This window comes from Triticum urartu, chromosome 5A, assembly GCF_056163025.1.
Source record: "Triticum urartu cultivar PI428250 chromosome 5A, HENAU_Tu73, whole genome shotgun sequence".
In the NCBI taxonomy this organism is placed as follows: Eukaryota; Viridiplantae; Streptophyta; class Magnoliopsida; order Poales; family Poaceae; genus Triticum; species Triticum urartu.
Genome location: NC_141877.1, coordinates 391,212,567 through 391,283,338, shown reverse-complemented (window position 1 = coordinate 391,283,338; position 70,772 = coordinate 391,212,567). Strand labels below are relative to the sequence as shown.

General features: G+C 45.8%; 4 protein-coding genes, 1 long non-coding RNA gene and 1 pseudogene across 5 annotated transcripts; 3 read left to right on the top strand and 3 right to left on the bottom strand.

Moving 5' to 3' along the window:
* Positions 1-6,196: 6,196 nt before the first annotated feature.
* On the top strand, positions 6,197-8,145 carry LOC147971537 (uncharacterized; annotated as a pseudogene).
* A 9,690-nt stretch (positions 8,146-17,835) lies between these two features.
* Positions 17,836-19,065, bottom strand: LOC147971536 (uncharacterized). Its single transcript, XM_087522799.1, has 3 exons — positions 18,633-19,065; positions 18,440-18,500; positions 17,836-18,228 (listed from the first exon to the last, which is right to left on the bottom strand). The coding sequence occupies exons 1-3, from the start codon at positions 18,882-18,884 to the stop codon at positions 18,206-18,208; spliced, it is 336 nt and encodes a 111-aa protein (XP_087378925.1). The 5' UTR covers positions 18,885-19,065; the 3' UTR covers positions 17,836-18,205.
* Positions 19,066-23,366: 4,301 nt separating this feature from the next.
* LOC147971535 (uncharacterized) lies at positions 23,367-27,508 on the bottom strand. The gene is made up of 3 exons (XR_015604741.1): positions 27,370-27,508; positions 25,836-25,984; positions 23,367-25,718 (listed from the first exon to the last, which is right to left on the bottom strand). It is a non-coding gene; the product is annotated as an uncharacterized LOC147971535 (long non-coding RNA).
* A 30-nt stretch (positions 27,509-27,538) lies between these two features.
* LOC125509203 (protein HOTHEAD-like) lies at positions 27,539-32,375 on the top strand. Its single transcript, XM_048674117.2, has 6 exons — positions 27,539-27,774; positions 28,380-28,746; positions 30,330-30,643; positions 30,774-31,162; positions 31,480-32,054; positions 32,140-32,375. The coding sequence occupies exons 1-6, from the start codon at positions 27,690-27,692 to the stop codon at positions 32,192-32,194; spliced, it is 1,785 nt and encodes a 594-aa protein (XP_048530074.1). The 5' UTR covers positions 27,539-27,689; the 3' UTR covers positions 32,195-32,375.
* A 238-nt stretch (positions 32,376-32,613) lies between these two features.
* On the bottom strand, positions 32,614-37,572 carry LOC125509204 (Metallo-hydrolase/oxidoreductase superfamily protein). The gene is made up of 12 exons (XM_048674118.1): positions 37,134-37,572; positions 36,883-37,046; positions 36,650-36,762; positions 36,352-36,393; positions 36,216-36,271; positions 35,953-36,029; positions 35,637-35,756; positions 35,038-35,114; positions 34,887-34,950; positions 34,578-34,628; positions 34,453-34,501; positions 32,614-32,977 (listed from the first exon to the last, which is right to left on the bottom strand). The coding sequence occupies exons 1-12, from the start codon at positions 37,555-37,557 to the stop codon at positions 32,859-32,861; spliced, it is 1,356 nt and encodes a 451-aa protein (XP_048530075.1). The 5' UTR covers positions 37,558-37,572; the 3' UTR covers positions 32,614-32,858.
* Positions 37,573-40,013, top strand: LOC125509206 (uncharacterized). The gene is made up of 3 exons (XM_048674119.2): positions 37,573-37,766; positions 38,291-38,493; positions 39,535-40,013. Exons 1-3 carry the CDS (start codon positions 37,588-37,590, stop codon positions 39,735-39,737), a joined length of 585 nt encoding a protein of 194 aa, XP_048530076.1. The 5' UTR covers positions 37,573-37,587; the 3' UTR covers positions 39,738-40,013.
* The last annotated feature ends 30,759 nt before the right edge of the window (positions 40,014-70,772 follow it).

Genomic DNA, 70,772 nt, shown 5'->3' with positions numbered 1-70,772 from the left:
TAAAGTAATAAGACTGAACTGAGTCTATCTCAAATTGTTAGGTTCTTTTGATGTAACCTGGCCACAAGGTTTAATTCCTAGATTTGGCATTGGTGTTTCCATTTTTATGAATTTATTTCAGCCCGTCCAACGATGTTCGTTCAGTAGAAGGAGATGTTCTGTCGACTACAAAGTATTTGCGGTGACTTCTTTAATTTTATAAGATGTTGTATCGGCTCGGTCTTTTGAAAGTGCACATAGGGATAGGTGCGTATATATAAACGTCAGCGTCAGTACTGCATCCGGTTCTTATTCGATTGCCTCTGTCTATCGAGCTCTCTATCATGGAAAGATATGCTTTCAGGCTGCATATGGGATTCGGAATTGCTGGTCACATCTTAAGTGCAAAAAAATTCTGTCGATGCCTTTTTAGTACATGCTCTGAGTGTCGGACAGAAGGCAAAGACATGGGCTCCAGGATGAGGTGTCGGTTTGTTTCACTTGCTTGCAGGAGACGACCTCGGTGGATCGCATCCTCATGCAATGCGTGTCATCTAGGGAGGTCGGGCATCGTTGCTTCACGGCTTCAAGTATAAATATTGTTGACCCCTCTTACACAGACTTGTTCAGACTTGTACAATGTAAGATGCTTAGAGAAATAAATCAATTTTTTTTAAGTATCGATGTTTACTTACAGAGGGTAAATATTTAATTAAACGTCTCTCATTTAGAAATAGGCATCAATACGTTAGAAAAATTTAGTTTATTTTTCTAAGCATCTAGAATTGTACGAGGCCTTAGAAGTTGATGGCTAGTGATCAAGGATGCGGTTTGCAAGACTCTCCGGCAAGGGTTTAACTCTTTGGTCACTCTGATCTGTTGGCATTTGTGAAAGTAGCGAAATGCGTTTCGAGGAACCTTGGTGTGCACCGTTCCTGAACTGATGGAGCTCATTTTAACTAAATGGAAAAAGTGAAGGTAGGCAGGCGCTTCCGCAGTTGATAGTTTTCTGAGGAGTTAGAGCATGGGACTCTTAAACCGTCCGCATACGTTTAAACTGTGTGCAGCGCCGGGCCGGCAATATCCGGAGCCCTGTGCTAAACTTTAAACTGGGGTCCATCTTTTGGTGGCGGAGCTACAAAGAAAAATAAATAGGTGGACTAAACTAAATGAGAAACCTGATTATTTTTCTGAAATCGTATATAGTAGTATTTCAGTAATTTGCAAAAAAATATATTATTTCAATAGAAATATTAAATACTCAGTACCTTTTGTTCTATTGATTACGAGATCAGCATATCCGTCCTTGCAACAATGCAAGCTCGTGGGTGCTTAGGAAAAAAGAGGGTTAAAGTCAACCTTGGTACACTGAAATCACTAGATGAAAGGCAGCAAACCATTTGATAAATGGCAGTAAAATAGCAGGGAAAGTACACCGAAATTTGGAGAGCATATAAACTAAAATTTAGACAGTCTATCTACGCGCTGAAATTTGGATAACTAACACCAACTCTGAATTTTTGGACAACAAAACACTGAAATTTGGACAGCACATACAATGAATTTTTGGACAACAAAACACTGAAATTTGGACAGTACATAAACAGAATTTGCATAGCAAGAGAAATGAATTTTGGACACCATCAACAATACTGAATCACTGTGCTACTCGTACGTCATCAACAAGACTGAATCAATGCCAAGAATGAACTGACCAGGCGGAGGGGATCCAAGTTGCCCGTCGTAATGATTCCAGGTGAGATGTATCCCCCTCCGCGGCGGAGAGACAGCCCGACGAACCGCGCCAGCTCCATGGGCTTCCTGGCGGGCTCGCGCAGCAGGTCCTTGTCTTCTTGTACCCTATGGTGGTGAAACGCCTGTGCGGCAGTGGAACGTGCTTGCGTTCCAAAAGTTAATTAGGAATTAAAAGTAGGAGTCGAGGTTAATTAAAAAGAAGGATTAGCCAGCCGGAGGCTACGTATTTTGGCGAGAGGAACTGACGAACTATCGCCGTGTCGCCCGTTGCCGGCGCTCCGAAGTATGGGTATGGTTGATTTTGTTTTGGTGAGAGGAGAGGAACTGTCGCCGACTCACCGTGTCGCTCGTCGCCAGAGGCAGGATTCATGTAGGCTGTAGCGCCGCGAGTGGCTTTCGCAATGGATCCAAGGATCTCGTTTCCGATCGAGCAGCGGCCTGCGGACGCTCGACGCCTCAACTCGCGCGGACGCGCCAGCGGCCCAGCGCCCAGGAACGGGGGGCCTATACAAAAATTTGGGGCCCTTAAAATTTATGGGCCCTGTGCGGGCCGCACAGTCTGCATTACTATGGGCCCGGCCCTGACTGTGTGGTCGGATATATTGTGTCATTCAACGCGGGACTGTATCGGTCTGTCAAGCGGTCCAGACGCAGATTCTCTCGCAAACCAGAGAAAATGTTGGGGCTTTGTGCGCGTCCGGACCATTGCCACGCCCGTGTCTGACCGCCTGGCGCATCCAAACCCTTCTCTCGCCAACGCATGCTTCTCGCTCAAAACGATCAACACTGCTCCAGAGCGTCAGCGCCGCATTTATGTTGGGCCAAAGCGGACGTGACCTCTTATTGGCGTCGGCATTGAAGTGGCGCGTTGGTCCAGAGAGCGCCGCTTCCCAGTGCACGTGACTGCTCCGCGTTCAAACGAGACCATGGTCGTCCGTCCGTCCGTCTGCCGCCCACATTAATTACACGTTGTTGCTCGGGAAGCTACTCCGGTGTCACCTATGGGTCCCTTTGCCACCCACCATTGCCGCCTCGCCCGCTCTATAAAATGCAGCCCCGGCCATAGCCGCATTCATCCTCCTCTGATCCCTTTCTCTTCTTCCGTACCACTCCCACCATGGCCTCTTCGTGCTCCAAAACTCTTTGGGATGGATTGTCGTCGGAGCAGAAGAAGGAGATGGTCGGCATTGCTGCCAACTAGCAAGAAACTAGAGGCCAATGACGTCCCAATGGAGGACGCGCCCAAGGACTCGCCGACACCAGCCTCCTAGCCGGTGAATTTGCATCATGACCATCGGTGAGGCTCATGCCCATTACATGAACATGGTGCGGGGGGAGCGGTTCCGAGAGGCGCAGGCTGACATCGCCTACAACCTCCAACTCCTCCAGGAGCACCAGTAAGCGGAGGAGGAGCTCAACGCCGGCAGGGAGATCACGCCGGACGCGGATGTGGCGGAGCAGGCTACGTTGTTCGAGTCCTACCGCTCCGTCCGCGAGATCTGCCTCGCCCGCTGGCGGTACCGCTAACGTCAGGCGAAACTGAAGACCCGCTTACAAGGAGTTTGACGAAGCAGCGAATAAGATGTGGGGCAAGAGCGACAACGATGAGGACATCATTGGCTTCGCCGATCGAGGCCGCGCCCCGCCGCCACGACCACGAAGCCGACACGTCTGCAGGTGTCGTCGACAAAAGAGTAGTGCAAGAAGGCCACTGCTCCCACCGTCACGTTGAAGCCAAGCTTAGTTGGTCGAACATCGTTAGCCGGTTAGCCGCTTGGCGGCGACATGAAAGCAGACACCTTCACTTCTCGGGGCTCCAGAGGAGGAGGTTACGGAGGTGGAGCTTTTTTTTAGAAATGGAGGACCCCCGGCCTCTGCATCTGGACGATGCATGCAGCCATTTTATTAATTATTCACACAAGACCTTACAAAGTCATACTCCCTCCGTCTCGAAAAACACATCGCAGGCGTAGTTCATTGACAATTTTATAAAAAAGCCCTCGTAGTTTCAGAATAATCGCAAACAAGTCCCTCCACCCCTATCTTCTTCCTCCGCCGTCGCCCGTGCGTCTCCAGGGGCCGGCGCCGCCAAGCTGCGTGATTGCCGCCCACAAGGAAGTGTTCCGCCTCCGCCGCCAAGTACCTTCAACGCCGCCGCCGTCGCCAAGTACTTGCTCCGCCACCGCCGCCCAGACCTGCGCCGCCGCGATCCCCTCCCGCGGCGATTACCTGCGGGCGTCGCCGGAATTTGACACCACGATCCGGTGGAGCAGGAGCTCCTTCTCATCGTCCTCGAGCTCCCGCGAGTCCACCATGAGCTGCCTCCCGTGCGACACCGCGATCCAACTACGGGCATCGCCGGAGCCGGCCTCCACGATCCGGTGGACAGCAGCTCGCGCGCGCCCTCCGTGGTCTCCCGCGAGTCCTCGTCGAGCTCCCATGCGCAGCCGTAGTGCTCCTTCTCTGAAAAAAGCACGCATGAGCAAAAATATGAGATCACATACAAAAAAATTGCACACTTCCATGTCTTGCAGACACCACCATTGGAGCTAATTGAGAAAATCCATAGCCATGGCAGGAGGGGATCAGAGAAGATGATAGGCAACAAAGCAGTTTTTAAAATGCATTCTTGAGTCAATGTCCCCATTATTCCTGTCAACCGAATCAGTTGAACTGATCTGACACCCACACAGCGTCGTGATCCTAATTTATCGTGGCCACACCCAAACACAAATCTCTGCACATGGAAGGAAAACTAATTTTGGGATTCAAGGCACTCTGATTTCCCTTTGGTTAGTTGTTTCTGTTTCATTTCCTTCTGAAACAGCAGTTTCTATCTGTCAGGTTCTAGAACTATCGAGCGAGTAAGGAACTAACCGGTGGAGCTCCTACCCGTACTGCTGCTGCTCGTCTACCCGTACTGCTGCTGCTCGTGTGCCCGTGCTGCCGCCAGAGATACATTCATCAGGAAGAAGGTACTGTAAGGATTTGCTCCATGAGTTAACTAAAAAAATCAGTAGATACTCAGTCAGTCAATGTTAACTGAAGAACTTTGTCTTCTTTTCTCCATGAGTTTCCCTAGCCATCAATCTTTCTGCTCTCTATAGTATGGTGAACACCTCCCCTTTTCCTAGCATTTAAAAAGAAAATGATCACCTGTGATGTGAAAAATGGAGGGGCATCAACCTACACATGTCTGACGATGCATGTTTTGGGGTTCACATATCATACAAGTTCAGAGATAAAAACAAATTCTGCATATAACAAGCCACCTCACTAGAGTAGAACTATGATACAGAGGATAGATAAACTAAAAGACTAACGCCTCTTATAATTTTATTTAGCAAAGCAGTTTTAGCATTGTCAGGGAAACATACCTGATAAAGCACCTCATCTGCCATCCAGTTGCCGATTCCTGACATAAAGCTCTACAAAGATGATTCAACAAAAGGGGGTGTAAGAATTGGCATAAATAAAAAGGTTTTTGTGCTAAACATTACCTTGAAAATAAGAATGAAAGGGATGACTGTGTGTGCCTGTGTGCTACTGAGGCAACTACATGATCATCTTAAACCACAAGCTATAAATTAACTGGTAAAAAATGTTAACCGGTGCTTGAGGTTTAGAAATATTTGGAAATGAAGTCAAGAAATTTCTTCAGTTATTTAACAACACTTTGCTATAAGCTCATAACTGAATTCTGAATTTATATGATATCTGAATATAATATGGATAACCCCTTCTGCTTCAGACAAGCAGTTTGAGCAAAGTATGGAGCTTAAGATTATACCTGATCAAGCAAAAGGGATTTTATTGGCGCATTCTTTCTACCAAAAGATTGTACAAAATCATCAAGCTGCATTGGTTCGCGTAGGGCATCTGGTCCGAGGGACAGCTTTTGGCTATTAAACAGAGACAGAATAACAAAAACAAATTACTCCAAGCCATCACGTTGTCAAGCAATATAAAAACAGAGACAGCTTCTGACTGGGTATATATAGTGGAAATAAACGGAGACAGAGTACAAAACACATATTGAGAGAACAAATTTTGTTTTCAAGGAATCACAAGAATATTACGTTGTCAAGCAATCGTATTTTTGCAAAACGCCTCTTATCAGTGAAGGAGAACTCCAAGCCATCATCCAACTGTAATAAGTTGAGAAGAGCATAGAATGCCTACTGCATAGAATGCATTTTCTCTTCTCTTCTCTTCTCTTGAAGTATCCTCTGTATTAATGCCTACTGCATAGAATGCATTTTTTCCTCTTTTTCAGTTTGTTTCCACTATATATACCCAGTCACCTAGGCAATACGAAAGCTCATGTCATTCTACTCATTCTTAGTCAGTAGTTCACATTTTGTAATGCTTGCAAGGCTCCTGTCATTCTACTCATTTTTTGTGTGTATATCCTTGTTATGGTACCATGATGTACTCATCTTTTGTCATTGATAGCAGGAGTATGGATTTGAACATGATGCCTCAAGAGGAAGACGATGAAGGTATTAATTTGAATTTGATGCCTCAAGAGAAGGAACCTCAAGTGGCAGAGAATGTAGCTATGGATTTGAACTTGATGCCTCAAGAAGAAGACGATGAAGATATGAATTGGATGCCTCAAGAAGATGAAGGGAAAGAGGATGAAGCTCAAGAGGAAGAGGATGAAGTTATGAATTGGATACTTCAAGAGAAGAGAAGAGAATTGTTAGATAAGGAGAGGCATGGTGTTTACTTCGCCTTGCTGGTAATCGAGCTCAGAGATGGGTCTGTTCAACCAGACGACAAGCTGCTAGTCTCAAACCCGTTGGACATAAGTGTACGATCTGTTGAAAGAATCTGGGAAGACGCCAAAAAGCAAATTGCCGATGGCAAAGAAGTAGATGTCTCAAGCAAGAAGCCGGGAAGATCTGGCCGAAAGAGAAAGGAGCTAGATCTAGAGAGGACTTCAACAATCCCACTGAATAAAAGAAGAACAATTCGATCTCTGGCACGGTCTCTAGGTGTGGCCCGATCGACCCTACATAAGAGGTTCCAGTTGAATGAGCTCAACCGCATCACAAGCACCGTGAAGCCTCACCTCAAGCTAGAGAACAAGCTTGCGAGATTGAAATTTTGTATGTCCATGGTCGATGACAATTCGATCTCAACTTCTCGGGCTATGTTCAAACCAATGATGAATATGGTTCACATCGATGAGAAGTGGTTTGACATGACGAGAGTGAAGAATAGTTACTATGTACTTCCAGGAGAACCTGAACCGAAGCGCACTGTGTCAAACACTCGCAGCATTGGGAAGGTAATGTTCCTAACAGTTGTTGCCAGGCCTTGATATAACAATGAGGGGGAGCTAACATTCGATGGGAAGATCGGCATTTGGGCATTCGTCGAAGAGACTGAGGCGAAGCGAACAAGTCAGAACAGAACAAAGGGAACAAAAGTGTTGACATCAGTGAAAGTAACCAGACCTGTGTGCAGAGATTATCTAATCAATAAGGTTATCCCGGCAATTCAGGATAAGTGGCCTGACGATGATGAGGGAGCAACAATATTCATCCAACAAGATAACGCAAAAGCCTCATGTCCTTCCCAATGATGTATCTTTTCGAGAAGCTGTGGAACAAACAGATGTTGACATCCGATTGCTACAACAGCCCCCAAATAGCCCTGAGTTAAATTGTTTGGACCTTTGCTTCCATAACTCTCTCCAGTCTCTAACCGACTGCAAGTCACCTACAAACATCCAGGAACTGGTACAGGGTGTGGAAGAGGAATTCGAGAACTACGATCCCGACAAGTTGCACAGAAGCTTTATCACATTAGAAGCAGTTATGTTTGAAGTTATGAAAGACAAAGGAGGAAATCAATATAAGTTGCCCCACTGGCACAAGGACCGCGTTCAGAATGCTGGAATGGAAATAACTGGTGTATATTGCGATAGTCGGGTAGTTGTTGATACTAGGGCCGTTATAGAAGAAATGGAAATTGCAATAGGAAAAGAAAATGAAAGGAAAGAATTAGCTAGAGAAGGGAAAAGAAAGAAAAGTAAAGGGAAGGGAAGGGAAGAAGTGGCCAGAGAAAGGAAAAGAATGTAGTCAAGAGGGGACAAAGAGGCCCTTATGTCATGTAGTCAGGTGCTCCTTGTGTATCTCTTGTGTAATCTTGTGTCAAGAGGGGACAAAGATGCCCTTATGGCATGTCCTTGTGTATGCATTGTCTAATCCTTGTATATCAACTCCTTGTTGGAATTTATTGGAATTATCTGGGTTATTTGGATTAATTGAATTATCTGGGTTATTTGAATTAATTTGGGTTATTTGGATTTATTTGAATTATTTGAATTGATTTGGATTACTTTTAGTTATTTGAATTAATTTGGGTTAGTGGACCAAAATTTTTGCTTGACAACTACATCAACTAATGAGAGGTCCATTTGGCATGGAACAAATAAAAGGACAGTGAATGGCAAGAATCTAGCATATCACATGGGATGGATCAGCTAAAATAAGAAAGACCATCTCAAGAATAGTCACGAGGTGTACTACTGTATATTCTAATTTACTGAAATTATTGGCATAACAAAAACAGATATGCAGTGGACATGTTTGGTACAGTAAATAAATATGCAGTCATAGCATGGATAGATTAGATAATGAGAGGAGTAGCACTGGATTATATACTGGTGAGTCCTTTTATACAGAGATTGAATAATTTCAGTGCCAGTGCCATTACATGGTAGAGAGAGAAGAGTGAGTGAGCATGACTATATACTACATCATGGCAATGAAGTTTGATAAATAGCAGAGCACAGCAGTATAATCCTGGGCTGCAAGGTAACAAAAATAATTAAAGCTCCACCATTGACAGCTATGATCTGCCACATTTACAAACGTGGGCTTTGTTCTAAGAATTTCAATTCAGCTTCAGTAGTGATGGGACAACAAATGCACCAAGCACGATGATTTTATCACACATACTGTCGGTGTCAAAACCGGCGGATCTCGGGTAGGGGGTCCTGAACTGTGCGTCTAAGGCGGATGGTAACAGGAGGCAGGGGACACGATGTTTTACCCAGGTTCGGGCCCTCTTGATGGAGGTAAAACCCTACGTCCTGCTTGATTGTTCTTGATGATATGAGTATTACAAGAGTTGATCTACCACGAGATAAAGGAGGCTAAACCCTAGAAGCTAGCCTATGGTATGATTGTTGTATATGGAGTTGATTGCGTACGGACTACAACCCTTCGGTTTATATAGACACCGGATAGGGTTAGGGTTACACAGAGTCGGTTACAATGGTAGGACATCTTGAATATCAGCATCGCCAAGCTTGCCTTCCACGCCAAGGAAAGTCCCATCCGGACACGGGACGAAGATATGAGTATTACAAAAGTTGATCTACCACGAGATCGAAGAGGCTAAACCCTAGAAGCTAGCCTATGGTATGATTATCTGTTGTCCTACGGACTAAAACCCTCCGGTTTATATAGACACCGGAGAGGGCTAGGGTTACACAAGGTCGGTTACAAAGGAGGAGATATCCATATCCGTATTGCCTAGCTTGCCTTCCACGCCAAGGAGAGTCCCATCCGGACACGGGACGAAGTCTTCAATCTCGTATCTTCATAGTCCAACAGTCCGGCCAAAGGATATAGTCCGGCTGTCCAGAGACCCCCTAATCCCGGACTCCCTCAGTAGCCCCTGAACCAGGCTTCAATGATGATGAGTCCGGCGCGCAGTGTTGTCTTCGGCATTGCAAGGCGGGTTCCTCCTCCGGATACACCACGGAAGAGTTTGAATAAAAGGATAGTGTTCGACCCTGCAAAATAAGTTCCACATACCACCGTAGAGCGAATAATATTTCCACAAATCTAATCTGCTGACATGTTTTGGCAACATGACATCATGCCATGGCCCGACGATTATTCGAACTGTTTTTCTTTAACTAGCCCCGCACATAACGCGAGGTGGTTTCTTGACACGTCTCGTCAAAGCAGAGATCGTGTCCCCCTTATTACGGGATTCTCATCAATACAGGCGTGGGTAACCCAACCGCACCTAGGACTCCTAGATCTTAGGCAAGTCCCAAACGACTACGGAGAGGACGCTTGATATCCATCCTATTTATAAAGGGACAAGGCCTTTACTTTTTCCCTCCCGTGCTCAATCGAATCCTTCCCCCGCCTCGAGTTCTAACACCCAAAGCCCAGGTAGGTGCTTCAGATCTCCAATCATGTCCGGATCCAACCTCCAGGGCCGGTGGATGCCTTCCTCCGTCACGGAGGAGGACATCAAAAAGTTGAGGGAGGCCAGATATTTGACCGCCAAGATTTCGCACAGGCTGCCCGCCCGAGGGCAGGTCATCCCTACTCCCGAACCCAACGAGAGCGTCGTGTTTGTCCCCCACTTCCTCCGAGGACCAGGCCTTCCTCTGGATCCCTTTGTCAGGGGTCTTATGTTCTATTACGGGCTGGATCTTCACGATCTAGCCCCGGATTCCCTCCTACACATATCGCCATTCATTGTCGTTTGTGAGGCCTTTCTCCACATTACCCCTCACTTCGGCCTGTGGCTCAAGACCTTTGACATGAAGCCGAAGATGGTTGAAGGGCACCACGCAGCGTGCGGAGGCGCTCTAATAAGCAAAATCGCTGGCGCTTCATGGCCGAAGGGTTCCTTTCCAGAGGTATCCGGATTATGGCAACAGGAGTGGTTTTACATCACAGCTCCCAGAAGTGCCAAGTGGGTAGCTGCCCCTGCTTTTCGCTCGGGCCCTCCCCCACAACTGATGTCATGAATTAGCAGAGGGTTGAGCTGGGGTCCAGCTAAGGACGTGCTCACACTGCAGAGCCGCATTCAAGATCTCTTCGAAGGAGATTTTAGTCTGGTTATGGTGGTGCAAGTCATGCTGGTCCGTCGAGTCCAGCCATGCAAACGCCGGCCCCTCCGCATGTGGGAGTTCAACCCAGAAGGACCGCGCACTATTTAGAATTTCCTCGGCCTGACGCACAAGGAGGTGTATAAATCATTCTTCGGACCCCAAACAGAGTGTCCAGATACTACCGAGGACGTGGTCCTGAGCAGCAACCGCTCTGCCGACCAAGTAAGTAATCCTCTAGCCGAACACACCGTCTTTTATTTATCATGACGTCATTCTGAGAAATCGCTCTCTGACCAGGACTGGCTAACAAAGGCGAAGATGATTCGGTGTTGGGCCCCCCTTCCAGAGGGTTTGGACAATCCGGTACTGGAAAAGATGCTCGAGCTAGCACCCTGCCCGGAGCCCTCGAAGGAAGATAAAGGGGGGAATAATGAGGGCGAAAGCGGGCCTCCATCGCTACCAATTCCAACCGAGGGAATGAGCGCCTCCTTGAGGGAGGATAACCAAGGGGAATAATCTGACCTTCTCTCGCTCCGGGGAAGGAAGAGGACTGCCTCTGAAGATCCAGAAACCAAGGCTTCCAAACGGGAGAAGAAGTCTCCAGCAGAGGGTCCTGCCCTGGAAGATGCTCTTGCCGTACAAAGTCCGCACGGGGATCAACCCTCTAACGAGTCGTAAGTGATCAAAATCTACTTAATAGTAAAGATATTCTACCTTACTTCCGAGGAAAATAACCGAAGTGTTTATCTTGCAGTTCAGATCTTAGCCCTTCTCAACAGAGCTCGTCTTTAGGGGACCTTCTTCCGGAGACGATGGAGAGCGAAACGCCTCCTCCGGACTCCCCCGCTCAAGAAGCGGGCGACCTTGAAGTGTCGTCACGGAGGGCCTCCTCGGGTCTGGTGAGGCCAGAAGATAATCCTATGGTCACCTGAAGTCCCCAGTATCCGGCTCTTGAAGAGGGCAAACAAAAGAGTCCGGCGCCGTCCGATAAGCGGTCGGACGCGTTAGGGATCTGCTGGAGCGAGCGACCATCTCGGAAGAACACCGTACGTTGATGGGTACGGTGATGGAAAGGATTTCGTCCACCGAAAGCGGGTTGCATGATGCCTTTATGAGTCTACTAACGGGTTTTGAGGTACGTAAAATGATATACCTTTGTGATAGTACCGCACATTTTTAGGTGTGCCCTATGTAGATAGTAGCCCCTGAGACTTTTTTTGTCACCAAAAACGACGGCAAACAGAGGATCGTAGTCCCAGGTAATAACCATACCGCTTTTATGTGCAGGTGGTGGAAGCTCCGGTGGCTAGCCGGACTAATGAGTTTGCCGAATTAAAGCGGCAACTGGATGCGGCAGATGCCGACATCGAGCTTGTTAACAAGCGGCTTGACGAGGCATAGGGTAAGTGATGTTTTCTGGTGAATGTCACATAGTAAGAGCGGCTGTGATGCCAGTATCTTTAATATGTTGTGACTTCAGATGGAGCTACCACTGTTGAGACCCTTCGGGCGGAACTTGCCCGAGCCAAAGAACAAGCAAGGAGTAGTAATGCGGCTACTTTGAAGGCGGCCGAAGAGTTAAGAGCCGAGAAGGCTGCGCATTGCGAGAGCAAAGAGAAGATGACCAAGATGGCTGTAAAGTTAAAAGACACTGCTGACCGTTGCCAGTTGCTTGAAGAAGAAAACCGAGCGAAGGCGATGGACCTCGAGAAGGCCACAATGGTGACCAAAGACACCCGCTCTGCCATGAGAGCGAAGAAGGAGGAACTGCGTGAAGCCGGGGATATTGTGGCTGGGAAGCCCTTTGTGTTGCGGAGGAAGTTCGGAGATCCGCGATATGCCCCTCTGGATCGGCTGTGGAGTTCGGCAGATGCATATATGGACTTGGCGGCGAGCGCTGTCGATGCGGCTGAATACTTCCAAAATCAAACAGATCGTGAAGTGGGCAGATTGTTCTGGTCACAGTTCAACGTTGCAGAGCGTCCGCTTCCATTGAATGATCGGCTAGCCGAATGGGCCGAACTCAATAGGCTGTCCGGACTCGCCATGAGGTCTGTCGTGGATCAGCTATGGCCGGAAAGGCCGAAGCCGAACAACTATTTTAGCTTAGTGCAGCAGTTCCTTGGTGCGGTGCCGTGCATCAATGCGATGAAGAGGTCGGCATGCATAGAAGGTTCACGGATGGCGCTTGCCCGTGTCAGAGCATACTGGGCGGAGATGGATGCTACCACTATTGCGGCGCAGGGTTCGGCCATAGGCCGAGTGGCTGCCGAGCACTATTTTGAAGTTCTTGAGGGTGCTCGTTTGATAGAGGCCCAGTGCTCGAAGAATATTATGTTTAAGTGACATGTATTCCCATTGTAAGAACAATATTTTATTAAATTTATTGAGGCTGTATTTATACTTTTGCCCGAAAGTAATATGATGCCTCCAGTGCGGCCGTTTATCCTGAAAGATTGCAGTCGTCGGCTTCAGCCCCCTCGCATATAATGCGGGGGTGTTCGCAGAAGACACGTGTTCACAGTTAATCCAACGTCTTGGTCCTATTAAGGAGGTGATAGCGTAGCGAACTAGGCAACCGGACTATGATGCTTTAACACTTTCACTTAGCCAGAGGAGTTTGACAGTGGGGCTACTATATAGCCCCTGGTGGCTCCGCACTCACCCGAATTCGGGGTGCGCACATGCCTGGCCGGGAAACGACCCTTCGTTAAGGCGGGGGAATTCTAAGATTCTGATAGGTCATCGAGTGGTTGACCAGTCTCGTGCTATATCATGACAGTCAGTTTTCGGCTTTCTCTACTAAGGTGCTCGTCCGGATGAACCAGGGCACAATCGCAGTAGTTCTCCTGGTGCCGCCTTAGCCGATAGAGCGGAACGTAAGGCAGCAAAACACAGGAGCCGGGCAAACCCAACATTTGACTAAAGACATGATTCGGAGCTGATGCATATAAGGCCAAACTCGCGACGCCGAACACTCCCGAAGGTATTCGGTCTTTATGGCGTAAGCCGGGCCTAAACAGTGCCCTTTGTAAGAAGCCCCTGGTGTCCAGGTATGTGCATTATTCTGACGTGGCCACATGCCAAGACGTCAGCATCCTTCTCAATTGTACTGAGAAAACCGAGGGATGTGTATCAACAAGAGACAGTAAAAAAGGTTGACGCAGGGTCTTAATCTAAAAATAATCCTTGGAACGGGTCCCTGCTGCACGTCTGCGCCTGTGTCTCCGTTGTGTCGTATCCTGGACGGGTGTAGCACGATGGTCATCTGTAAAAGAGAGGAACTTAGGTGAAAATTTATCGTGCAAAAAGGTAGGTTTAAAGAAACCATGTACAGTTCAAGATGAGTAAAAATTGCCACTTGTCTGCGCGCGTTGAGCCCCTTGCGTTTGTAATAGGGGTGCGGCCATCAAACCTGTGTGAATTACATATAGCTGCGCCGGACTCATCTAACCGTGTCCGTGGTCTTGACGACCTATCGAATGCTTTAATTGGCGAGGCCGTTTTAGTGTGCGGCTGTCAAGGCAACCGCACTCTCTTCGGCGCGCAGGGATCACTCAATATTTCCATTTACTGTAATGATGTCAAGTGGACCGGGCATCTTAATCGTGAGGGAAGCGTAATGCGGTATTGCATTAAAGCGAGCAAAAGCTTCGCGTCCAAATAGTGCTTGATAGCCACTTTGGAACGGAGCAATGTGGAAGGTTAAATTTTCGCTACGGAAATTATCAGGGAAGACGAATATAACCTCTAGCACCAGGGAGCCCGTGCAATGAGCCCCTGGGCCTGGTGTTACTCCTTTAAAGGTAGTATTGCTGTGGCAAATTTTCGTTGGGTCTATCCCCGTCTTGCGGATTGTGTTCTGATATATCAGGTTTAAGCTATTGTCGCCATCCATCAGGACTCGTGTGAAGTGGTATCCGTCAATTATTGGATCTAATACCAAGGCAGCCCATCCTGCGCTCCGGATACTTGCTGAGTAATCCTGATGGTCAAAGGTGATCGGTTGAGACCGCCAGTGGCAGAACTCCGCGGTGATAGGCCTTTGGGCATATTTATCTGGGAGTGACGCTTTGTTTCTCCCATTTATCACGTGTAACACGTTTACTGTTTTGACTTTTGGTGGAAATTTCTTCTGTTCCCCAGTGTTTTGCTTGCGAGGCTCATCCTCGTCTTCGCTTGCTGTATCCTGCCCCTTATGTTCGGCGTTGAGCTTGCCGGACTGCTTGAAGACCCAACATTCTCTGTGGGTATGATTGGCAGATTTATCGGGGGTGCTATGGATCTGACATATTTGGTCCAGAATTTTGTTTAAGCTGGTCAGTTCATCTCTGGCACCTTTAGAGGGAGGCTTTTGCTGACCTGGCCGAGAGCTTCTGAATCCGGCGTTTACTGTCGTGCTCTTCAGGCTGTCTTCTTTATTCCGGCGCTTGTTATTTTTGCTGCGTCGTGATTTCCCGTTTCCGTCTCTAACTTCGGACGTACTTGGGTCGCTGGTGTTGCATCGGGCTAGCCAGCTGTCCTCGCCCATGCAAAAGCGGGTCATGAGGCTTGTTAATGCTGCCATTATTCTCGGCTTTTCTTGGCCGAGGTGTCTGGCAAGCCATTCGTCTCGAACGTTGTGCTTAAAGGCTGCCAAGGCTTCGGCATCCGGACAGTCGACTATTTGGTTCTTTTTAGTAAGAAACCTGTTCCAAAGTTTTCGGGCTGACTCTCTGGGCTGTTGAGTTATATGACTCAAATCGTCCGCATCCGGAGGTCGGACATACGTTCCTTGAAAATTCGCCCGAAAAGCGTCTTCGAGCTCTTCCCAGCTTCCAATGGAGCTTTCGGTGAGGCTTTTAAGCCAGTGCTGAGCTGGCCCTTTGAGCTTAAGGGGTAAGTACTTGATGGCGTGGAGATCATCTACTCGAGCCATATGGATATGGAGGATATAGTCCTCAATCCAAACCCCAGGGTCTGTTGTTCCGTCGTATGCCTCTATGTTTATGGGTTTGAATCCCTCTGAAAATTCATGGTCCAGCACCTCGTCGGTGAAACATAGGGGGTGTGCGGCACCCCTGTATCTGGGTGTACCGTGGTGTTCGGATATTTGTTGTGTTGCATCGTATGCTGGAGCGCGCTTGCGTGGTCCATAAATGGATCTGGTTGTGCCGTCCTTTGGATGCGAGCCCTCGCGTGGATCGCGTATTGGCTTATGTGCGGCGTTGTTTGCCGCTCTGTGTTGGCCGTGAGGTCATCTATCCAGCCAGATGGCCGTTTTAATTTTTGGTTACGGGGGATCTAGGGCCTCCTCATCGAATTCAGGTAGCAACTTCCGCTTCGGGTAGCTCTTGGTGTGGCGATTACCGCCGTACTTCACTGCTGTGTTGAGTACTTTACTCCATCTGATTCTGAGTGTGTCTTGTGCAGTTTTGAGCCTTTGCTTCTGCTTTTTTAGACTCCTCGCGGTGGCAACAAGCCTTTGATGGGCATTCTGTTGCTCCGGGTGTCTGTCCGGTGTGATGTCCGGATTATTATTTTTGACAGAGTCGGGATGTTCGGTTTGATTTTCCGTGCTGCCGTGGTCCGGCGATGGTTCACCCTGCTCTAACGCTAGGTCCATATGATCGTTTTTTCTGTCGAGGCGGGATTTGGAGCGGCGCTTACGCCGCCGTTTTGGCTGCTTCTCGAGGGGACAACCCTTCGTTGTGTCCTTCTGTTCCTCGTCGTCGTTTTCTTTTGGTGTGTCCACCATGTATACGTCATGTGATGACGTGGGCGTCTGGTGCCTTGTGGGCAGTGGTTCCTGTTCGTCTCCTGCATCGTCGTCCATACCGTCGATGTCTTCGGAGTCGAAGTCGAGCATGTCGCTTAAATCGTCGATAGTGGCTACCAAGTGGGTGGTGGGTGGGCGGCGAATTTCTTCGTCATCCACATCCCAATCCTGCCGGACGCAGTTCAGCCAGGATCCTTCTGACAAGGAGAGAGACCTTAATGAGTTCAGTATGTCGCCAAAGGGCGTGTGCTAAAAAATATCCGCGGAGGTAAACTCCATGATCGGCGCCCAATCGGATTCGATAGGAACAAGCGCAGGCCGTTCGGAGTCCGTGGCCGGAGAAGGGTCCGGCAGTTTGACAACACGGCTCTCATGTGGGGTAAGGTCGATGTTTGGCTCGATCGCCGCTGAGGATGAGGCCTCCGTGGCGGGGTCTATCCACCCGTCCATGGATGGTGCAATTGGCTCCGAATTGAGGGTCGGAGCGACTGCCGGTGCGATTTCTCGACAATGGTAGAGCTAAGTCATACTCATCGTGACCACGCAGCGCACAAGGCAGGGGCTCGAATCCGTTGAAGATCAAGTCTCCACGGATATCGGCTGTGTAATTTAAGCTTCCAAACCTGACCTGGTGGCCAGGGGCGTAACTTTCGATCTGCTCCAGATGGCCGAGCGAGTTGGCCCGCAGTGCGAAGCCGCCGAACACAAAGTTCTGTCCAGGGAGAAAAGTCTGACCCTGGACTGCATCGCTATCGATGATCGTATGAGCCATCAAGCCTAATGGCGACGACACAGAGGAACTCTCAATGAAAGCACCAATGTCGGTGTCAAAACCGGCGGATCTTGGGTAGGGGGTCCCGAACTGTGCGTCTAAGGCGGATGGTAACAGGAGGCAGGGGACACGATGTTTTATCCAGGTTCGGGCCCTCTTGATGGAGGTAAAACCCTACGTCCTGCTTGATTTATTCTTGATGATATGAGTATTACAAGAGTTGATCTACCACGAGATCGAAGAGGCTAAACCCTAGAAGCTAGCCTATGGTATGATTATCTGTTGTCCTACAGACTAAAACCCTTCGGTTTATATAGACACCGGAAAGGGCTAGGGTTACACAAGGTCGGTTACAAAGAAGGAGATATCCATATTCGTATTGCCTAGTTTTCCTTCCACGCCAAGAAGGTTTATATAGACACCGGAGAGGGCTAGGGTTACACAAGGTCTTCAATATCGTATCTTCATAGTCCAACAGTCCGGCCAAAGGATATAGTCCGGCTGTCTGGAGACCCCCTAATCCCGGACTCCCTCACATACCTTGTTCTTTAGGCGCTATTTCTCATTGGAATCCTTGTTATACTCCCTCCATAAACTAATATAAGAGCGTTTAGAATACTGAAGTAGTGATCTAAACGCTCTTATATTAGTTTACAGAGGGAGTACTTGTCTTTGTGAAAGCCCATGATATTGCAAATAGGACGATTTGATTTTCAAAGGACCTGCATGGGTGGCGACAAGATAACCATGAAAATAGAATTGCTAACAGTTGCGCACAAGCAAGCAATTGAAGAAGAATCTGAAGAAAATGGCAACACTTGGGCACAAACAAGCAGTTGACAGATACTCTTATTAGGATGATGAAAATCGTATGAGACTCATGACTCGTGCTGCTATCAACTAATGGAAAATTTAGATGCTTTGAAACAGAGCAAGCTGCACAAGGCAAGAGAGATGATCCATGACCTTGAGTTGCTGCTGCTCCATGGCTCCATTATTGTCGTTTCATGTCAGTATATGCTTTAGCCTTGGTAGATTGTCTTTAGCCTTGAGTTAACTGAATTTACCAAGTGTTAAATGTGTTACCTGAATTTACAAAGGAGCAAATGTGTTAACTGAATTTACAAAGTGGAAACTGAATATTGTGCTATAGTCACTAATCAAAATTTAGTGGAAACAGAATTGATAATCAACATATAGAATGCAGAACATACAGTTTATTTTCAGTTTCAAAATGGAAAATACACTTCTTCAATACTCCAGTTTTACAAACGGAAAATTCCACAAAAATGCACACCTGCGTGTGTCCCAAAATGCCCTACATTTTGAAGCAGTTCGTAGAGTACACTGAATCCCATCTGCGTGTGTCCAAAAATGGAGTAAATGTTTCAAAATTCCACAAAATTGCCCAAAATGGAGTGATTCACATGTGAGTACAATACTAAAATTTTCATTTTTGACATTTTGGGGATCCAGGCAAGCATCCTCACCTTCGCTCTGTAGTAGTGGATGAGGTTGATGGCCAGGTGGACAGTGGTGGTGGCTGCTGGGCGGCGAGGCAGCCATACGGCGAGGAGGGGGTCAACGAAGGGCAGTGCCAGCTCCGACTCGCCACCCTCGGGGAAGGACGGCTCCGTCGGACGGAGCGCCGCTGGTGGAAGGCACCGTCTGCGGATTGGAGAAGGGGCACCCGTGCTTCCCAGTGCTCGGGTCGACGACGTCCATGGAGGGGCGAGCTTCATGGTCGACAGAGAGGAGGTGATTCACGACGAGCGCAGGCGGAAGGAGAGCGAGGACTGCAGACGGTGGTCTCCAAAATTGAACCTTCGCGGGCGGCGGGCGTAGGGGAACAAGGCGGCGGGCCTAGGGGAACGAGGCGGCGATCGGAGGGGAGGGGAACAAGGCGCCGGTGTGGGGAGGCGGGAGGGAAGCAAGGCGGAGGCGGCGTGCGGCGGCGGGGGCGGGGCGACCAAATCGGCCGGCGTCGGAGAAGACTGAGGAAGGACGAGGACCGCGGGTTTGGTCAGGAGAACGACAAGGACTAAACTGAAAAAAATGACCTCGCGACATGTTTTTGGGGACGGAGGGAGTACAACAGTAAGACTGAAGCCGCCGTCTAGGCAACAAAAGTGTCGCTACTCCTATCTAAGTGATGAAGGGATGCTGATAGTCTGGGCCTAGTACCAAACAGACCTCACAACCAAACCTAACATCTAAGACCTGAGGTCCCAACCAGGACGCCTGCCGGGTATGGGGCACCTACCAGTCCGGCGTACTCCTCAACCAGGACGCCTACCGGGTCTGAGGGCACAGCAACCACCTGCCACCAATCCATCTTCAAAGCTGTACTGCTGCATCGACCTTGCCCAGGTCTAGCTGCCGTCGACGCCACCACGACGCCAGACCGCGTCACCCTCCTGCGCGAGTCCATCTCCGCGCATCGGACGCAGAGTCACCACAGCGCCATGCCTCTGAGACCCGTCGTCATCAATGAGTGTGATGCCGCACCGCTCCACCAAAGAATCCGTCCTCTGGTCCTACATCCAGCCGCTGCTCAAAAAATGATGCCTCCAGGAGGGAAAACGACGCCAAAAGCACCGCCATCGTCTGATCTGGAAACTCCGGGTATAGGTTTTCACCCAGAGCAGTGCAAGCAAGTCGACAGAAGCTGCAGTGGCGATGTCTTTAACAAGATAACGACGTGAAAACGCCGCCATCGCCTGCCATGACCCAAGTCATAGCACGGTTTTCACCGGCAGCCTCGTCTCCCCACTCGACGCCGGGACTGGATGCGAGAATCCACAACCGTCTAGCCGACCACCTCAGGCAAAGAAGATGGCCACCACCTCCACGCCTAGGGCCGGAGCCCCCGACGTCCTCGTGTCGCGGACCTAGTCCAGAGGCCGCTTGCCGCGCCGGAACAAAGGATGCGCGCGACGGCTCGACGAACCACCATCCAAATCCGAATGGGATCCAGATCGGGCACCCTAGCCGCCGGCGTGATCTCTTCGTCGCCGCCGCCAGCACGACAACCCTGGTCGCCGCCGGCCTGCGCCGCCGCCCTTGAATCGGCCGGAGTGGGTCGCCGCCACCCAGATCCGATCGCCGGCCGAGGAACATTACCGCCGCCACCGCTGCGGCCCGCAGGCTTAGACTGTGATGCCCTCGGCGGCGGCGGCGGGAGGGTCGTTCGCCGGGGGAGAAGGAAGACCGGCGGGGAGGCCCCGGTGCAGCGCGGCACCGCCGCCCGGGGAGGGGGGGGGAGGTCCTTGTCCTTTGCTCAGTCGGAGCTGAGCGCCTACGGAGGCGGAGCTGGAGAGCACCAAGACGGAATTGGAGATGGTGAAGCTTCAGTTATCGGGGATCTTGGCCAAACATGGGGAATGGGCGCCGATGATCATTTAGTTGAAGTATATTATATTATACCTATAGAGTTGGACGAGCTCCGCTTTTAGTTAAAGTATGTCTGAAATATAATGAATTTCTTCATGTTCATATGAAATCCACAGTGTTTGGATGAATCTCTTTCGGTTTATACCAAAATCCATCCGCTATGCATGAATTTCATCCGATTGATTCAAAAAATTGTTGAAATGTATGCGGGCAGTGTTAGATGTCGGCCTTCAGCATCAAAGTCCCCGGACTGGTCCTCCTGTGTCCATGAACGGAGGCGGAAGGAAATTTGGGAGTCGGTCATGGTCAGGTCGTACTATCGTTATTAACAACTTGTCAAATCATGGCCTCCATTTGAAGTCTGAAGTACTGAGCAACTAACATCAGGTAATCAATTTCATCTAGTGTGTTTTGTTACTAGCCTGTCAACGGCGATGGTGTGAAGTGTGAACTTAATCAAGCCACCCATTTCAAACGCCTCGCCAAATGGTGACACCAGTCCGTTGGGACGCAGCAATCAGATGAGCTATGATGATGGTTTTTGCACCCGCGAACGTACGTCTCAAGACCTCTGCGTAGCTATCAGAACGAATTAATGAACGAAATAAACGAATTCCGATGAAACCAAGGCGAATTTATGAGCCAGCAGTGGGAAAAAGATGCTTGAGATGCAACATTATGAATGTTGCGATCCAAAGTCTTACTATTTACTCAAAATTGACTCAAGTACAGTACTTTGCGAGTGTTTCTCCAACGTTTTGGATCCACGTGGAAGAAAAGGACGCACGTTAATTACTTCCACAGGATGAGATTACTGGTTAACCAGCCAGGTGAGTAGCATCGGCCATAGTGGGGAGTAACTTAGGCCCTTCCCAGTGCTCCACCATGGACAGGTGCTAAGCATGCCACATAAGCAAAAAAAATGACATGGCACTACATTTAAGGAGAAGAGAGAGCACTTTGGTGACATCTGGAAGAACCAATGCCAAGCGCGAGAACCTAGGCAAACCACTTAAATGAAACAATTTGACCAATGCATGAAAGACTTTAGGTGCTAACTCATTAAATAAAGTGTGCTTAACAACAACAAGTTAAGCACCTATGCATTGGGGAGTTGGGTTGCTAAGGTATTTAATGCACTTAGCATCTCATCTAAGCACCTTTGCATTGGTAGTAGCCTTATACTAGTGTCATGCATATGACACTAGTCTAAATTATTACCTTCATAGTGCAAAATAACATAATAGTAGTATCATAGCTGGGTTCATTTATTTGCTTGTAGACTTATCCTTTTTCGGGAAGCGCTATATTACAGTAACATATTATGTTATTCTAAACACCCCTCTCCTCATTAACTACATGCCACAAAGCACAATTTTCTTAAACTGTGCTATGTTACTACCACAGCGACCGAATTAATTATCCTCATCGAAAAACTTAGACTACCACAACGACCTTCCGGCTGATCGCGCGCCGGGGCCTGACGGATTTATTGGCATGTTCTACCAGAAGGCATGGCCTATTATCAAGCATGATATTATGGCAGCTATCATAAAGTTATATGTCAGAGACAGCCACGGGTTTGGCAAGTTAAACAAGGCGCTGATCACTCTCATTCCTAAGCGCGCGGATGCTGATTCGGTGGGAGACTATCACCCGATTAGCCTGACGCATAGCTTTGCGAAACTCTTCGCCAAGGCTCTGGCTCTTAGGGCTAGGAGACGAATGAAGGAAATTGTCCGGGCAAACCAGTCGGCTTTCATCGCTGGTAGATGCTTGCACGACAATTATCTCCTGGTCAGACAGATCGCGAGGAAACTGCACGCCAGAAAAACGCCCGGAGTATTCCTGAAGCTCGACATTACGAGGGCGTTTGATTCCTTGTCTTGGCCGTTTTTGTTCCAAGTGTTGAGAAAGAAGGGCTTCGGGGAGGCGTGGGTCAGGTGGGTGGCCATTTTGCTTCAGACCGCTAGCACAAAGGTGGTGGTGAATGGATGTCCGGGACAGAGCTTTGTGCACGCTTGTGGCCTTCGCCAAGGGGACCCCGTCTCACCACTACTGTTTGTCATCGCGATGGAAGCCCTAACGGTGATGTTCAGGAAAGGCGCTGAGGAAGGGGTGGTTAGCAACCTCACTGGGATCTCTCCGACACAAAGGTTATCAATCTATGCGGATGACGTTGCGTTGTTCATCAAACCAACGGAGATGGACTTGATTTTTGTCAAGCAGGCGCTGGCGAGCTGGCCATGCATCAGGTTTGGAGGTGAATTATAGTAAATCAAAGGCGATCTTGATTCGCGGCACGGAGGACGACCAGCACAGAGTTGCCGCACATCTGCAATGTGACTTTGGGCAGTTCCCTTGCAAGTATCTGGGCATTCGCCTGGCGATTCATCAACTGTCCAGAGCGGACTGGCAGCCTCTCGTCGATCAAGTGAGGAGTTTCTTCCCGTCCTGGCAACGAGGTCTTATTCAACGGCCAGGACGTCTTGTTCTCATCAAATCAGTGGTGGCGGCGAGACCTATCCATCAGCTAATGGTGCTCAATGCTCCTGATTGGGTGTTCTATGAAATTAACGCCTGGATGCGGTCGTTCTTTTGGGCTGGGAAGGATAAGGTTAACGGCGGGCAATGCCTTGTGGCGTGGAACACCATATGTCGCCCAACAAGGTTTGGAGGCCTCGGAGTTAAGAATCTGAAGTTGCAAGCTTTGTCACTCCGGGTGAGATGGGAATGGTTGAGGCGAACGGACTTGGATAGACCTTGGCAAGGCATCCCGTTCTTGGTCGATGAAGAAGCGAGGCAGCTTTACAACTAACTAGTGCAAATCACGGTGGGAGCCGGCAACAGAGTGCTCTTTTGGAAGGATTGATGGATGAACGGCTTGGCGGTGGAAGACATTGCGCCGGCCATCTTACCTTTGGTTCCCACCAGAGTGCAAAATAAACGGACGGTCGGCCAGGCCATGGTGGATAGCAGGTGGGAGATGGATATTAATGGAGAGCCACCTTTTATGGCCCTTATATAGCTCATGCATCTCAGAGTGGCTACTATGGATGCTTATCGTGACCCTCAAGCGCCGGATACGTTCACATGGCCTTGGGACGCTTCGGGGCAGTACACAACTCGGTCGGTGTATCGGGCTCTCCATCTTGGGCTTGCGACTTCTCCAACGTATAAGTGTATTTGGAGGAGTGGGGCGATCCTCAAATGCAAAATCTTTGCATGGCTAGCTAGACTTTGGACCTCGGATCGGCGAGCTAGGCACGGCCTGCAGGATAGTACGGCTGCTTGCTACACATGCTTACAAGAGGAAGACACGGTCGATCACATACTTCTCCATTGCCCCTACGCTCGAGAGGTTTGGCATCTATGCTTCACACAAATCAGTGTCACCGTTAGGCAGCCGCAACCTGATGATTCACTTGAGGCATGGTGGCTTCAAGTGCGAGTGCAATTGCGACAAGGGATAGAGGAGGTTTTGACACTATTGTCATATTCGTCGCTTGGTCCATATGGAAACAAAGAAATGCCAGAGTTTTTGGGCGACTGGAGCAACAGAGGAGGCCGAGACAATTGATGCACCAAATCTTTGACGATCTTAGAGAATGGGATGAAGCCGGAGTCGGAAGAATACACCGTTTTGTGAGTAGTCAAGTCTTTTTTCCTTTAGGTGTTGAGTGGGTTCCGCTAGCAGGATGTTCGCATCTATGCCTAGCCTCTTGTAATTATGTTTGCTCTCTTCTATAAAAATATGATACGCCATTGGCGTACTCTCGAATTTTTTTTTGAAAATCATGGCATGGGTCTCTTTTTTTTTTCCTTTAGAGTTTTCTATATGCACAATTTCTCGATGTTTCGATGAGAATTTCTTTGACTTTCCATATATAGAAAGAGGTAGACTATAAATGACATATCTTATGTTACTCCTATTATGAGTAGTTTAACTTTGTGTCAGAGTTCGTCCCCACGGAGAGAGCATGCGGTAAATCAGCCGATCATTCCCGAGAGAGCATGTTGGGTTACCGAGACCGTAAACAGTCGTGAGCCGAGCCGGCGAGGGAGTCGCTCGGATGGGGCGGTCACCACGCACGGGGGTCACGCGCGGTTGCGTCCAGGACGGGGGCAAGCGGCCAGAGCTGGGGCGCACAGCCGTAAACCTCCCTTGCACCCCGCCATCCCATGTGCTGCTCTGCCGCCTCATTCAAGCGCGCACAGCTAAGCAAAGCATCCCGCTGCCACTTGCCGCCATTCATTCCCATCGGTCGACAGACAGCTTCCCCCCGCCTACGGGCAGCCACTTCAGTTTCACGATCGACCACCAGCCGTGCCGTGGCCAGCCGCGCAGTGAATCAATCGCCCGAGCCCATGGCCCCGCCCGAGCGGGCGCCGGGCGCGGCAGCGGCAACTACTGTTGGCGGTGACCACGCCGACGACGGATGGACCAGTTCGTACGAGCAGCAGCTCACTCAACTCCGTGGGCGCGCGACCAGGCGTAGGTTGGTGCCGCGGTGGTCGACTGGCTCTGACTGCTTGGTAGGTGCCTGGGCGCAGAGCTCGCGACAGGCACTGGAGCGCAGCTCGCCGGGGTCCCCATGCCATGGCGATGGCTGGCCGTCCATATGCATCTCATGATCCCCATTCAAGTCCACGGCAGGGAGGAGGTTGCAAATTACCCCACACCAGTTAATACGGGGCGACATCCATCATCCTTGCCCATGCCACTCTTATCTTAGGATCCTGTTTAAGCACTGTTGACACGAAAACAAGACGGCCAGCGTCGTCAAACAAGGGAAGATGATGCACTATATATACATACCCATGTTTGTCGCCCCCATGAATCCATGATGCTTCCTTCTTCATGATTGATCCATACCATTCTTTCTTCACGATTGATCCATACCATTCTTTCTTCATGATTGATCCATACCATTGGAGAATTTGGGATCTCATTCTCTTATCAGGGAGAGGGGGAGCATCCTCCTGCATCATCACGGTACAGTAAGCGAGGGGCAGGGCCTTGACCTCGAGCATCCTGGTTTGATTGCACCATTTCATTTGGACCAGATCTCCTGGCGGCACCACCAGTCAGGACTCAGGCAGTCACTCAGTCAGTGTGAGCTGCATGGCTGGCAAGAAGTCTGAAGGCTTTGTCCGTTGCTCTGCTGCTAATTCTGCAGCCACTTTGTGTGTGTGTGTGTGGGGGGGGGGGGGGGGGGGGGGGGGGGGTGAAACGGTCAGTACAAAATTACAGTGAACTGACGCGGCGTACCTGTATTTACCTGTAAACTCGTACGTACCACATGACAAAGAGTGCCTTGATCAGGTTGGTGGGTGTCAAGTGATGACGATGGAGAGACATGACCATTCCAGACCTTCCGTGTCCTCCGGCTGCGGGGAGCTTTAAAGAGCAGAGAGGAGAGTAGGACGGACGTCTCTTTCCTCAAATCTGCAGACAGATTAACACACCCAGTTTCAGAAACAAACAGATCCAGCAGGCAAACGGGAGCAAGGAAAACACACCCCAAACCTTGCAGCTTCACATAGCCGCAGCACACAACTATGGCAGTAGTACTTACTTCCCGGTCATCATTTCCCGATTCTCAGGTCATATGTTCCCAGGGAAAGAAAAGAGAGAGAGAGAGCGGCTTAGCGCAGGCGGCACGTCTGTATACAGTAGGGCGCATTATGTTTCAGTCCTAAGTCCTAACAGCAGCTCACAGGTTCCATGCTAGCAGGCGAACGGAAAGAGAGCAGCCTGCAGCTGCGGGGTAGCTGTGATACTTTAGGCTTCACTCTTTTCTTGTGTGCCAATTGTTTTGCTGCAGAATACAGAGGCGGTTGCTGTTCATTTGCTTTCCAGTTAATAGTTGCTTTTCTTAATAAGATAGTTCAAGAACGTAGGTGGATCGTGGATGTCTAATTGTTTCTTCACAATACTTCAAGTGACCACCTCAAAAATGGACATGGAGGTACAATCCTCTACAATACCAGCATTGTACCAAGCCTGGGCATGTCGATCCTGGTTATCCTACAGTATGTGGTGTGGTGTGGTGTATGTACTACTGCTCCCTAACCAGATGATGGACACGACATTTAACATCGCTTGCTCTCTTGCTATGGCCGTCAGTACACCGGTACCAATATAAATCCTTGTAGTACTACTGGTCTACTGTAGATTGGACACCACTATTGGTCACTTCAAATCTGTTCTGCCTTTAGTTTACTGTAAAATGCATCATATTGTCACAAAAAATACTACACCGGACGGAGGAAGTATTTTGCAAGGAGAAACACTAGGGAATAGATTATATTGTGCTTCTTAACTCTTGGTTTTTCAGGGATGGCACTAACTTGTTTGCACCGATGAACTGGAGTAGTACAAGAAGTCAATAACTTAACACCATGGATTATCTTCATCGGAACCATGGTCTCGGAATTGAAGCCACCTAGAGGGAGATACGTACGTCAGCATGGTGCGTCAACATGGCAGCACACCCTTCCCCGCTAAAAAAAAGAAGACTCACAGCAGCACGCCCTTTCTGCAACCGGTATAAAAAACAGCACAGTGCATTTTCTAGAGCCGGCCATTTTCTATGGAATAACGGGCATTCATGCACGCCATCATCTGCTACAGAACAGGACTGTCGCCATTAAGAAAAGAAATGCAGCATCCACACATATTCTTTGCCAAGAAGACAGAAAATGCCGCGCTGGCGCGACCAGTTGGGCGAGTGCCATGCGCAGAGAAGCATAAGAAAACTGGGAAGGATGGATGCGACAGTCATTCATTCTTGTAAATGGAGGGGGGGTGGTGTGGGTGTGGGTACGTACCTGTATCCGGCGCAGCCCTGCATTGGTTGGTTGGTTGATGAAGCCCATAAATCACAGTTGTACCGGGGCAGTGCTCCCTCCGCATTCAATGGCACTTACTGCGGCTGGTGAGCTCTCTTCAATGCGCACACGCTACTCCATTGGCCTCCGGTCCTTCCCTCCGGCGCCGCCTACATAAACGGGTCAAGTCCGGCGGGCGACCTTGGAGAGCTCCACAGCGAGCTGGAAGGAAGTAGTGGACAGCTAGAGGCGTAGAGCCAGCCACCACCGTCGACCGGCACCAATCCACGGTTTAGCCTGGCAGGTGCTTCTCAGGTTCCATGGCTTCCAGCAGCAAGGGAGCGGCGGCGTCCTCGCTCTGCATCAAGCTCGTGGCCTGCCTCTGCTTCCTCGGATTATCCCAAGGTGCGGGCCTCACCTCTGCCTCCATGCATGCTGTCCGTGTTTCTTGAGCGTTTCTGCTTCCATCCAAACACCTCTGCTCCACCCTTCCCGGTGAAGAACTTGCAATGCTGCCTGGGAGATTGATTGCTCGCTTAGCAAGAAGCAATGCTGCACCTGCGCTTCTCAGCTTCTGTTTTCCTTCTTCTCCTAGTAGTCGCTTGCTCATTCAGATTCAGTGGATCAACTTCTCTCCTCGGACATTTTGGTTCCGGTCATTATCTTGTGCCCTCGGATTATGTTTTTCCTTTTTTGTAACAGATAGAGGACCATGCACTATTCACATCTTTATATATTTTATTTACTAGTAGAAAATAGAGTACACAAAGGAATGGACAGAGTATATCATGCTATAAAAAGGTGTACCTGTTTATCTGGAGTAGCAATGTAGCATAATACCAGGAGACCAGACACTGATGAAATAGTTAACAAGTACATTAGCCCAAGTGCTCAACCACTAGATTGGGACATTCTTTTGCCAAAAGAACAAACTAGAACTTGCGAACTTTAGAGCCCAGCAACAAACAAAGCGAGCAATAACAAACAGTATGGAACACTTGTACCTGCAGGCAGGGGCACGGCCAAGCCGCCATTCACGCTGAGGAACCTCCCTCCCCTCGAGAAGGCGAGCAGCTTCCCCGCGATGCGCCACGACAGCTACGACTACATTGTCGTCGGCGGGGGCACCGCCGGCTGCCCCCTGGCGGCGACATTGTCGCTCAAGTACAAGGTGCTCGTGCTGGAGAGGGGCGGGTCCCCTTACGGCAACCGCAACGTCTCCTACATGGAGAACTTCCACATTGGCCTGAGCAACACGGCGCCGGACTCTTCGTCGCAGGCCTTCGTCTCCACCGACGGCGTCATCAACGCCCGGGCAAGGGTGCTCGGCGGCGGCACCTGCATCAATGCTGGCTTCTACAGCCGAGCCAGCTCAAGGTACGCAATGCATTGCTGAGGTTCCGTATCATCATTCTTAAGAGTTGTAGTATATCATCATTCTTCCCTCTGTCTCTGCGCATGATAAACGTGAAAGCAGTCTACGCAAGTTAACCCCAAATCAACAACACTGCCCCTTTCATGTTAACCCAGAATCAAGTTAGCTTAGGTAAAATGCCATGTCATGATTCAGTCTATGCAGCAGCACAAGACGTGTCCCTTTCGGGCCAGTAAATGTCAGATCTAGGGTAAATGCAGGGCAGTGAGCAGTGATAGCGCCAGGAGGAAATAAATGCAGAGGTCTGCTTGAGTGCTGCCACCCTAGCAATGTAGTATGCTGCTATAACCAGCTCTCTGCATTTGCAGATTGCTGAAATGGACAGCAAGAGCAACTGTTCTTACATGCACAAAATAACAAGCTCAAATTTCTCCCCAAAGTACTAAGATTACCCTGCCAAAATCATTTATGCTCTGCATTACCATACCCGACACCGCTCTCGATTGGACCATGACCTTATTGTTATGTGGACCAGCCCATCAAACATGGAGTCTTGTCCCTTAATTAGAGTCTTAGTTGATTAAGCAAGTTTGTTAGGAAAGAGTACGGTCAGTTTAGATATTGCATTCATCATCAAACGTGGAGCCTTAATTAATTAGAGTCCTAGTTGATTAAGCAAGTTTGTTAGGAAAGAGTACAATCAGCTCAGATATCGTATTAGAGTTTGAATAGACTTGCCGGGTTGTCGGTCAAGTCCTGTCTGCTATATAAAGGGGGCCGACCCCTCTCAGTAAAGCAGAGAAGAATATTGTCATTCACTTTTATCCACTTCAGTAATTTGGGTTATGTCAGTAGTACATTCTTCCACTTATATTTTGGTTATTATTTCAGTGTAGTTGCAAAACTGGCAGCGTTTTTAACAATGAGTACCTGCGTACAAATTGGCACTCGTGGGCAACTTGATAACATAAAGAAAAACAAGAAGGTACTGCATTAATTTGCATTCAAGTGCCTCGGCTTTGGTAGTGCAAAGTAATAACTGGCCCTGACAGTAACACATGCTCTGTTTCTCTCACAGAATTAAAATCATACAAAAATGACTCATGTTTCATGTTGGAATCATACAGCTATATAGTACTACCTCCGTTCCTAAATATAGTACTGTCACATGTTTCCTGTTGGAATCATACAGCTATATAGTTCAATTTGAACAGCAGAGATGTCTTATATTTAGGAACAGAGGGTGTATTACTGAAGGAGGCAACAAAACAAGATCACATGGGCATATCAACAATTCTTTGATGCCCATGGTAACTATGATAGCTAAGCAAAGCCCAAGAGATAACCGTAACCGCAGTACAGTTCAGCGCAACTTAAAGTTTGAACCGAGAATAAGTTTCTGACATATCGCATTAGCAAAACGAAACCCATGAAGATGAATTAGCAAACATGCATTTGTAATTGATAAGCATGCCATAGTGTCTTTCAGAAAAACAGAAATATCATCTCAGTATTATTGCTGAAGGCAATTTACTTATTCCATCAAACCTGATACTTACATACCTTGTGTTTCTTGGACCAACAGCTTCGTGCAGGATGTTGGCTGGGAAGAAGACCTGGTGAATGAGTCCTACCCTTGGGTAGAGGATAAGGTTGTCCAGTGGCCTAAGATCGCGCCTTGGCAGGCTGCACTGCGGGATGGGCTTGTTGAAGCAGGTGTATCCCCTTTCAATGGGTACACCTATGACCATGTTTCTGGGACCAAGGTTGGCGGCACCATCTTCGACGCAAATGGCCACCGCCACACAGCAGCCGACTTGCTCGCAGCTGGAGACCGTAACAACCTGAGGGTCCTGCTTCATGCTAGTGTGCACAAGATAGTGTTCGACTCGCAACAAGGTACATCCAAGCTCCTAAAAGCTTACTTCTCTTCCAAAACACTCTAGAATTTCTACAACAGAAAGTGTAGATACTACAACAGACATTGGCCATCATGTACCCTTTTTCAATAACATGAACTCCTATGCAGGACGACTGAGACCAAGGGCTATCGGGGTACAATTTGCTGATGAGGACGGGAGACTCCACCAGGCACTCCTCAACAACAACAGAGATAGCGAAATTATCATCTCTTCTGGTGCAATTGGCAGCCCCCAGCTGCTACTCCTCAGTGGGATTGGGCCAAAGAATGATCTTAAGAATCATAACATTCCTGTTGTTCTCCACAACAAGTATGTGGGGAAAGGGATGGCTGACAACCCCATGAACTCCATCTTCATACCTACGAAAAGCCCCCCACGGCAGTCACTGATTGAGACTGTCGGGATAACTGAAGCCGGTGTGTTCATCGAGGCTAGCAGTGGTTTTGGCCAGTCAGAAGATAGCATCCACTGCCACCACGGAATCATGTCTGCTGAGGTTTGGCACCAATCTTACTACTTACTTGCATAGTTCCAAATTATGTAATATCACCACAAGATTCAGATTTGCACTGTATGAAGCTTTATTTTTGATAATCTAGAATTAAGATGGGTAGTTGGGTATGCAACATAAGTTATTGAAGCCTTAAATTATAACTATATCATTCGCTATGAGTCAAAATGAAACTTATGTCTTGAAATGCAAGTATAACTATGTCATCATTGCATGCATAATTAATCATGTGAAGTTATTCCTTTATCTTATTTTTTGCCGTTGCTGATCCAATGCACCATACTACATTCCTATCAATACAGATTGGACAGCTGTCCACAGTTCCTCCGAAGCAAAGAAGCCTGGAACTAGCCAGGGAGTATGCACATAACAAACTTAGTCTACCCAAAGAGGTGTTCCAGGGTGGCTTTATCCTTGAGAAGATCGATGGTCCACTGTCTACAGGCCATCTTGTCCTTGCAGACACTGATGTCAAGAACAACCCGGCGGTTACTTTCAACTATTTCAGCCATCCACAAGATCTCAGTCGTTGTGTCTATGGCATCAAGACCATTGAGAAAATATTGAAGACAAACAGTTTCGCTCATCTGACTCCTGATGATGATGCTGGATATGAAATAGAAAGGGTGCTCAACATGAGCGTGCGGGCTAACGTGAATCTGATACCCAAGCATACCAATACCACAGAATCCCTGGAGCAATTTTGCAAGGACACGGTAATCACCATCTGGCACTACCATGGTGGGTGTCATGTAGGGAAGGTGGTCGACCAGCAGCACCGAGTGCTTGGAGTCTCAGGGCTCCGGGTTGTTGATGGCTCAACGTTCTCTAGGTCACCAGGGACCAACCCTCAAGCCACGGTCATGATGATGGGCAGGTACTTAATGCAGAACATAACTTTCTTGGCAAAATAAATGCTCAATTTTAAACTGTAATGGCTTCTAATCATACTTTATGCTCAGGTACTTTGGAGTGAAGATCTTAAGGCAGCGGCTAGGACGAGCAGCTGGAGTGTAGTAGATTCCTGAACACCTGCCTTTTATGATGTGTGTGTGACCTAGAAAAGAAATCACTAATTTTTGCTGGGATCCAGTGTGAATCACCAATGTAAGACATTCTAGGAGTTTCATCTGTACCCATTAACTATTTGTCACGTACGATATTGCCCATTAAATTGTTTATCAACTCATCTTTCTTCCTTTTCTTCTTAAGTAGAGTATGAGACACAAGCCCTGATGAATTGCTTCAGTATACGGTCCCTAATCTTACTTGAATGGTTTGATAAAACATCTACAAGAACTATTTAATCCATTAATAGCCCGGTGCATGTAGCTCCCGCTTGCGCAGGGTGTCAGGGTCCGGGGAAGGATCCACTATTTAAATCCATTAATAGTGGTGCAGTATACCAAAAAAAAAAGTCTCAACTACAGAAAGTATGAAACAAACCACTGTGCTGAAACTTTATTTCATCATCGATGTAAGGACTAAATTTGCTAGTACATATAATTCCTCTGTTGATGAGGATGGGTGGGGGGGAGAAAGATAAGTAAAAGGAAAGCTTGACGTGAGGAGTTCAACGGATTACATGTTGTGACCATTTTACTGAAATGAAACTACAGAAAATCTGTAACAACCGTTCAACAGTGCCCAAAAGATAACATATCGTGTGTGTCCAATAGTTCTAGAGCCTTACAGGTATACTGAGACCATCATAGCTAAGCTGGACGTCAAGCCCCTCTGTTTCCATCAGCCTGGCAAGATCATCGTTCACTTTCTCATGGTCCATTAAATGCATCATCCCTGAAGATACCATTCAGTCCAGTTTAAAACAATAGCAATATAATCAAAATAATGGAAGATGAGCACATGCCATTTGATCAAATAAGGCTATAAGCTTCCCATAGTTCCATGTCAAGAAGAAAATATTGCGATAAAGTTTCCAAGACTCCATTCCTGGAATCAATAATTATGAACTGTGTTCGACGTAAATATTGAGATTTAATGTGTTCAGGCGCAATTTATTACTTTCTTGGACAAGTATTTGAGAGGTGATATACTACTCCCTCCGTTCCTAGATATAAGGTGTATAGTTTTTTGAGAAAAAAATCCGGAATAGAGGATGTATTGCCTTTGTTGTCAATTTTACCCCTCCACCGATCAGCTCCCACGCATGAAATCCCTTAGATTTAGGAATCAATATTCTTTTTTTTTCTCCTTTTAACAAATCGTGTAGCTTGCATGCCCAGCCGATCGTGTTAATTTCTCTCGGTACCTCTCTCTATTTCGCGTTTCTTAACAGATCATACCCCCTCCGTTCCTACATATAGGGTGTGTTTTGCTCAAATATTAACGCAAGGGCGATATTTATATGGAAGTAATCTGATCAGGAGAGAGAGGATCCCCCGATTTACCTATTTTCCATCTAGCCTCACATGGTCCGCCTAGGGGCTTTTACGTCCAAAAGCAACGGAATTTGCCTTCCCAGCCCGTGCGTTAATATTCGAGCAAAAAACTATACACCCTATATCTAGGAACGGAGGGACTAATATCTAACATCAAAAGCTGCAAGAGTAAGAAATAACAATGTCAACGTGTGTTAAGAGTTTTGCTTAACAGTTCCCTAAGGAGATCAAATAGTTGTCCTTGTTACTTTTCTAGATGAAATCATGTCCATTAAACAACAGATAGGTGACATTTCTCAACTGTAAACTAAAATCATGTTAAACTTTTCTCTTGCAAACTGTGCAGTCTGTTTAAGAGTGCGTTATGTTTTGTGGATCCAGAGAAACTCAAAAATGCACTTAAGAGCTGACACTGACAGCATGTTTGGTTGGGTGTAATTAGAGCTAGGGGGTGAGGATTGAAGGGGTATGAGACTTTAAATCCATCGTATGGTTAGGGGCATGGGAATTGATGAGGAATTAGGCATGACAGTTAGAGTCCAACTCCCACCGTTTTATTAACAAGGGAGGGGATGGGAATTGGGAGGGAATTGTTTTAGTGGTGACATCTTAACCCCTTCATCATGACTTATGTCATCATCGCTTGTCTAATCTTGCATCAATTCCCACTATACAAATAACGGAATAAACTTCTCTGTCAATTTCCCACACATAATTCCCATTAGATACCAAACAAAGGAGTTGGAATTAAACGACAGATCTCATGTGCCCTAATCTCAATACAACTCCTGAGCTATTTTGTAAGGGGAAAAAACGTTCACTATAAATTAGTATAAAAAGAAGCAACAAAATGATTGGTTAGTCAGGCCATACCGGTAAACAGCGTTCTTTTTGGTTTGATTTTCCTGACTTCCTCGAGGGCCTGTATAGTTGAAGAATATATCATAACTTGATACAGTGAAATAGTAAGAAGGTAGAACTAATGTGTTATAACTTACCCTAGGTAATCCAAAGTGTGTTGAAGAAGAACGATCAGGTCTAAGAGCATCCTGTAGTAAGTTACATAAAACCAAGATCAATCCAATTCATAGTCAACAGTGAATACTCAAGAGAGATGCACAAGTAGCTCAATACAAAAGTTAGCAGCATAAGAAATGTACATCTTTCAGATGAATCTAACTATTTCATGATTCAAAAATCAGAGATACGCAAGAAAACAAAGTTAGCTGCGTACAACAGTCAAATGAAACAATTTCATGATTTAACAACCAGAGATGCAAAACAAGAAAAGAAAAAAAAAGGAATACCAATATAAGAAGTTGACAGTCTTCCAGAAGTTTATAGGTTTCGTCAGGTATATCACTGACATCACTGCAAACATCAGAGCAATTCAGATAAGATGCCTACCAACAACACAAGTCGTTACAATAAACAGGCCTTCCAGTGAACTCAATCTACCTTATGTAGCATATGTCACCAAAACGGAAACCAAGGGAACGGTAACCCTGACCGTGCCATACAGGCAAAGGAATTACCTGAAATGTAGACATTACATCTTTAGCAAAATAAATTGAATAGGAGAATCTGTAATGAATCCCAAGTATACTCAACACATACGAACCTAATGAATAAGTAATTTTGCATTTGAGCAGGATACATAAAAATTGAGCTCATGACAGGTTTACTTAGCTCCACAGCCACAGGTTGGTAAGTTCTCCGTATTATGTTTCTACCCAAAAGTTCTCCATATTACCTCGAGCCATCAATGAAAACAGATTTACTCAAACTTACTGGAAGGCATCTTGTCTGAATTGCGCTGGTAAATTGCCCTATTGGCTGTTACTAACAACACTATCAATCAATTAAGTGATCCCATCCCATTATAACTGACCAAAATAAAGGAGTTAAATGCATATTTGTATACCTGACTACATGGACTATTTCCTTACTACATCTCACTGAGTCTTAAGGGAGAATATCATTTGTAATTTGTAAGCGAACAGCTTAGAAGTATAAGTCCACTTCTTGCTTTGAAGTTGTTGTTTCAGATTACAAACCTCAAGATCCTGAACAGTAAATGGTTCCTCTTTCATAATGTTGAATTGTAATGTTGAAACTGCTGCACCAGGTATAACCGTACTTGTGTCGACCAAATAGTGGTGTGTCATCTTCATCACCTGATACAAACCAGCAAAGGGGGAAAGGAAAGAAAACTGAGCCAGCTGTAAAGATATAGTATAAACCAAAAATGGGAAGGCCGTGATTTTTTTAATAAAATGGCATAATGGATTTTCATGTATTCCATAAAATTTTCTGAGGCTGTAATACTAGAAAAAATAACATACAACATAACTAAGTACAAGATTTTCAAACCTCATAATCACGCGGTGCCACATAAATTGGGATGGAGGGCTGGACATTGTTCGTCCAATCACGAAGACAATCAAGGCCTGCACCATTCATGCTGTTATCTTTTTGGAAAGGAAAAGGCCACAAGGATGATGGGTTTCTCGTCTCGATTAATAGAAACAAAATTGTGTTGCAGAAAGCATTTACACTAGACGGGACTTTTAAAAATGGTACAAGGATTCAATTATAAGGTGCATAGGAGTTGAGAAGGTTGGAACCACTCAGACCTCCAATTGCATCAGCATGAGAATGAGTAATAATGACAGCATCAATCTCCCTCAACCTGAAGATCAGCACCAAACGTTAACAACACTTACGTTCCTTTAAAATAAATACTAATAGAGGATGTGAACAGTTCAGTACCCAAAAGCAGGGAACCACTGGAGCGCGGAATGGTAGAAAAACCTGACAGAAGAACTAATCATCAGGGTGTGATAACTCATTAATATTTTTTTACTTTGTAGATGCACATTATTTACAAAAAATAGCCTCTATATCAGCTACTATGAATGGAAGAACTTTCAGGTACTCTGCTTCAAAACAGTGATACTCTGGTTGTTTTCTACTATTCCTACCCATAGCTCTAGCTTCAAGTATGATAATCCGTTACTTGTTGAGGAAGGGAGAAGAAGCAACTGGCAGTGCAAGAAGTAGCGCATACTTGCCAGCATCGATGAGGATGTTAGAAGTGCGAGACGGCGTGACATGACGCAGGAGAATGGAGGTGTTGCGCCTTCGGTTCCGGTTCCCCGGCTCTGCTGCCTTGGTGCAAACCTGCGAACAGGACATAACAAACAAACAGCCAACATCACACCGAGCGGCGAGCACTGTGAGAAAGCAGAACAAAGTGGGTCCACAGGCGGTTGATAACGAGATGCAGGTGGAGGGTCATACGGGGCAAGTCTTGGAGGGGTCGGTGAGGCAGCTGACGCGCGGGACGCCCTCGCTGGTGCCAGTGCCGAGGAAGATGAGCTCCGACTTCCGCGGCTCATCATGCTCCGCCGCCGAGGAAGAGACAGCGTTGCCAGGGGCGCCGCAGGAGGAGGAGAAGAAGCGCGCTGGAAGGTTCACCAGGGGTACAGGCATTACGTCGAACAGCCGAGGCGCAACCAGTAAACTATGCAATTACGATTGTATATACGTACGCGAAGCGCCGGAGCGGAGGCGCACGAGGGGGAGGCGTGAGGAGAGCGGCGCGGCGGCCGCCGGGGCGCGGAGAGGGAGATGCGCGCCCAGAGAGCGGGCCGCGGCGAGCGAGCACGCGAACGGCGAATGCAGCATGGGCAAGCGGTGGGCGCGCAGGAGAGCGGCGATCGCGCCCGCGGCGGTTGCTCCAGACATCGGGAGAGCGCGGATGCGTCTGTCTGCCTTGCGGCGGCGGCCGGCGAGTCGGTAACGACGGGGTCTCCGCGGACGCTGGCCACTTGTCGTCCTCGCGGCGGGAGGGGGCGACGCTGGCAAGTGGGCCCGAGTTCCCTGCCCGACGCTCAAGGAAAGCCGCGCGGCTCTTCCGACGGCCCTGTCACTGACATGTGGGCCAATAGTCCAGAGAGCCCTGACCACTGACATGTGGGTCAACAGACCATAAGTGGGCTTTACATGGGCTTTCGGCCTGGGCCGAGGAATAATTCCGTCTCTTTCTTCTCCCACTTCCCTTCCTGTCCTATCGTGTCCTCTCCCAATTGCCGCAGTCCTCATCTCTCCCCCTCCCGGAGGCCGGAGCACGCAGGAGATCGACTTGGCCGCGCCGGCTCGCCGGCGACGACACACCCCCACAGGCGCGAATCTCTCTCTCTCTCTCCATATCCCGCTCTGTTTCAAAAACTTTCCTGCCATCCTCGTACTTCACGTGCTGTCTGTGTTTGCCCGATCCCGGGATATGCTAGATCGCTCGTACATGGGATCAGCGGATGGATCATTAACATTTCTTACCGTCTCTAGTGGAGAGAGCTGTTGCCTAAAGGGTAGTTCGTCGCGGTTAACTGGGACCGCAGTAAGCTAACCATGTCGATTTGTGCAGGTTTTCTGAACTTGTAGCCTACCAATACCAGTTAGTTAGAAATTTCCTGTTTGTTACCGAAGTACTGTAGATGCTTAACCTCTTGATCTCGGGGTATTTGGTGCTTTTTACAGTTAACCCTTACGCATTCCTGCAAAGCAAGCTTGGCGCCACGTGTTGCTGTTCCAATTCATTCATTCATTCATTGTATAAAGGCATTTTTGGTCGAGTGCAAATCTCTTGTTTCATTTTAGTTTCTTGTGCACTACTACTGACACTGAAAGCTGTTGCATATTTCAACAGAGTGGTGGTGCGAATAATGAACAAAGGCAGCATCCACAAAAAGGAGACGCACGGAACAAGCGACGACATAAGCGAGAACACGCCTGTGGAGAAGGTCAGGGGCCCCAATCTGTTTGAACGGGCCAAGGAAGAGATCGAGGCTCTTGTGGAGGCTGTTCACGATAAGATGGAGCACCATTCCAGTCCCCGCAGGAAGGAGGGTGGTAATTTACTTAAGTTGATGTCATTTTGCCTAATTTAACTTTGACAAGTATTGCTTCCTGTTACATACCTTAAGGTTATGCTCACCGTAGCTTTTCAAGTTTTAGCTTTTCAATTCTTGAGAGCTCATTCGTATCCACAAGTTTTAGCTTTTCAATTCTTGAGAGCTGACAGGGTTTGACTGGAAACAGTGCTTCTGTGTTGAATGCTAAGACATAGGCTCACGGGAACTTTCTGTTTGCTGTTCCTGTTCTGCATATTCAGTTAATTTGTTTGCAGTGATGAACTATTAAGCTGTTGTAGGCTTCTGTGGGAGACTTCACCTTGTTGAGAAGAGTAGTGTTCTTTGTAAAGGAGTTTTGTCTTCTGAGACTGGGAACATTTGAATTTTCAGTTTTGTCCGAGGTGTTATGGAGGTAGCTTGGGCATATGTATTTGAGGTTTATAACTTAACAATCACCCAGACTGAAACAATAGTTTTGTGTACAAAAATTCAAGCATGAAAAATGTTTCTGAAATAGCACCTATCTAGAAGCTGTATACAAAGCAGGCCTTCCATTTTGATGGAAGGAAAGAGAAATTAAGTATATGCAAGAAGGGCAAAGGATAATAGAACCTCCTCTGAAATCGAGTTTGGAAATTCTGTTTTGTGTACCAGGGATTTCTAAGACCAAGAACATTTGGATTTTCAGCTTTGTCTAAGTTATAATGAAGACTTCTTGAGCATACAATTTTATGGTTTATAACCTAACATCACCCAAACTGAAACAATAGAACTTTGTGGACAAAAATTCATCAGGTATAAAAGATGTTTTGGAAATATAGCTTCACTACAAGTTACCATTTCGATTGAAGGATGTATCAATAAGGATACAAGAAGGGCATAATAGATAATCATACCTCCTTTAAAACCTCTAGTGTTCAATTCCTTTATTCCTGATTCTTTGTGTTACTTTCCTCATACATGGTAGTTGTGGTTCTTTGGTAGTGCTCTGTTTAGTACCCCGTCTTGATTTTTATCCACCGCTCTGATTTACCTGCAGAATTGCACAAGGATTCCAAGGAACACAGTGAGGCAAACATGCATAAGAAGACCCATGAGAACGAAACTCATGGTACAAGCAATCATATAAGTGAGGACACGCCTGTCAGCAAAGTCAAAGGCCCGGGCGTGTTTGAACGTGCCAAGGAAGAGATCGAAGCTATCGTTGAGGCCATCCATCCGAAGAAAGAATCCGACAAGTGAAGATCGGGCGCATCGTGTACACTGTGTCTTCAGAATTTTCAGTGGCTGTGAAAACTATGTGGGCTATGTCCAGGTGGATGCATTATTTGCGTCATATCCACATGCAAGCTTTGTATTTTGCATTGCCAAACTCTATCGCTGCACGAGCTGAATGCTCCATCGTATCGCCGCCGCTTACGTTGAGCAGAAGCTGTATAAAATGTGACATGACTGTACAACTACTTTGTTGTGTTTGAATTGCCAAGAAGCTTTATGCAATTTATCACTTGACACTTTTGTCATTTGCTCGGGCACACCGTAAACCTTCTAGGTGCCATAAATGGGATGGGTTTCATTGGTTGAAACACTGCTTTGATACAATGGTGTGGCGATGTCTCAGAACTGTAGCTGGGAAAAAAGAAAGAGATTTTATTTTATTTTTTGCGGGGGAAAAAGAAAGAGATTTTAGCAGCTTGGTCGCCTTGTTTGTTTGGTCGATTTTCGGAAAGAGCGCAGCGACAGGGTATATCCAACAACGAGGCCACCCTGATCCCCTTCATAAGATGACCATCCTCATCCGCCTTTGGCTTAGTGGGGAAATAATTCTAAAACCAAAATTCAAGACCACATACCAGTATAGGTTCAGTGTAGCACTAATTCAAATATTGATAGAAGCATATATATAGTACTCCCTCCGTAATGAAATATAAGAGCGTTTAGTGATCTAAACGCTTTTATATTTCTTTACAAAGGAAGTAGCAAGTTATCTACTGGAGGCCTCCCCGCCGCCACCAAAAACAATCTCCCCCACCGCCAAATCCACCTGCCGCCGCCGGAGGAAGCCACCAAGGCTGATGGCGGCGGCGGGGCTCCCCACGCCCCCACTTTCCCCTCTCCCCACCCCCTTTTCTCTCCCATGTCGTCGATCTACATCTCATCTTTAGGCCGGCCGCATTCGTCCATTGGTGGTGCATCGGATGACTTCTCGCGGGCACATGACCCCGCCGTTGTTGCTTTTGGGCTCAGCTCTCCTCTGATCCCGCGCCATATCGCGGCATCCCGGGCTGCTAAGCCCAATGGGCAGCCCAAGAGTAGCCGGCAATGGAGGATCCAATGCAACAACGACAACACACTGCAGGAACGCACCGGTGGCCTTGTGATATGGGGAGCGACCTGATTTGGCTTCCCCATGTCCGGCAGCTGCGTCGGCAATGTTGGTCGCCATGGCTGCGACTTGGTGCTCTTCACCTTGGGTCCATGTCATGGCAGGCAACAGTTGGGCGACCGTTCAGGACCTCTCTGGCCAGTGGTGGCGCCCTCCATGCAGGGACGGAGCTCTGTGCATCCCTGAGGGGGTTGTGGCCCCCCCAGCCCATGAAAATTCCTGAAGAAATATTTTTTGGAGGGACATAGTTAGAAGAAATTTTCTCATTAGCCCCCCCTCCCCCCCAAAACATGCACACTTTGCCCTTTTGCCCCCCAAACATTCCAGTCAAGCTCCGCCACTGCCTCCATGTGTGGCTAGTAAGGTGAGATGCAATCTATGGACGTTGGCTTGACACAAAGGGTATGGTTGTGCAGCGGCGGTGCCGAGATTTTTAATCTAGCACATATAGCTGCTGATCGTGGAAAAGCGGTGGCGATAATATATGATTGACTTTGATTTGTGGTGCTTCTCAAGTACCTGATCTCAAGCTCCGAGGTGAAAAACCTAGGTTTGGCCCGAGTTGGTTATACCTGGGAATGGCGATGTTTTGCATCGTCGCATTGCTCGGATGTTCTTCATGGTGAAAACCTAGATTCAGCTTGGTGGTTGGGTCCGATGACAGCGGCGCTTGAGCGTCGTTCCCTTCATAAAGGTGTTGTTGTTGAAGAATCTCACAGTCCTTATGGTGTCAAAAAATGGTTGGTGCGGATATGGTCATCGTTGTAGTTTGTTGATCACTTCATGTGTTTTTTTCTCGCCTAGGCATAGCTTTGGTCTTGTATGACTTTGCTCTTTACCGAAGCGTTTTTTGTGTGTGCGTTCATGTTGGTTGTGTACATCCTAATTGTGCAGAGGCCGGATGTGTACTCATTATGTTTGTGTCCACTTGATGCTTTATTTTGAGTCAATAAAATCCACCCTTTGTCGAAAATCTATGATGGTGCTAGACTTGGACGGCGAACAAGGCACAGATCGCAGAAATCTATCACCATTGAAGAACGAGGCACAGATCAAAGTTACCTACATAAGAAACAACTCTGTCTTGGAAATCATCTTTGTTAGAAGAATACAACTCCATGGATGGTGTTGTGCTGGGCCTTGGGCAGGCCCGAATGGGCACCGACAATGGTAAACTCACTTCAGGACTGGTGCATCGAGATAACTGGAAACAAGGCCGCAGGAAAGATGTCAGGACATTATTCCTGCTGGTGATGTGGGAGCTATAAAAACACTGGAATGCGAGATGAAGGACAGCCGTGGAAGATGTGTGATACCACAGCGTTCTTTGTGGCGTTGTCAATGTGGGTGAACGGGAGGAGTTAGCCATGCTTGTTTAGTTCAGCTTGGGTGGAGTGGACATTACATAGGCATTGTAATATGTAAATGGATGCATGAGGGCTCTTCACCCTCCTTCTATAATACTATAAAACACGCACACTCGTGCGTATTTGAGAAAAAAATACAACTCCATTTATCGTCATGACGCATGATGCCAATAGCCAGCTTTCAGGGCGGAATCTCCTCTTCTTAAGGTGTGTTTGTTTGAGCTCCTTCTAGTGGGCTTCTATGGCTTCTGGCCCGGAAAAGCCGGAAGCCCAAACAAACACCCATTTTCCAAGCTGGCTCCAAAGACCCTAGGGTCGGAGCGCTCCAAAAATTAGACCCAAAAGCCGTAGCTACCATTTCAGGCTTTCCGCAGCAGGAGCTGGCTCCAAAAGACGGGTTTACCCTCCCACCAATTTACATACCCAAACGAGAGTGGTTCTTCAGCTCCAGGGTTCCCTTACACCATCTATGAATAGTAAAATCCAAAAAAAGGGGAAAAATCAATTTTTTTAAACTTTGCAACATCAAATATGACCAAACTTTGTCGGTGCTCGTAAGTTTAGCTAAATACCATTCGAAAAATTGATGGTTAGCTAAATAGATTATAACAGTTATAATCTGGCAACTAAAATTTATATGGCATGCAAAAAATAAATCAATTTGGGTAAAATCTTCGAGGGCCAAAAATAGTGGCGGAGCTTCATGGGGCCAAAGGGGACCATTGCGCCCCCTCCCCCTACTCTAGGAAAACTTTTAAGTGTACCCCTAATTATTAGGCTTGATATCAAACATTTCTCGGAGTTCATGCCGCCCGAAAACAAAGCTCATGCCTAACAACACACTGCGAGAAGATGTTCCCATAGGTACTGAAATCTACATTTGTTGCACTTACTTGTCATATTTGTAGAGGGACAAGTGGCCTTGCTAATTTGATTGTTGTCTACATGTGTGTACCAGTGACGCCGCTCTAAGGATCAGGTGGGCCTGGGAAATCGCCAGCATGGGAAGATTTCAGTAAAATATTTCAGAACAGGAAAAACAGGGAAGATCCTCACCAGAGGTACGAAGTGTTTTGATACGTCTCCAACGTATCTATAATTTTTGATTGCTCCATGCTATATTATCTACTGTTTTGGACTATATTGGGCTTTATTTTCCACTTTTTTATTATTTTTGGGACTAACCTATTAACCTGAGGCCCAGCCCAGAATTGCTGTTTTTTTTGCCTATTTCAGTGTTTCGGAGAAACAGAATATCAAACGGAGTCCAAACAGAATGAAACCTTCGGAAACGTGATTTTCTCATCAGATAAGATCCAGAAGACTTGGACCCTCCGTCAAGAAAGCCACGAGGCGGTCACGAGGGTGGAGGGCGCCCCCCTGCCTCGTGGGCTCCTCGAAGCTCCACCGACGTACTTCTTTCTCCTATATATACCTACGTACCCCCAAACGATCGGGGACAGAGCCAAAAACCTAATTCCACCGCCGCAACTTTCTGTATCCACGAGATCCCATCTTGGGGCATGTTCCGGAGCTCCGTCGGAGGGGGCATCGATCACGGAGGGCTTCTACATCTCATCCAAGCCCTTTCGATGAAGTGTGAGTAGTTTACTTCAGACCTATGGGTCCATAGTTAGTAGCTAGATGACTTCTTCTCTCTTTTTGGATCTCAATACAATGTTCTCCCCCTCTCTTGTGGAGATCTATTCGATGTAATCTTCTTTTTGCGGTGTGTTTGTTGAGACCGATGAATTGTGGGTTTATGATCCAGTCTATCTATGAATAATATTTGAATCTTCTCTGAATTCTTTTATGTATGATTGGTTATCTTTGCAAGTCTCTTCGAATTATCAGTTTGGTTTGGCCTACTAGATTGGCTTTTCTTGCCATGGGAGAAGTGCTTAGCCTTGGGTTCGATCTTGCGGTGTCCTTTCCCAGTGATAGAAGGGGCAGCAAGGCACGTATTGTATTGTTGCCATCGAGGATAACAAGATGGGATTTTTATCATATTGCATGAAACTATCCCTCTACATCATGTCATCTTGCTTAAGGTGTTACTCTGTTTTTAACTTAATACTCTAGATGCATGCTGGATAGCGGTGTAGATGCAGTCAGGAGTCGGTCTACTTGTCTCGGATGTGATGCCTATATACATGATCATACCTAGATATTCTCATAACTATGCTCGGTTCTGTCAATTGCTCAACAGTAATTTGTTCACCCACCGTAGAATACTTATGCTCTTGAGAGAAGCCACTAGTGAAACCTATGGCCCTCGGGTCTCTTTCTCATCATATCAATCTCCATCACTTTATTATTGCTTTGCTTTTACTTTTTACCTTGCATCTCTATACCAAAAATACCAAAAATATTATTTATCATCTCTATCAGATCTCACTTTCGTAAGTGACCGTGAAGGGATTGACAACCCCTAAGCGCGTTGGTTGCGTTGAGCTATTGTTTTTGTGTAGGTACGAGGGACTCGCGCGTAGCCTCCTACTGGATTGATACCTTGGTTCTCAAAAACTGAGGGAAATACTTTTGCTACTTTGCTGCATAATCCTCTCCTCTTCGGGGAAATCCAACGCAGTGCTCAAGAGGTAGCAAGAAGAATTTCGGGCGCCGTTGCCGGGGAGTCTGCGCAAAAGTCAACATACCAAGTACCCATCACAATCCCTATCTCCCGCATTACATTATTTGCTATTTGCCTCTCGTTTTCCTCTCCCCCACTTCACCCTTTCCGTTTTATTCGCCCTCTCTCTCTCTATCCTCCTTCTCTATTTGCCTCTTTTTGCCCGTTTGCCTTTTGTTTGCTCCTGTGTTGGATTTCTTGTTTGTCGCGATGGCTCAAGATAATACTAAATTGTGTGACTTCACCAATACCAACAAACAATGATTTTATTAGCACTCCGATTGCTCCTCTTACCGATGCTGAATCTTGTGAAATTAATGCTGCTTTGCTGAATCTTGTCATGAAAGATCCGTTCTCCGGCCTTCCTAGTGAAGATGCCGCTACCCATCTAAATAGCTTCGTTGATTTGTGTGACATGCAAAAGAAGAAATATGTCGATAATGATATTGTTAAATTGAAGCTATTTCCTTTTTCACTTAGAGATCGTGCTAAAGCTTGGTTTTCATCTTTGCCTAAAAATAGTACTGATTCATGGAACAAGTGCAAAGATGCTTTTATCTCTAAGTATTTTCCTCCCGCTAAGATCATCTCTCTTAGAAACGATATTATGAATTTTAAGCAACTTGATCATGAACATATTGCACAAGCTTGGGAGAGAATGAAATTAATGATACGTAATTGCCCTACTCATGGTTTGAATTTGTGGATGATTATACAAAAAATTTATGCCAGATTGAATTTTGCTTCTAGAAATCTTTTAGATTCGGCCGCGGGAGGCACTTTTATGGAAATCACTTTAGGAGATGCTACTAAACTCCTAGATAATATTATGGTTAATTATTCTCAATAGCATACTGAAAGATCTACTAATAAAAAGGTGCATGCGATAGAAGAAATTAATATTTTGAGTGGAAAGATGGACGAACTTATGAAATTATTTGCTAATAAGAGTGTTTCTTCTGATCCTAATGATATGCCCTTGTCTACTTTGATTGAGAATAACAATGAATCTATGGATGTGAATTTTATTGGTAGGAACAATTTTGGTAACAACGCGTATAGAGGAAATTTCAATCCTAGGCCTTATCCTAGTAATCCCTCTAATAATTATGGTAATTCCTACAACAGTTCTTATGGAAATTATAATAAGATGCCCTATGATTTTGAATCTAATATTAAAGAATTTATTTCTTCGTAAAAGAATTTAAATGTTATGATTGAAGAAAAATTGCTTAAGATTGATGATTTGGCTAGGAACGTTGATAGAATTTCTCTTGATGTTGATTCTTTAAAGCTTAGATCTATTCCTCATAAGCATGATATCAATGAGTCTCTCAAAGCCATGAGAATTTCCATTAATGAGTGCAAGGAAAGAACCGCTAGGATGCGTGCTATGAAAGATGCCTTTATTAAAACATGTTCTTCTAATTCCTATGAAAATAATGATGAAGATCTAAAAGTTATTGATGTTCCCCCTATTAAATCTTTGTTCTGCAATATTAATCTTGATAATGATGGGACTGAATATGATCCACCTTTACCTAGAAGGCGTTCTAAAAATTCGGAGTATTTAGATCTTGATGGTGAAATTGATAAAAGTGGGATTAAAAGAAATAAAACCCTAGATGATGCTAAACCCACTATATTAGATTTCAAGGAATTTAATTATGAAAATTGCTCTTTGATTGATTGTATTTCCTTGTTGCAATCCGTGCTAAAATCTCCTCATGCATATAGTCAAAATAAAGCCTTTACCGAACATATCGTTGATGCCTTGATGCAATCTTATGAAGAAAAACTTGAGTTGAAAGTTTCTATCCCTAGAAAACTTTATGATGAGTGGGAACCTACTATTAAAATTAAAATTAAATATTATGAGTTTTATGCTTTGTGTGATTTGGGTGCTAGTGTCTCTACTATTCCCAAAACTTTGTGTGATTTGCTAGATTTCCGTGATTTTGATGATTGCTCTCTAAACTTGCATCTTGCGGATTTCACTATTAAGAAACCTATGGGAAGAATTAATGACGTTCTTATTGTTGCAAATAGGAATTATGTGCCCGTAGATTTTATCGTTCTTGATATAGATTGCAATCCTTCTTGCCCTATTATTCTCGGTACACCTTTCCTTAGAACGGTTGGTGCAATTGTTGATATGAAGGAAGGGAATATTAGATTTCAATTTCCATTAAAAAAGGGCATGTAACACTTCCCTAGAAAGAAAATAAAATTACCATATTAATCTATCATGAGAGCCACTTATGGATTGCCTACCAAAGATGGCAATACCTAGATCTATTCTTGCTTGTTATGCCTAGCTAGGGGCGTTAAACTATAGCGCTTGTTGGGAGGCAACCCAATTTTATATTTATTCCTTGCTTTTTGCTCCTGTTTAGTAATAAATAATTTATTTATCTTCTGTTTTGGTTGTGTTTTTTGTGTTTAATTAGTGTTTGTGCCAAGTAGAACCGTTGGGAAGACTTGGGGAAAGTCTTGTTGAACTTGCTGTAAAAAACAGAAACTTTAGCGCTCACGAGAACTGCTGTCATTTTTATTTGGAAAGAGATATTTAGTTAATTATTTTTGCAGATGATTAATAGATAAATTACTCACGTCCATAAATTTATTTTAGAATTTTTGGGGTTCCATATCTTGCGCTAGCTACAGATTACTACAGACTGTTCTGTTTTTGACAAATTCTGTTTTTCGTGTGTTGTTTGCTTATTTTGATGAATCTATGGCTAGTAAAATAGTTTATAATCCATAGAGAAGTTGAAATACAGTAGGTTTAACACAAATTTAAATAAAGAATGAGTTCATTACAGTACCTTGAAGTGTTCTTTTGTTTTCTTTCGCTAACGGAGCTCACGAGATTTTCTACTTTAAGTTTTGTGTTGTGAAGTTTTCAAGTTTTGGGTAAAGATTTGATGGATTATGGAACAAGGAGTTGCAAGAACCTAAGCTTGGGGATTCCCATGGCACCCCAAGATAATCTAAGGACACCTAAAAGCCAAAGCTTGGGGATGCCCCGGAAGGCATCCCCTCTTTCGTCTACTTCTATCGGTAACTTTACTTGGAGCTATATTTTTATTCACCACATGATATGTGTTTTGCTTGGAGCGTCTTTTACGATTTGAGTCTTTGCTGGTTAGTCTACCACAATTATCCTTTATATACACACCTTTTGAGAGAGCCATACATGATTTGAAATTTGATAGAATACTCTATGTGCTTCACTTATATCTTTTGAGCTTTATAGTTTTGCTCTAGTGCTTCACTTATATCTTTTAGAGCACGGTGGTGGATTCGTTTTATAGAAACTATTGATCTCTCATGCTTCACTTAGATTATTTTGAGAGTCTTAATAGCATGGTAATTTTCTTAAAATCCTAATATGCTTGGTATGTAAGATTAATAATAAAACTTTCTTATGAGTGTGTTGAATACTAAGAAAAGTTTGATGCTTGATGATTGTTTTGAGATATGGAGGTAATAATATCAAAGTCATGCTAGTTGAGTAGTTGTGAAATTGAGAAATACTTGTGTTGAAGTTTGCAAGTCCCGTAGCATGCACGTATGGTAAACGTTATGCAACAAATTTGAAACGTGAGGTGTTATTTGATTGTCTTCCTTATGAGTGGCGGTCGGGGACGAGCGATGGTCTTTTCCTACCAATCTACCCCCCTAGGAGCATGCGCGTAGTGCCGAGGTTTTTGATGACTTGTAGATTTTTGCAATAAGTATGTGAGTTCTTTATGACTAATGTTGAGTCCATGGATTGTACGCACTCTCACCCTTCCATCCTTGCTAGCCTCTTCGGTACCGTGCATTGCCCTTTCTCACATTGAGAGTTGGCGCAAACTTCGCTGGTGCATCCAAACCCCGTGATATGATACACTCTTTCACACATAAACCTCCTTATATCTTCCTCAAAACAACCACCATACCTACCTATTATCGCATTTCCATAGCCATTCCGAGATATATTGCCATGCAACTTTCCATCATTCCGTTCATCATGACACATTCATCATTGTCATATTGCTTAGCATGATCATGTAGTTGACATAGTATTTGTGGCAAAGCCACCGTTCATAATTCTTTCATACATGTCACTCTTGGTTCATTGCATATCCCGGTACACCGCCGTAGGCATTCATATAGAGTCATCTTTGTTCTAGTATCGAGTTGTAATCATTGAGTTGTAAATAAATAGAAGTGTGATGATCATCATTATTAGAGCATTGTCCCAAGTGAGGAATAATAATAAAAAAGGCCATAGAAAAGAGAAGGCCCCCTAAAAAGGGAAAGGCCATTAAAAAAAGAGAAAAGGCCCAAAAAATGAGAGAAAAAGAGAGAAGGGACAATGTTACTATCCTTTTACCACACTTGTGCTTCAAAGTAGCACCATGATCTTCATAGTAGAGAGTCTCTCATGTTATCACTTTCATATACTAGTGGGAATTTTTCATTATAGAACTTGGCTTGTATATTCCAACAATGGGCCTCCTCAAGTGCCCTAGGTCTTCGTGAGCAAGCAAGTTGGATGCACACCCACTTAATTTCTTTTGTTGAGCTTTCATACATTTATAGCTCTAGTGCATCCATTGCATGGCAATCCCTACTCCTTGCATTAACATCAATTGGTGGGCATCTCCATAGCCCATTGATTAGCCTCGTTGATGTGAGACTTTCTCCTTTTTTTGTCTTCTCCACATAACCCCCCTCATTATATTCTATTCCACCCATAGTGCTATGTCCATGGCTCGCGCTCATATATTGCGTGAAAGTTTATAGGTTTGAGATTACTAAAGTATGAAACAATTGCTTGGCTTGTCATCGGGGTTGTGCATGCTGAGAGCATTCTTGTGTGACGAAAATGAAACATGACTAAACTATATGATTTTGTAGGGATGAACTTTCTTTGGCCATGTTATTTTGAGAAGACATAATTGCTTAGTTAGTATGCTTGAAGTATTATCATTTTTATGTCAAAATGAACTTTTGCCTTGAATCTTTCGGATCTGAATATTCATACCACAATTAAGAAGAATTACATTAAAATTATGCTAAGTAGCACTCCGCATCAAAAATTCTATTTTTATCATTTACCTACTCGAGGACGAGCAGGAATTAAGCTTGGGGATGCTTGATACGTCTCCAACGTATCTATAATTTTTGATTGCTCCATGCTATATTATCTACTGTTTTGGACTATATTGGGCTTTATTTTCCACTTTTATATTATTTTTGGGACTAACCTATTAACCTGAGGCCCAGCCCAGAATTGCTGTTTTTTTGCCTATTTCAGTGTTTCGGAGAAACAGAATATCAAACGGAGTCCAAACGGAATGAAACCTTCGGAAACGTGATTTTCTCATCAGATAAGATCCAGGAGACTTGGACCCTCCGTCAAGAAAGCCACGAGGCGGTCACGAGGGTGGAGGGCGCCCCCTGCCTCATGGGCCCCTGGAAGCTCCACCGACGTACTTCTTTCTCCTATATATACCTACGTACCCCCAAACGATCGGGGACAGAGCCAAAAACCTAATTCCACCACCGCAACTTTCTGTATCCACGAGATCCCATCTTGGGGCCTGTTCCGGAGCTCCGTCGGAGGGGACATCGATCACGGAGGGCTTCTACATCTCATCCAAGCCCTTCTGATGAAGTGTGAGTAGTTTACTTCAGACCTATGGGTACATAGTTAGTAGCTAGATGGCTTCTTCTCTCTTTTTGGATCTCAATACAATGTTCTCCCCCTCTCTCGTGGAGATCTATTCGATGTAATCTTCTTTTTGCGGTGTGTTTGTTGAGACCGATGAATTGTGGGTTTATGATCCAGTCTATCTATGAATAATATTTGAATCTTCTCTGAATTCTTTTATGTATGATTGGTTATCTTTGCAAGTCTCTTCGAATTATCAGTTTGGTTTGGCCTACTAGATTGGCTTTTCTTGCCATGGGAGAAGTGCTTAGCCTTGGGTTCGATCTTGCGATGTCCTTTCCCAGTGATAGAAGGGGCAGCAAGGCACGTATTGTATTGTTTCCATCGAGGATAACAAGATGGGGTTTTTATCGTATTGCATGAAACTATCCCTCTACATCATGTCATCTTGCTTAAGGTGTTACTCTGTTTTTAACTTAATACTCTAGATGCATGCTGGATAGCGGTCGATGAGTGGAGTAATAGTAGTAGATGCAGTCAGGAGTCGGTCTACTTGTCTCGGATGTGATGCCTATATACATGATCATACCTAGATATTCTCATAACCATGCTCAGTTCTGTCAATTGCTCAACAGTAATTTGTTCACCCACCTAGAATACTTATGCTCTTGAGAGAAGCCACTAGTGAAACCTATGGCCCCTGGGTCTCTTTCTCATCATATCAATCTCTATCACTTTATTATTGCTTTGCTTTTACTTTTTACCTTGCATCTCTATACCAAAAATATTATTTATCATCTCTATCAGATCTCACTTTCGTAAGTGATCGTGAAGGGATTGACAACCCCTAAGTGCGTTGGTTGCGTTGAGCTATTGTTTTTGTGTAGGTACGAGGGACTCGCGCGTAGCCTCCTACTGGATTGATACCTTGGTTCTCAAAAACTGAGGGAAATACTTACGCTACTTTGTTGCATCATCCTCTCCTCTTCGGGAAAATCCAACGCAGTGCTCAAGAGGTAGCATGTGTCACAACCTTATTCTTGGAGAATCAGAATGGTCATTTTTTAGTTTTGATTTCTTCGTTTGGAAGTTGGGATCCCGCTATCTTCAACCTATTTGTTTGGATTTATTATTTTCATTTCATTTCAACATTTTTCTTTTTCTATATCCTTATCCTCTAGGTAGAGCGTTTTCTGAAGGAAATATGCCCTAGAGGCAATAATAAAATTGTTATTTTATATTTCCTTATATCATGATAAATGTTTATTATTCATGCTAGAATTGTATTAACCGGAAACTTGATACATGTGTGGATACATAGACAAAACATTATGTCCCTAGTAAGCCTCTACTAGACTAGCTCGTTAATCAAAGATGGTTAAGTTTCTAACCATAGACATGTGTTGTCATTTGATGAACGGGATCACATCATTAGGAGAATGATGTGATGGACAAGACCCATCCGTTAGCATAGCATATTGATCGTTCAGTTTTTTGCTATTGATTTCTTCATGTCAAATACATATTCCTTCGACTATGAGATTATGCAACTCCCGGATACCAGAGGAATGCCTTGTGTGCTATCAAATGTCACAAGTAACTGGGTGATTATAAATATGATCTACAGGTATCTTCGAAGGTGTTTGTTGGGTTGGCATAGATCGAGATTAGGATTTGTCACTCCGAGTATCGGAGAGGTATCTTTGGGCCCTCTCGTTAATACACATCATAAGAAGCCTTACAAGCAAGGTGACTAATGAGTTAGTTGCAGGATGATTTATTATGAAACGAGTAAAGAGATTTGCCGTTAAAGAGATTGAACTAGGTATGAAGATACCAACGATCGAATCTCGGGCAAGTAACATACCGACGGACAAAGGGAATTACGTATGTTGTCATAACAGTTCGACCAATAAAGATCTCTGTAGAATATGTAGGAGCCAATATGGGCATCCAGGTTCCGCTATTGGTTATTAGCCGGAGAGGTGTCTCGGTCATGTCTATATAGTTCTCGAACCCGTAGGGTCCGCACGCTTAACGTTCGATGATGATATAGTATTATATGAGTTATGTGATTTGGTGACTGAATGTTGTTCGGAGTCCCGGATGAGATCACAGACATGACGAAGAGTCTCGAAAGGGTCGAGAGGTAAATATTGATATATAGGACAATGGTATTCGGACACCGGAAGTGTTCCAGAGGTACCGGGTACTTATCGGGTCACCGGAAAGGAGTTTCGGGCACCCCGGCAAAGATATGGGCCTTATGGGCCAATTGAGGGAACACACCAGCCCCGTTGCGCCCCTATAGAGGCCAACCATACGAGGAGGAGAAGGAAAGAGGGGAGGGCAAGGAAAGTGTAGATTAGGATTCCTACTTCCTTCCCTCTCCCCTCCCCTCTCTCCTTCCCCCTCGGTTATATATGGTAGGGGGCGCACGCGGCTTGGGAGGGACTCCAAGTAGGATTCCTCCTACTTGGATGTCTCCTATGGCTGCTCCTACCTCCCTCCCACCTATATATATGAGGAGGGGGCGCCTAGCACACAACAGACAATTGCCTAGCCGTGTGCGGCGCCCCCCTCCACTGTTTACCACCTCGGTCATATTTTCGTAGTGATTAGGCGAAGCCCTGCGGAGATCACTTCACCATCACCGTCATCACGCGGTTGTGCTGGCGGAACTCATCTAATACCTCGATGTCTTGCTGGATCAAGAAGTCGAGGGACGTCACCAAGCTGAACGTGTGCAGAACATGGAGGTGACGTACGTTCGGTACTTGATCGATTGAAGCGTGAAGAAGTTCGACTACATCAACCGCGTTGTGAAACGCTTCTGCTTTCGGTCTACGAGGGTACGTGGACACACTCTCCCCCTCTCGTTGATATGCATCTCCTAGATAGATCTTGCATGAGCGTAGGAAATTTTTTGAAATTGCATGCTACGTTTCCCAACATTATCATCATAGAACTGTCATAAGCATGACAAAAAAATTCGTTCGGCCCAAAATGTCACGGATGTGTCTTTTTTTGTAGTGCCACTTTGTGTTGGATGATGATTATGATGATGACATGATTTGATGAGACTATTTGTATGTATAAGCTATGATTACATTTGTGGTCTCGCAGCCATTTGTATGTGTAAGATGATGAAATTTGTATGTGCTAAAGATTATTGTATATAGCCTGTTCAAATACAAAACAAATATGCAGGAAAAAAAATCAAAAACTAATAAAATTAGCAGTAGCGAGGGGAGTAAAGTTAGCAACAGCGTATACTTACCAGTAGTGTGGCATAACATGAAGCGCTACAGCTATTAGCAGTAGTGCGTTGTTGTAGAGCTCGCTGCTGCTATGCATGTATAGCAGTAGCGCGGGCCGACACGCGCTACTGCTACAGGTTAGTTGTAGCGCCGTATCAGTAGTGCGGGTGCCCGCGCTACTGCTATACCTAATACCCGTGCTACTGCTAGGCTTTTCCCTAGTAGTGAAACGGAAGCGAAATAATTATGCAGATTCTGATGGTACCGATGGTGCAATAGAAGGTCGAAGTTGTAGGGGAACGTAGTAATTTCAAAAAAAAATTCCTACGCACACGCAAGATCATGGTGATGCATAGCAACGAGCGGGGAGAGTGTGTCCACGCACCCTCGTAGACCGAAAGCGGAAGCGTTAGCACAACGCGGTTGATGTAGTCGTACGTCTTCACGATCCGACCAATCAAGTACCGAACGCACGGCACCTCCGAGTTCTGCACATGTTCAACTCGATGATGTCCCTCGAACTCCGATCCAGCCGAGCTTTGAGGGAGAGTTCCGTCAGCACGACGGCGTGGTGGCGATGATGATGTTCTACCGACGCAGGGCTTCGCCTAAGCACCGCTACGATATTATCAAAGTGGATTATGGTGGAGGGGGGCACCGCACACGGCTAAGAGATCCAAGAGATCAATTGTTGTGTCTCCAAGGGGTGCCTCCCTCCCCGTATATAAAGGAGTGGAGGAGGGGGAGGGGGCCGGCCACCCTAGGGGCTCCCATGAGGAGTCCTACTCCCACCGGGAGTAGGACTCCCCCCTTCCATGTGGGAGTAGGAGAGGGGAGGGAAGGAGAGAGAGGGGGAAAGGAAAGGGGGGCGCCGCCCCCCTCCTTGTCCAATTCGGACTGGGGGGGGGGGGAGGGGGCGCGCGGCTGCCCTTGGCCGCCCCTCCTCTTCTCCACTTGGGCCCAATAGGCCCATTAGTCTCCCCGGGGGGTTCCGGTAACCCCCCCGGTACTCCGGTATATGCCCGAAACTCCCCGAAACCATTCCGGTGTCCGAACATAGTCGTCCAATATATCGATCTTTACATCTCGACCATTTCGAGACTCCTCGTCATGTCCATGATCACATCCGGGACTCCGAACTACCTTCGGTACATCAAAACACATAAACTCATAATATAACCGTCATCGAACTTTAAGCGTGCGGACCCTATGGGTTTGAGAACTATGTAGACATGACCGAGACACATCTCCGGTCAATAACCAATAGCGGAACTTGGATGCTCATATTGGCTCCCACATATTCTACGAAGATCTTTATCGGTCAAACCGCATAACAACATACTTTGTTCCCTTTGTCATCAGTATGTTACTTTCCCGAGATTCGATCGCCGGTATGTCAATACCTAGTTCAATCTCATTATTGGCAAGTCTCTTTACTCGTTTCGTAATACATCATCCCGCAACTAACTCATTAGTTATAATGCTTGCAAGGCTTATAGTGATGTGCACTACCGAGTGGGCCCAGAGATACCTCTCCGACAATCGGAGTGACAAATCCTAATCTCGAAATACGCCAACCCAACAAATACCTTCGGAGACACCGGTAGAGCACCTTTATAATCACCCAGTTACGTTGTGACATTTGGTAGCACACAAAGTGTTCCTCCGATAAACGGGAGTTGCATAATCTCATAGTCATAGGAACATTTATAAGTCATGAAGAAAGCAATAGCAGAATACTAAACTATCAAGTGCTAAGCTAACGGAATGGGTCAAGTCAATCACATCATTCTCCTAATGATGTGATCCCGTTAATCAAATGACAACTCATGTCTATGGCTAGGAAACATAACCATCTTTGATCAACGAGCTAGTCAAGTAGAGGCATACTAGTGACACTCTGTTTGTCTATGTATTCACACAAGTATTATGTTTCCAGTTAATACAATTCTAGCATGAATAATAAACATTTATCATGATGTAAGGAAATAAATAATAACTTCATTATTGCCTCTAGGGCATATTTCCTTCGGTCTCCCACTTGCACTAGAGTCAATAATCTAGATTACACAGTAATGATTCTAACACCCATGGAGCCTTGGTGCTGATCATGTTTTGCTCGTGGAAGAGGCTTAGTCAACGGGTCTGCTATATTCAGATCTGTATGTATCTTGCAAATTTCTATGTCTCCCACCTGGACTTGATCCCGGATGGAGTTGAAGCGTCTCTTGATGTGCTTGGTTCTCTTGTGAAATCTGGATTCCTTTGCCAAGGCAATTGCACCAGTATTGTCACAAAGCGTCTCTTGATGTACTCCGCTTCACACGTAGATCCCGCCACAACGCTTTGTTTAGAACTGCACCAACTAACAGCTCCACCGTTCAATGTAAACACGTATCCGGTTTGTGATTTAGAATCGTCCGGATCAGTGTCAAAGCTTGCATCGACATAACCATTTACGACTAGCTCTTTGTCACCTCCATAAACGAGAAACATATCCTTAGTCCTTTTCAGGTATTTCAGGATGTTCTTGACCGCTGTCCAGTGATCCACTCCTGGATTACTTTGGTACCTCCCTGCTAAACTTATAGCAAGACACACATCAGGTCTGGTACACAGCATTGCATACATGATAGAGCCTATGGCTGAAGCATAGGGAACATCTTTCATCTTCTCTCTATCTTCTATAGTGGTCGGGCATTGAGTCTTACTCAACCTCACACCTTGTAACACAGGCAAGAACCCTTTCTTTGCTTGATCCATTTTGAACTTCTTCAAAACTTTGTCAAGGTATGTGCTTTGTGAAAGTCCAATTAAGCGTCTTGATCTATCTCTATAGATCTTGATGCGCAATATGTAAGCAGCTTCACTGAGGTCTTTCATTGAAAAACTCTTATTCAAGTATCCTTTTATGCTTTCCAGAAATTCTATATCATTTCCAATCAGCAATATGTCATCCACATATAATATCAGAAATGCTACAGAGCTGCCACTCACTTTCTTGTAAATACATGCTTCTCCAAAAGTCTGTATAAAACCATATGCTTTGATCACACTATCAAAACGTTTATTCCAACTCTGAGAGGCTTGCACCGGTCCATAAATGGATCCTGGAGCTTGCACACTTTGTTAGCTCCCTTTGGATCGACAAAACCTTCCGGTTGCATCATATACAACTCTTCTTCCAGAAATCACACATGATACAGAGCTCCCACTCACTTTCTTGTAAATACAGGCTTCTCCAAAAGTCTGTATAAGACCACATGCTTTGTTCACAGTATCAAAGCGTATATTCCAACTCCGAGAGGCTTGCACCAGTCCATAAATGGATCGCTGGAGCTTGCACACTTTGTTAGCACCTTTAGGATCGACAAAACATAAATGGATCATATACAACTCTTCTTTAGGGAATCCATTAAGGAATGCAGTTTTGACATCCATTTGCCAAATTTCATAATCATAAAATGCGAAATTGCTAACATGATTCAGACAGACTTAAGCATCGCTACGAGTGAGAAAGTCTCATCGTAGTCAATCCCTTGAACTTGTCGAAACCTTTTGCAACAAGTCGAGATTTATAGATAGTAACATTACCGTCAGCATCAGTCTTCTTCTTGAAGATCCATTTATTCTCAATGGCTTGCCGATCATCGGGCAAGTCAACCAAAGTCCACACTTTGTTCTCATACATGGATCCCATCTCAGATTTCATCGCTTCTTCATAGTTCGTAGGTTCGTCATGGTCTAGTAACATAACCTCCAAAACATGATTACTGTACCACTCTGGTGCGGATCTTACTCTGGTTGACCTACGAGGTTCAGTAGTAACTTGATCTGAAGTTTCATGATCAATATCATCAACTTCCTCACTAATTGCTGTAGGTGTCACACGAACCGGTTTCTGTGATGAACTACTTTCCAATAAGGGAGCAGGTACAGTTACCTCATCAAGTTCTACTTTCCTCCCACTCACTTCTTTCGAGAGAAACTCCTTCTCTAGAAAGGATCCAAATTTAGCAACAAAAGTCTTGCCTTCAGATCTGTGATGGAAGGTGTACCCAACAGTTTCCTTTGGGTATCCTATGAAGACACATTTCTCCGATTTGGGTTCGAGCTTATCAGGTTGAAGCTTTTTCACATAAGCATCGCAGCCCCAAACTTTAAGAAACGACAACTTTGGTTTCTTGCCAAACCATAGTTCATAAGGCGTCGTCTCAATGGATTTCGATGGTGCCCTATTTAACGTGAATGCAGCCGTCTCTAAAGCATAACCCCCAAATGATAGCGGCAAATCAGTAAGAGACATCATAGATTGCACCATATCTAGTAAAGTACGATTACGACGTTCAGACACACCATTACGCTGTGATGTTCCGGGTGGCGTGAGTTGCGAAACTATTCCGCATTGTTTCAAATGAAGACCAAACTCGTAACTCAAATATTCTCCTCCACGATCAGATCGTAGAAACTTTATTTTCTTGTTACGATGATTTTCAACTTCACTCTGAAATTCTTTGAACTTTTCAAATGTTTCAGACTTATGTTTCATTAAGTAGACATACCCATATCTGCTTAAATCATCTGTGAAGGTGAGAAAATAACGATACCCGCCGCGAGCCTCAACATTCATCGGACCACATACATCTGTATGTATGATTTCCAACAAATCTGTTGCTCGCTCCATAGTTCTGGAGAATGGTGTTTTAGTCATCTTGCCCATGAAGCACGGTTCGCAAGTACCAAGTGATTCATAATCAAGTGGTTCCAAAAGTCCATCAGTATGGAGTTACTTCATGCGCTTTACACCAATATGACCTAAACGACAGTGCCAAAAATAAGTTGCACTATCATTATCAACTCTGCATCTTTTGGCTTCAATATTATGAATATGTGTATCACTACTATCGAGATTCAACAAAAATAGACCACTCTTCAAGGGTGCATGACCATAAAAGATATTACTCATATAAATAGAACAACCATTATTCTCTGATTTAAATGAATAACCATCTCGCATCAAACAAGATCCAGATATAATGTTCATGCTCAACGCTGGCACCAAATAACAATTATTTAGGTCTAAAACTAATCCCGAAGGTAGATGTAGAGGTAGCGTGCCGACCGCGATCACATCGATTTTGGAACCATTTCCCACGCGCATCATCACCTCGTCCTTAGCCAATCTTCGCTTAATCCGCAGTCCCTGTTTTGATTTGCAAATATTAGCAACAGAACCAGTATCAAATACCCAGGTGCTACTGCGAGCATTAGTAAGGTACACATCAATAACATGTATATCACATATACCTTTGTTCACCTTGCCATCCTTCTTATCCGCCAAATAATTGGGGCAGTTCCGCTTCCAGTGGCCAGTCTATTTGCAGTAGAAGCACTCAGTCTCAGGTTTAGGTCTAGACTTGGGTTTCTTCTCTTGAGCAGCAACTTGTTTGCTGTTCTTCTTGAAGTTCCCCTTATTTTCCCCTTTACCCTTTTTCTTGAAATTGGTGGTCTTGTTGACCATCAACACTTGATGCTCCTTCTTGATTTCTACCTCCGCAGCCTTTAGCATTGCGAAGAGCTCGGGAATCGTCTTATCCATCCCTTGCATGTTATAGTTCATCACGAAGCTCTTGTAGCTTGGTGGCAGTGATAGAAGAATTCTGTCAATGACGCTATCATCCAGAAGATTAACTCCCAGTTGAATGAAGTGATTGTTATACCCAGACATTCTGAGTATATGCTCACTGACAGAACTATTCTCCTCCATATTGCAGCTGTAGAACTTATTGGAGACTTCATATCTCTCAATCCGGGCATTTGCTTGAAATATTAACTTCAACTCCTGGAACATCTCATATGCTCCATGACGTTCAAAACGTCGTTGAAGTCCCGGTTCTAAGCCGTAAAGCATGGCACACTGAACTATCGAGTAGTCATCAGCTTTGCTCTGCCAGACGTTCATAACATCTGGTGTTGCTCCTGCAGCAGGTCTGTCACCTAGTGGTGCTTCTAGGACATAATTCTTCTGTGCAGCAATGAGGATAATCCTCAAGTTACGGACCCAGTCCGTGTAATTGCTACCATCATCTTTCAACTTTGCTTTCTCAAGTAACGCATTAAAATTCAAGGAACAACAACACGGGTCATCTATCTACAATCAACATAGACAAGCAAAAAACTATCAGGTACTAAGTTCATGATAAATTTAAGTTCAATTAATAATATTACTAAGGAACTACCACTTAGATAGACATCCCTCTAATCATCTAAGTGATCACGTGATCCAAATCAACTAAACCATGTCCGATCATCACGTGAGATGGAGTGGTTTCAATGGTGAACATCACTATGTTGATCATATCTACTATATGATTCACGCTCGACCTTTCGGTCTCAGTGTTCCGAGGCCATATCTGCATATGCTAGGCTCATCATGTTTAACCTGAGTATTCCACATGTGCAACTGTTTTGCACCCGTTGTATTTGAACGTAGAGCCTATCACACCCGATCATCACATGGTGTCTCAGCACGAAGAACTTTCGCAATGGTGCATACTCAGGGAGAACACTTATACCTTGAAATTTAGTGAGAGATCATCTTATAATGCTACCGTCAATCAAAGCAAGATAAGATGCATAAAAGATAAACATCACATGCAATCAATATAAGTGATATGATGTGGCCATCATCACCTTATGCTTGTGATCTCCATCTCTGAAGCACCGTCATGATCACCATCGTCACCGGCGCGACACCTTGATCTCCATCGTAGCATCATTGTCGTCTCGCCAACTTATGCTTCTATGACTATCACTACCGCTTAGTGATAAAGTAAAGCATTACAGGGCGATTGCATTGCATACAATAAAGCGACAACCATATGGCTCCTACCAGTTGCCGATAACTCAGTTACAAAACATGATCATCTCATACAATAAAATTTAGCATCATGCCTTGACCATATCACATCACAACATGCCCTGCAAAAACAAGTTAGACGTCCTCTAATTTGTTATTGCAAGTTTTACGTGGCTGCTACGGGCTGAGCAAGAACCGTTCTTACTTACGCATCAAAACCACAACGATAGTTCGTCAAGTTAGTGCTGTTTTAACCTTCTCAAGGACCGGGCGTAGCCACACTCGGTTCAACTAAAGTTGTAGAAACTGACACCCGCCAGCCACCTGTGTGCAAAGCACGTCGGTAGAACCAGTCTCGTGTAAGCGTACGCACAATGTCGGTCCGGGCCGCTTCATCCAACAATACCGCCGAACCAAAGTATGACATGCTGGTAAGCAGTATGACTTGTATCGCCCACAACTCACTTGCGTTCTACTCGTGCATATAACATCTACGCATAAAACCAGGCTCGGATGCCACTGTAGGGGAACATAGTAATTTCAAAAATATTCCTACGCACACGCAAGATCATGGTGATGCATAGCAACGAGCGGGGAGAGTGTGTCCACGTACCCTCGTAGACCGAAAGAGGAAGCGTTAGCACAACGCGGTTGATGTAGTCGTATGTCTTCACGATCCGACCAATCAAGTACCGAATGCACGACACCTCCGAGTTCTGCACACGTTCAACTCGATGACGTCCCTCGAACTCCGATCTAGCCGAGATTTGAGGGAGAGTTCCATCAGCACAATGGCATGGTGACGATGATGATGTTATACCGACGCAGGGCTTCGCCTAAGCACCGCTACGATATTATCGAGGTGGATTATGGTGGAGGGGGGCACCGCACACGGCTAAGAGATCCAAGAGATCAATTGTTGTGTCTCTAAGGGGTGCCTCCCTCCCCATATATAAAGGAGTGGAGGAGGGGGAGGGGGCCGGCCACCCTAGGCACGCCCCATGAGGAATCCTACTCCCACCAGGAGTAGGACTCCCCCCTTCCATGTGGGAGTAGGAGAGGAGAGGGAAGGAGAGAGAGGGGGAAAGGAAAGGGGGGCGCCCCCTCCTTGTCCAATTTGGACTAGGGAGGGAGGGGGTGCGCGGCTGCCCTTGGCCGCCCCTCCTCTTCTCCACTTGGGCCCAATAGGCCCGTTAGTCTCCCCAGGGGGTTCCGGTAACCCCCCGGTACTCCGGTATATGCCCAAAACTCCCCGAAACCATTCCGGTGTCCGAACATAGTCATCCAATATATCGATCTTTACGTCTCGACCATTTCGAGACTCCTCGTCATGTCCGTGATCACATCCGGGACTCCGAACTACCTTCAGTACATAGAGTCAACCAAGTTAGTATCAGAGGCAGCCGTTGCCGTTAGGTGTCATGCATGTATCCTCCCAACATGGATTCAGTACATGAATAAAAAAGATGAAACCCAGTTTAACACCTTCCTCAACCATTTTTCTGTAAGTATGGTTATGTATGGAAATTAGTAATATCGTCTTGCTCTGTCCCATACTTTATAGGTTGCTGGTAATGATACTTCCATAATTTTCAACTGATGAGGTTCAAGTTGGATAGCCAAGATGATGCAACCAGACAAGCATGCACCCATGTTTTTAAGTCTGCTTTGCGACAGTATTGGTATAACTTGAGGAAAAGTCACTTTGAAGGCAAGGCTAATAGTGAACTTGCCCAAACATCTCCAGTGGAAAATATATCGGATGAAGACTGGAGAGGCCTTGTTAAACACTGGTCTGATCCAAAGTATCAAGTACGTTATATATATGTGATCAGATCACATGTAGAACTCCTATTTATGCATGTGCCTCACAAATCTATCTTCTTGTAGGTGAACTGTTTAAAGAACAAGGCCAACCATACGAAAGTAAAATTCCAACAGACGACAGGATCTCGTAGCTATATTGCACACTGCGAGGCTCTTGTAACTAGCCGTTGTTTCACTCTTTTCACTGTGCCATATTATCAGATCTATATTGAGTTGTTCCAAATGCAGAGGAAAGCCCTCAAGGACCAAAATGTGGAAATCTTCAAGGACTATCACACCAGCAAGATGAAGGGCATGACTACACCAGTCAAAGCCGTTGTTGTAAGTCCTTCATCCTCATGCCTTTTAACTACTACTTACTCTGACTTGTGCATTGAACTGCATGGTTTGCAACCAATGTCTATTACTCTTTTCAATTTTATACAAAATTCTCTTAGCGTATCATTGCACCTTATAAGGTTTAAAAGAGAGGAGTGATGTTCCTTTGATCTTGATCTGTAATCTAGTTCCATGTTGGACTTGTCTACACAATGTTACAATTGCTTGTTTGTTTGTGCTTAGTTGTTTTGTGATATGAATGATGTCATACTATGCTTACCATATTACAAACTTTGTCTATTTATCCTTAGCTGTCAATACAATGTGAAGAAATAGACAATACATTAGCCATGGTACATGGTCATATGTTTGGAACCTGGTTTATTATGTACTCCCTCCGTAAACTAATATAAGAGTGTTTAGATTACTACTTTAGTGATCTAAACGCTTATATATTAGTTTACAGAGGGAGTACTTTGCAGTAAAATACAACTAATTTTTTACATGGGTTCACCAGAATAAGTTTTGTATATATACCAAAGCTATTATGTTTGGTTTTGTGTTGGGGAACGTAGCATGCAATTCCAAAAATTTCCCTACGATCACGCAAGATCTATCTAGGAGATGCATAGCAATGAGAAGGGGAGAGTGTGTCCACGTACCCTCGTAGACCGAAAGCGGAAGCGTTAGGTTAACATGGTCGATGTAGTCGAACGTCTTCACGATCCAACCGATCTAGTACCGAAGGTACGACACCTCCGAGTTCAGCACACGTTCAACTCGATGATGTCCCTCAAACTCTTGATCTAGCAGAGGGTCGAGGGAGAGTTCCGTCAGCACAACGACGTGATGACGGTGATGGTGATGTGATCCGCGCAGGGCTTCGCCTAAGCACTACGACGCCATGACCGGAGGAGTAAACTGTGGAGGGGGGCACCGCACATGGCTAAGAGAACAATTGATGTGCCTTTGGGGCTGCCCCCCGCCCCCGTATATAAAGGAGAGGGGGAGGAGGTGGCCGGCCAAGAGGAGGAGCGCCACAGGGGGGGGGTCCTACTAGGACTCCTCTCCTAGTAGGATTCGCCCCCTTCCTTCCAACGGAGAGGGGGAAAGGGGAAAGAGGGGAGAGTGAGAAGTAAAGGGGGGCCGCGCCCCCACCCCTTGTCCAATTCGGACTGGGCAGGGGGAGGCGCGCGCCACCTCTTGTGGCCTGCCTCCCTCTCTCCACTATGGCCCATGAGGCCCATTAACTTTCCCGGGGGGTTCCGGTAACCTCCCGGTGCTCTGAAAAATCCCCAAATCTCTTCGGAACCATTCCGGTGTCCGTATATAACCTTCCAATATATCAATCTTTACCTCTCAACCATTTCGAGACTCCTCGTCATGTCCGCGATCTCATCTGGGACTCCGAACAAACTTCATTTACCAAAACACACAACTCATAATACAAATCGTCATCGAACAATAAGCGTGCGGACCCTACGGGTTCGAGAACTATGTAGACATCATCGAGACACATCTCTGGTCAATAACCAATAGTGGAACCTGGATGCTCATATTGGCTCCTACATATTCTATGAAGATCTTTATCGGTCAAACCGCATAATAACATACGTCATTCCCTTTGTCATCGGTATGTTACTTGCCCGAGATTCGATCGTCGGTATCATCATACCTAGTTAAATCTCGTTGCCAGCAAGTCTCTTTACTCGTTTCGTAATGCATCATCCCGCAGCTAACTCATTAGTCACATTGCTTGCAAGGCTTATAGTGATGTGCATTACCGAGAGGGCCCAGAGATACCTCTCCATTACACAGAGTGACAAATCCTAATCTTGATCTATGCCAACCCAACAAACACCTTCAGAGACACCTGTAGAGCATCTTTATAATCACCCAGTTACGTTGTGACATTTGATAGCACACAAGGTGTTCCTCCGGTATTCGGGAGTTGCATAATCTCATAGTCAGAGGAATATGTATAAGTCATGAAGAAAGCAATAGCAATAAACTAAACGATCCTAATGCTAAGCTAACAGATGGGTCTTGTCCATCACATCATTCTCTAATGATGTAATCCCATTCATCAAATGACAACACATGTCTATGGTCAGGAAACTTAACCATCTTTGATTAACGAGCTAGTCAAGTAGATGCATACTAGGGACACTCTGTTTGTCTATGTATTCACACATGTACTAAGTTTCCGGTTAATAAAATTTAGCATGAATAATAAACATTTATCATGATATAAGGAAATATAAATAACAACTTTATTATTGCCTCTAAGGCATATTTCCTTCAGTCTCCCACTTGCACTAGAGTCAATAATCTAGATTACATAGTAATGATTCTAACACCCATGGTGTCGTGGTTTTGTCACGGCAGATGTCCTAGAGAAAGGACTTAGTCGTGGAGCCATCGCGATGGGTTAGCTTGAAGGGGTTAAAGCGGACACAGGGATGCAAGAGAGTTTATACTAGTTCGGCCCCTTCGATGAAGGTAAAAGCCTACGTCTAGTTGTGATGGAATTGATGGGGTTTCAATGACTAGGGAGCAAACAAGCTTCGCCTATGTCTCGAGTTGTTGTCTGTCCTTGAACCGCCGCCGGGTCGTCCCCTTATATACACGGGTGACGCCCGTCGGTTCACAGAGTCCCAACACCGGTCCATATTCGTATCCGGGTTGGTCTCTCCTTATTCCTAACTTACAATACAAGTTTATATACAAATGCCGGTTTACAGCTACAAGTCTAAAACCAACCAGGGGTCTTAGGCCCTTGTCTGTCTTCTTGGGCTTTAGCACTCTTGAACTACTGATGAAGTTGACCCGGCCCAGATAGGCCGGTTTACACCCAGCGGTAATATCCCCAACATTAGGCCCCAAATTGATTTGAGCGGGTTCATGTCAATCCTTTAGCAAAAACTTCATCTTCAACATCTTCTCATAAATTGGTAAACCGCCATGATGTCATCTTCTCTGATTGCTATAAACCGGAGTGACATCACCTGTCATAACGAAGCTTATCCATTATGCTTCCTTGTTTAATAGATCTGCGGAAATCGAGGCGACAGCTCCGTTTCGTGGCCCCTTGATTGTCGCGCCTGACACATGTCCTTTTGCCTTATAAATAGGACCAAAGGGTCATTTCTTTTCTCCCCTTCGTGCCTTTCTTCTTCGTCTTCCTCACGTCGCCATCCTCGGAGCTCCGCCACCGCCGTCAACTTCTGCACCAACCTTGGCTGCTGCATCAACCTGAAAGCACCAGAGCACCGCGGCAACCTTCCGCGTCTTCCTCAACTCTGGTAAGCCTTCTGCTCTTCTCAACACAGATCTGTTCTAGGGTTTCGTGTTCTTGCAGTGTTCATCACCTGTTCGTGTTCATATACTAGCTCCTGGATGCATCTGTGAACCCCTGCTCTGTGTAGCGGTAGCTTTTAGTATCCGCCTTTAGTTTCATGCCCAAGACCATAGATCTCACATATATTTCTGCCCATTGATTCAATACTGTTCTGCTTTGAGCTTTTGAATATTTTCTTATTTTTTGAACTTGCTTCAGATCCAACGCTGTAGAGAAATCTTGTGAAATCTGTTTCTGCATACTTATCCATCCGCAATCTCAGCTGTTTCAATGCTTAAATTAGGCGGTTTAACTTTGTAGAAAAATTGCCAAACCGGTATATACCATTAGTCCCCTTGTTGAACCGCCAGTTGTTGTTGCTTCATAAAACTCCGGTTTAGATAGATCTGTCTCCGGTTTAACATTGCACATACCAATGTACCTTAATCAATGCATTTTTGAACCGGGATCATCTACCTTGTAGATTTCATCATGGCCAAGCAAGTATATGAGTGCAACTGGGTTCCTTCTCGCGTCACAGAGGCTCAACTGGACGATTTAGTCCTGATCGGCGCTTTAGGCAGCAAAGATACCATCCATTGGAGGGCTCCTGGCAAAGAATGCCCTCCCACACCTCAAGAAGGAGAGGTCGTCATTTTCGTAGATCACTTAGCCCGGGGCTTTAAGCCGCCCGGTTCTAAATTTTACCGGGACGTTTTAGCCGATTTTCAACTCCATCCACAAGATACTGGCCCCAACTCTGTTACAAACATGTGTCACTTCCAAGTGCTCTGTGAGGCGTTCTTTCAAGAGGAGCCCACAGTGGAATTGTTCAGAGACTGTTTCCATGTAAACCACCGTACTGAGTTTACTGACGGCTCTAATACGGAGTTGGGTGGCGTGGCGATTCAGAAAAGGAAAGAGGTCACATACCCTCACGCCAAACTGCACAGCCACCCCAAAGAGTGGAATCAAACATGGTTCTATTGCAAAGACACCTCCCCTGCTGGTGAAAATCCCTTGCCTGGCTTTCGTCCGGAGCGACTCAGCAATACACACCCCTTTCCGCAAAGGTTGACCGCCCAAGAGAGAAGCAAATATGCTCCTCAACTGTCGAAGCTCAGAGCCTTTATGGCCAACGGTTTAACAGGGGTTGATCTTGCCCGCTATTGGATATCATGGAGCATACTGCCCCTTAGTCAGCGCTCCGGTTTGATGTGCGAGTATACTGGCAGTGTTGATGATCCACTGCGACATTCCAACATCTAGCTCACCGATGAAGAAATCACAGAGGCTGTGAATAAGATGCTGAATGAACCGGAACACATATGTGCTAAAACCGGCCTGCTTCCCTTCTGTGCCACCAACAAACCGCCAGCTGTAAGAGTTTGATTTTTCTTTTTGCTGAATCTGTTGTTGATATATCTTGTCATTGTTTTAATATCAGTGTCTGTGTAACCAGGGCAATGATCCGTTTTGGAGCAAGAAACTGCCGCAGGAGAAACCAGAAAAACCAGACAAATCGGAAAGGGCAACCTGGCAAAAGACTAAAGCTGTGAAGAAGACTGCCCACAGGAAAAGAACCACTGCATCCTCTAATCCGGCCCCTGATGATGATGTGGATAATCCGGACCTTGAGGTAGGGCTTGACTCACTTGGCTTATTTTTCATGCGTCTTATTGATGATGATATTTGTCAGGATGATGCCGAAGCCAGCCATGCTGATGCTGCAGAGGTAATTATTCTCTCTTCCAATTCAGAACCTTTGCCTTCACTAAAAATCCATCAGGAAAACCGGAAAGTTAAATTTTCTCATCCTCTTGCTTATTTGGATCCCAAATTTCTTATGAAGACCCAACAACACGAAGCTCGTCGCACAACCCGTCACAACGGCCAGGTAGTTACCTCTGCCGGTTTACCGAACAGTCCGGTTCGGAAACGCCGTTCAGAGGTCTCTAATTTGCTTGTCAGTGCTTGTCCTAAAGCGGGCTGCTTTCGTCAACCTCTTAATCCATCTAACTTCGATTACCAGGTTACTTCCCACTCATCCTCTGGCGAGTCATCGGCTACTCAGCTGCCACCGCTCAAAATGGTGCTTGGGTAAGCTATACTTATCATAATATTTGCAGCACATCGCCTTGGAACATATGCTGTATTTGATTTTGTTATTCCTTTCAGGGCCAAGCCTAGGCCAAGCAAGAAGGCTCGCCTGGACAAAGCAGCCGAAGAGAATGCCGTCCTTGAATCGGGAAAAACACTAGATCTTGAAGCGGCTATTCCTGAGGATATACCCAATGATCCACCGCAGCAAGACGACGATCTTATTGCTGAAGAGAGACCTATTGATACCTCAAATCCTGTCAATCAGCCCACAAGCTCCATCCGGATTGAGAAATCCACCGGTCCAACAAAGCCTACTGACAAGCCAACAACCCCAGTGCAAACCGGCGATACCAAGGATGATGAGGTTGTCATTACTGGCACTGGCCATACAGAGCCAAGCAATCCTGTCGCTTTGTCCAAACATTCTGCCAAGGAAGAATTTGCTGCCTTTGGCAAAGGCAAGTGGAATGCTGATCTGGTGACTTACGCTGCTCTGAACGCCCAAGATATCCATTCCGGCTACCTGAACCGGCTGTATACCAGTCGTGACTATGAAGCCAGTCTGGTTAACATGATGAAAGATAAATATGAGGTAACTTCCATATGCTCTTTCCTGCTTGTATGCTTCAATTCTTGCTGACTCTCCTAGCCCCCAAGGGCCGGTTTGTAATCTTCTTTCAAACCGGGACTTACTAATATAAATCTTAATGCTTTGAAATTCGCTGATGTAGCCCCCAAGGGCTGGTTTTCAACTTAGCGTAGTTAAACCGGGACTTTAAGTAATTGAGATTGCCGCATCAGAATATATACGAGCAAATAGCCATTAGCCCCCAAGTGCCAAGTTGAATACTTGTATTGATCTTGGGACTTTGTAAGCAATTGAAAGATGAAGATCGAATATGCATTAGCCCCCAAGTGCCAAGTGCATAACTTGTTATGTGGTTGGTACTTCAATCCTTGTACCATTTTGCTGAATCATATAACTGTCTGCATGCAGGCTGAGGTGAAGACGAAAGAAAGCCAAGTCGCCGATCTCCAAGATAATCTGAAATCCCAACAAGCTGAAACCTCCAAAGCAAAAGAGGAATTAACCAGCGCTTTAAGCGCCATGGAACAGCTTAAGGAGAACTTCAAGAAGAAACGGGCGGATTGGGCCACTGAAAAATCCGCTTTAATCAAACGAGCAGAAGATGCCGAGGCTGCACTAAAACCGGTGGCGGATGAACTGACCAGCATAAAGCGGCACGTGCATGCCATGACCACTGCTATCTTTGGTAAGCCGGTTTGACTTCTGAACTGATTCTGCCGTCTTACAGAGCTGCCGGTTTGTTAACCCTTTATGATATTTCAGGGACACGCATTGGTCACTTGGGGTTAGATGTGCGGAAGAAATTGAAAGCCGCCGATACGTTGGTTGAACAACTATACATTGGTGCACAGCGGATCATCTGTACTGCATCCCACAACAAGCCGGCGCCCACCTTGATTCAGGACACTCTGATGAAACTGTCGGTGCTTCCTGCCCGGGTTGAAGAGCTGAAGAAATCTGCTGCTCGAACCGGTGTGATCAATGCCTTAATCCGGGCAAAAGCTTGGGTGCCGGATTTTGATCCTATTGAAGTGGCTCAGGGCTATCCCAGCTTGAAGGAAGACGGGTCAGAGTTTGGTGAAGCGGATCTGTGAGCAATAAACCGGGAGGTGCGTCCGCTAGCTTGTCAATTGGCTGAAGAAGCAGACTTGTCTCATTATCAAGCCCAATATGACAATCAAAACAAGCGAATAGCTGCACCAATTCATGAAGCGGAAAATCTTATCCCTCCAATCCGTAAGCATACTTATGCTCCCGATATTGACCCATCGTTGCTGATCCATGATGAAGCTGTTTTTCAAGCATTAATGGGAATCGACTGGACAACTGTTGATTTCCAGCCGCTGGGTAGAGAAACTGAAGCTGAAGCGGCGCAGGATGACCCACAACCATCAGGCCAGGCTGGTGACCAAGCTTGAACCAGAAGCCGGTTTAAAACTGCTTCTCCTTTGCGAAAAACAATGATCTTATTGTGGGCACCGGGTTGCCTTGTAATAGGCTAGCTGATACTTTTGATGTTGATATGCCTTCGTGCATAATCGCTGCCACTTGCTCTTCCTTTGGGTGATGAACTTTCCAAAGTACTTTCTGCAATAAAAAATCTTCAAGTGCCACCGCGGTTGTACCGTCAGGCGGAATATGATGTCTGCATACATGAAATCAAAACATCTGATTTTTTTAAGTATATGACCAACTTTTTGAGATACATAATACCTGCCACCGTTGAGCGTGAAGTTGGCTTGGCCAATATTGAAGCGGAGTTTTATAAACCCACACCGTTGGAGGAGATAGCAGCTCCCATATATATATATATGACGCCGGTTTACCATGTAAACCGTGCCGGGTTATAATAAACACCGTGTTACTCCATAAGAGGATGTTAACAAAAAAGATCAAACCGGGCAAATAGTCTCCGGATTGAAATGAAC

Coding starts and splice junctions, on each gene's coding strand:
- LOC125509206 (XM_048674119.2), top strand. CDS start 37,588: ATGGGCTTTCGGCCTGGGCCGAGGAATAATTCCGTCTCTTTCTTCTCC. Junction 37,767..38,290: donor GCGACGACACACCCCCACAG/GCGCGAATCTCT, acceptor ATATTTCAACAG/AGTGGTGGTGCGAATAATGA. Junction 38,494..39,534: donor TCCCCGCAGGAAGGAGGGTG/GTAATTTACTTA, acceptor ATTTACCTGCAG/AATTGCACAAGGATTCCAAG.
- LOC147971536 (XM_087522799.1), bottom strand. CDS start 18,884: ATGAAGCTCGCCCCTCCATGGACGTCGTCGACCCGAGCACTGGGAAGC. Junction 18,501..18,632: donor TCCACTACTACAGAGCGAAG/GTGAGGATGCTT, acceptor GGACACACGCAG/ATGGGATTCAGTGTACTCTA. Junction 18,229..18,439: donor GCATTTTGGGACACACGCAG/GTGTGCATTTTT, acceptor TTGTAAATTCAG/GTAACACATTTAACACTTGG.
- LOC125509204 (XM_048674118.1), bottom strand. CDS start 37,557: ATGTCAGTGGTCAGGGCTCTCTGGACTATTGGCCCACATGTCAGTGAC. Junction 35,757..35,952: donor TGGCACCGCGTGATTATGAG/GTTTGAAAATCT, acceptor GGTTTGTATCAG/GTGATGAAGATGACACACCA. Junction 34,502..34,577: donor CACACTTTGGATTACCTAGG/GTAAGTTATAAC, acceptor TCAACTATACAG/GCCCTCGAGGAAGTCAGGAA.
- LOC125509203 (XM_048674117.2), top strand. CDS start 27,690: ATGGCTTCCAGCAGCAAGGGAGCGGCGGCGTCCTCGCTCTGCATCAAG. Junction 30,644..30,773: donor AGTGTTCGACTCGCAACAAG/GTACATCCAAGC, acceptor ACTCCTATGCAG/GACGACTGAGACCAAGGGCT. Junction 32,055..32,139: donor ACGGTCATGATGATGGGCAG/GTACTTAATGCA, acceptor CTTTATGCTCAG/GTACTTTGGAGTGAAGATCT.